The sequence below is a fragment of the Camellia sinensis genome, chromosome 13 (genome assembly GCF_055761805.1).
Source record: "Camellia sinensis isolate YWXY chromosome 13, ASM5576180v1, whole genome shotgun sequence".
In the NCBI taxonomy this organism is placed as follows: Eukaryota; Viridiplantae; Streptophyta; class Magnoliopsida; order Ericales; family Theaceae; genus Camellia; species Camellia sinensis.
In genome coordinates, this window is record NC_138973.1 from 37,328,638 (window position 1) to 37,400,726 (window position 72,089).

A 72,089-nucleotide genomic window follows, 5' to 3' on the forward strand; every position below is an offset into this window, starting at 1 on the left:
GATACACTGAAACAATAACAACAAAACTTTGCTCTACTAGCTATATGCGTAGTAAGCCAAAGATACACTTCTCACAGCAATCTACCAGTTTACCTGGCGCTAGCTGGAAGGGTATGGTGCCTTCGATTCTCAGCGCAGTCAGTTCTCCAGGCGTTAGCTGGAAGGTAACGGTACCTCTGATTCTCAGCGCAGGGTATAACATCAACAGCCACAATACAACAAGGCATAACCAACATGTGTACTACATACACATAAACCATCAAGATACCAGCAATGTGTTAAAGTAGATGAACACATAGGTGTAATGCTTACACGACAATTCAACACAACCGTGTCATCCTCCACCGATGACCAAGGACAAAACCTCTAGATGCATATATTTAGTACATCTATTAAAAGACTCAATAATCATGAGATCACAAACCCAACAATGACATTAACATGGTAGTTAAAGATACAACCTTCGCATATGTGTGTTCAACACTCAAAATACAACAACCCAATTCTTATACTTATTTCAAAAATACTTTTCCCATTTCACAAAACGAATTTCCACTTCCTTTTGTTTTCACAAAACCAACTCCATCCCTTCTGTTTCTACAAAACCGATTCCATTCCTTTTGTTTTCACAAAACCGATTTCACAGACAATAAAGCCATAACTCATTTTAATCCATTACATTCTTTTCAAAGCCATTCCAAATTAATTATGCAAATAAAGTCATAATCACTAAATTAGGGTTTTCCTCCCTCTTTCTCAATATTGATCAAAAAGGCTCAATCATCTACAACAAACAACAATGACCTCATTTAAGACCCGAAATACATAAGTATTTGCCCAAAGATCAAAACCCCTCTATTAATTTATTAAATCAAATAAAAGTTAGGGTTTCCTCCCCTTTCAACAACGACATGCTAATTAACACACCAATTAGCCCAAACCACAACTAATGATAATAAACCCATATTCAAACAACCAACCCAAGGTTCTATCTCATGATTTTCAACAAATCCAACATGATATAAATTTCATGCAATACAAAAACTACCACATGTCTATCTATAGATGAAGTATTGAAAAAGAACAAGGAAATCCCTACCTCAAATTCGGAGCTCAAATGGAGAAGATGAAGAATCTCGAAGTTGCTCCAAATCCCAAATTTCTCGGATCAACACGAAGCCCTCAACAATCAACACAACTTTTACAAAGGCCAAAGGGTAGGAAAACACTCTAGCTAGATCAATCCTAAGAGAGAAGTTAGGTTTTAGAGTGAGGTGCTCTCCAATGGAGGTTTTGAAAAAGTAAGAGAGAGAAAGGAAATCAAAAAGTGATCCAAAAAGGTGAAACCCGGTGTGATATACAAGTCTCCCCGCTCGAGCGCTCGAGCGTGGAAATCCCCGCTCGAGCGTTACTCACAGACTCCCGCTCGAGCGTCGAAACTCCCGCTCGAGCGACGGATACAAGCATTGTAACGCCCTCAAAATAACAACAATAAACCCATCAAATAAGACATGCATTTACATATAAACTAACCACATTCTTTTATTCATTGGAGTTCCATTACATAAGTATTACATGTTAACATCATAAACAAAATGCCCTACGGGCTTACAGCTTTCCAAGTTAACACTTGGTTACAGCGAAGAGTACTAACTCGTTTACACATTAAGCCCTTGGCTTGAAGTTACATGTAATACATCAAAAGTTAAGCGACAAAAGTATGTCCGCCTCTAGCCTCCAGCTATGTCCTTGGAGGTGGCATGCTTCCTGCACCTGAAAATGATATTCCCATATAGGGTGAGCCACAGCCCAGTAGAAATACACTAAACCAACCATGAACAATGACTAAAAGATTAGCAATTGATAGATGGCCAACACCGATACAATCACATAAATCATATATTTATGTCAAACGACTTACAAGTCCCAATTACTTTTCATTTCCCCTTTTTCAACAGATAGGCATATAAGCACTACCCACATGCTCAACAGATATGTATAACAACAATATCCACATTCTCAGATAAGCAAATAAGCTATATCCACATTCTACAACAGATATGTACAACAACAATATCCACAAATAAGCATAAAAGCTATATCCACACATCACAAAGATAAGCATATAAGCTCTATCTTCACTTCTTTAGACAAGCATATGAGCTGTATCGACGGAGTTCATCCCCTATCTTCTCCCATCACTATCCGGTTTAGAGGTACATCCCCTATCTTCCCCTAAACCGCGGAGTACATCCCCTATCTCCTCCTCTACACATAACGTATATAAACACATTGGTTCTATATACAATCACCCAATACATACAGTTAATGTATTCTATCAACCGTCAAGTTCCATGACACATTTCATTGATTAGTTTCAGTTTGCCTAATCATCATGCATTGTCTACAACAATCACGACTATCCTCCACCGATAGCCCAAAGCAGTTATTTCTAAACAGAAAATAAATGCACAAATGGATATTCAATCAACATTTCATTTTCTCATTTCTCGCCATTAATTATCCCAATTAATCAATAATGTAATTAGGTCATTATCCATAATTACCATTTCAACCCTTAGGTCCCATTTTCATCAATGATTTAATATTCATTCAATTTCTCTATGCCAAACATGCATCCAGGTTTATTATGAATAAAACCCCAACTTTTGTAAAATTACACAAAAGCCCCAAACTTTCACAAAATTACCAAACCAAGCCCAACATCTCAAAATACCAAAATTTAAAGACAAAATCCATAGAGAGGAGTAGGACATCCCTACCTTGAAGTTTTAGCCAAAAAGGAGATGAAGACTCGAAGATCAACTTGCTCCAAATCCAAACTTTTTCAGATTAAATCAAAGCTCTCAACACCCTCTATCTTTTTAACAAAGGCCCTAGGCTAGATTCACACTCTAGGGAGATCAAATCTTAGAGAGAGTATAAGTGTAGGGAGAGAGAGGCTCGGATTAAGGGTTTGATCAAAGAAAGGAAGTGAAAAAGTGATGTTTAAGACGCTGCTGTCCGCTGATATAAAACACGCTCGCTCGAGCGAAGGATTGGTCGCTCGAGCGACCAGACACAGAAAACTCTCGCTCGAGCCAAGAAGTTCTCGATCGAGCGAAGAAAAACCCAGACCGCTCGAGCGAAGGAAGCTCGCTCGAGCCAAGAAAGACAGCTCTCAGGTCCAGAACCAGGTGCAACCGCTCGCTCGAGCGAGCCACTCTGGCTCGACCCACCAGACACGAACCCCACTCTCGCTCGAGCGACCAACGCCTCGCTCGAGCGAAGGTCCAAAATTCTGGGCAGCAACACTAGGCTCCCGAACACAACCAACCTGTAACAAACCTGCCTAACACATCCTATAGCTCAAATATGAAGAAAAAGGAATGTAAACACGATAATAACCAACTACCAACATCCACGGACACATGTCCGGATCACTGTACAACAAGGGTAAACCCGGGATCGCTATAACCTCCCCCCCTTAAAGAATTTCGCCCCCGAAATTAAGCACAAGTGTTCAAAAACAAGTTTTCCTCCATTTTAGACAATGTTACATTTTAACATTCAACAATTCGACCCATTATCGGTCATCACATCCCTTTAACAAGAGACATATCACAAATATGACCTTGGAGGTGGCATATCACCTGAACTTGAAAATGATGTCTCATATAGGGTGAGGCAATGCCCAGTAGAGATATACTAAACCAAGTATGAGCAATAACTAAAATATTAGCATTTGATAAACGGCTAACAATTATAAACCAGCTTACAACACAATCCAGTTCCATAACAAATATGTACATGTTTCATTTCACTTTCCTTTACTTAACCAATTCAATTCACAAACATGGCTCAGAACCTGGCCAAACAATTAAATGAGACATCAACTCATATTAAAACGCTCCCATACTTCACAATTCACATGAGAATATAACTCATATTAAAACACTTCCATATTTCAAGTGATACACAGATTTGCTGTATCAGTGGAGTCCATCCCCTATCTCCTCCCAAACAGGTTTGAGAGTCCATTCCCTATCTCCTCTCAAACTATGGAGTACATCCCCTATCTCCTCCCAAACAATATACATATACGATGTATTTAAACACTTATCATATACAATGATCAATCAATACACACATTTGCTGTATTATTCCAACTGTCATATTCAATGACATTCAATGTGATTAGTTTTAGTTTTCCCTAATCATCATACAATGTCTACAACAATCAAAACTATTCTCCACCAATAGCCCAAAGAAATTATCTCTAAACAGATAAAATATCGACATTTTCATAGTGAGTGATTAAATTATCCAACTACACCATTTACTCCCACAATTTTCCAATTTCATGAATTTCATATTTTCCCAAATTAATTATTCAACATAATTAGGGCATTTTCCCCTCTTTCTCACTATTAGCCCAAAGGCTCAATTTCATCAATTTAATAACAACAATTTCATTTTTCAATGTCTCATACACACATAGGTTTTAACATTTGAAAACCCCCCTTTATATAACCTCAAATCAAACCCTAACTTTCTCAAAATGACTAAGCAACGCCATCTAATCAAAATGACCAAAATTTATGTTAAAACTCATAGAATAGAGTAGGTTATCCCTACCTTAATTTCGGAGCTCAAAGGAGAAGATGAAGAATTTCGAAAGTGCTCCAAACCCCAAGATTTTCGGATCCAAACGTAGCCCACACTAAGCTCTACACTTTTTACAAAGGGACAAAGATGGGAGATCACTAAAACTAGATGATTTCTTAGAGAGAAGGTGTGTTCTAAAGAGAGGAGCTCTCAAATGAAGTTTTTGAAAAGCTAGAGAGAGAGAGAAAGTTGAAAAAGTGATCCAAAAAGCTATATCTCGGACTGATATAATATACAGTCTGCTCGAGCGTGGAACGCCCCGCTCAAGCATCAGACACAGACTCACACTCGAGCGTGAAAAGCTCTGCTCGAGCGTCGAATGCACACTTCCAGAAGCTCTGCAGACGAAAGTCCCCGCTCGAGCGTGAAAGTGGACGCTCAAGCGTCCAATGACCTGCAGAACAAAATACTGAGAGATGAATAATCCCGCTCGAGCGTCAGAATGCCCGCTCGAGTAGAGGAGCAAAAGCAAAGGGTCCGCTCGAGCGTGAAGGCCAAAATCTGGACATCAACTCTTAGTTTCCAAACACAACCAACCTGTTTCAAACCTGCCCAACACAACTCAAGACTCAAATACAAAGAGTAAAGGATGGAAACGAGAATAAGGCAACGACACATCCACGGAACCGAGTCCGGAATACAATAAACAAAGAAGGGAAAACCGGGATCGCTATATGTGAAATAAGAAAATTTGTTTGGTGATGAGTCTTCACAATAATTTTCAAAACTTAATTCAACCTATAATTGATAATCAAACACACAACTCATAACTCGATATCCGTATTTTTGATCAACAGTCATAACCAAACTATTTTTAAAATACTCAAATAAAAAAATGATTTTTAATAAAATTAATTGTTTTTAAGTAATTTTTTTGAATAATTTTTTTTCAAATAATTTTTTCTTTGAAATAACTTCTATGTCAATTATTTTATGTCAATTAATTTTTCTGTCAATTCATTTTTAGGCCTGTACAAACATTTTGTGCAATATGTTTTTAATATTTGTCAAAAATTTTGTTGAAGTCAACAAGTTTGGAGATTACATATTGATAAAAATTAACAAAAATCAGTTTGTTCAATTTTTTTAAATACAAACCAAAACATAAACGTTACCAAACATTATCAACATTTTTTCATTTATTAAATTTTGTTAATTTAATAAAAAAATCGTTCCTTCATTTCTAGGTGCATTATTGTCCCTCACACCTAACTCTCACCCACCCGTGAAGCTCATATAATTGGGGGCCATTGAGTGATATTTGTCTACAAAATGACCAATTCACCCCTCTTTCAAAGAATGGCAGGTTGTTATGTAAGAATAAAATAAAAAGGGTAATAGTGTAATTTCACTCATCTGATAGACCCACTCCCTCATCTGCTGAGTGTCAGTTGATCACTGTTCTATAAAAGAAAAGAAAAAAGAAGCCAAAAACGAGCACAGATTGTCAGTGATCAGTATACGAAATAAATCTAAAATAAATAATTAAAAAAATGAACAGTATACTAAAGAAATTAAAAATAAATAAGAAAAAAAAATCCCTTCTGAACCTAAGCCTTTATATAAGTTAGTATCTCTGCATTTGTTTAACCATGCCATCTTCACCATCTCATTCCAACAATTTCAGCAACTTCTTCAGCCTACAATATTGACTACATTCAGTGTAGATATCCATGTAAAAGAAGAGAGAAGAGCGAGGTTAGTTTGAACCACAGTTTCATATTGTTGATAGCTGTTGAGTGGCGGAAAGGCGAAAAATCCACCATACAGGACAACTGGCCAGTCATCCTGCCGATCATTCAATTTCAGCCAGTTTGCTTTTCGCACTCAGTTTTGCTATCTGTTGGTTGCCTTTTAGCCGAGGCTCAGTTTGCCTATTTCTTCCTTTTTTTTCTCACACCAACATCATACATTTTGCTGCACATTTTTCATACATTTTTCATAACTTTTGTAGTCATCATGCCGAGAACAAAAAGAACGAGACACGAACGTGGCGAACCCTCTAACCCTGCACAACGTCAACAACAATAACAACATGATCACTATCCAATTGTTAATTTTCTCACATACAATCACGAACAAGCTTATGCAAATTTTGCTAATCGACCAATTGTTACAGGGAGAAAGGTAAATCTACCTTCTCAATATGACCCACTGTTGCTTGGCAGACTGGATACGATGAAATAGTTACCTTTAACTAATTTACCAAATAAGATATATCCCCGTCTTGTATATTTATTTTACCTTCACTTGAGATCTACTGAGGGACAAGTGGAGTAGTGTAGTCTGACCTCTTATGTGAAAGGGAAAGTAATCATACTAAACCCCCACACTTTTGCACAAATTATTGGAGTTGAAACAGGAGATTTGCAATGCCATTTTCAAACTGCGACTCAATTAGCTAACATTGTTGGTGATCTAATTGAGGTTTATACCACAATTTGTGAGAACCGATTTACTGGCACTAATTTATAAGCAAGACATTTAAAACTCCACCTTCGTATTCTTCATCGATGGATAGTTGAAAATGTCACCCCCAAAAAAGGACATTTTGATGTTGTTCCATGTTTTAATATTTATTTGTTATATTGTTTTGAAATTGGACAAACATTAGATTTATGCTACATATTACTGAAAGAAATGATGGTTGCAAATCTTGGTACTCTCAGTGGCCGATTACTACCTTTTGGAGCTTTGTTAACCAAAATTTTCAAAGCGCATCAGTCAACCTTGAAGGTGAAGTAGATGTGAGAATCACTTCACCAATTTCTGAGTACACACTGACCCAAGTTGGTGGTGCTGAAAACTTACTGGGCTCTATTAATTTTGAAAATGAACCAATACCTGATGAGGAAGAACCCAATGACAATGCCATGGCACCAAATGAACAATCCCAATACTGGACTGATTATTTAGCGTTGGAACAAGAACGGTATAATCAACGCCTATAATGGGAACAACAAATGGCTAATCTGGTCAATACATTAGGTACTCGGTTCGATGAATTTGCCGCCGCTCAGAACTCACTAATTCAACAATTTAGTGAGTTTCGTGTAGACTCTGGGAGACGTGATGAAGTGACAAGGAACTGCATTGATCAGATTGACCATCGAGTCACTCAGGTGTACCATCACTACTTCCCTCCACCTTCAACACCATATGACAATGATGCTTAACTTGTTTCGATGAGCGTTTAAATGGTTCACACATGTTGTGGTTATATTTTATTTTCTTATTTGGTTGTGGTTATTTTGTTTTCTCATTTTGTTGTGATTATTTTGTTTTGCTATTTTGTTGTAATATTTTGTATTAACGTTATGAATAATAATTTTCTTTTTTTGCACTGTAAAATTAATCAGTGACAATGTTTAACAATTTGTGAGTTATATAATGAAATTAATAAAAAAAAATCGTACAAAAATTAATAAAAAGAAATTAAAAATAAGAACAAAGCTGTCATTTCAATAAAATGAAAAAAATAAATTAATAAAAAAATGTCATCTACAAATTAATAAAAAAATTAAAATTAATAACAAAACCACTATTTTAATAAAATGAAAAAAGCAAATTAATAAAAAAAAATTTGGCTAAAATGAAATAAAAAAAAGTAAAAATTAATAATTATACATTTTTTTAAATAAAAAGGAAAAAAATTAATAAAAACTTATTTGGTATAAAAATTAATAACAAAACCATTATGTTAATAACATGAACAAAAAAAAACAATTAATAAAAAAGAATTCGTATGGAAATTAATATAAAATTGTATAGAACAATTAAAGTTGATAACAAAACCATTGTTTCAATAAAATGAAAAAAAAATTAATAAAAGGAAATTAAAAATAAGAACAAAGCCTTCATTTCAATAAAATGAAAAAAATAAATTAATAAAAAAATGTCGTCTACATATTAATAAAAAAATTAAAATTAATAACAAAACCATTATTTTAATAAAATGACAAAAACAAATTAATAAAAAAAAATCGGCTAAAATGAAATTAAAAAAGTAAAAATTAATAATTATACATTTTTTTAAATAAAAAGGAAAAAAATTAATATAAACTTATTTGGTATAAAAATTAATAACAAAACCATTATTTTAATAACATAAACAAAAAAACAATTAATAAAAAAGAATTCGTATGGAAATTAATATAAAATTATATAGAACAATTAAAGTTGATAACAAAACCATTGTTTCAATAAAATTTTAAAAGAAATTAAAAAAAATCGTACAAAAATTAATAAAAAGAAATTAAAAATAAGAACAAAGCCTTCATTTCAATAAAATGAAAAAAATAAATTAATAAAAAAATGTCGTCTACAAATTAATAAAAAAATTAAAATTAATAACAAAACATTATTTTGATAAAATGCCAAAAACAAATTAATAAAAAAAATTCGGCTAAAATGAAATAAAAAAAGTAAAAATTAATAATTATACATTTTTTAAAATAAAAACGAAAAAAAAATTAATAAAAACTTATTTGGTATAAAAATTAATAACAAAATCATTATGTTAATAACATAAACAAAAAAACAATTAATAAAAAAGAATTCATATGGAAACTAATATAAAATTGTATAGAACAATTAAAGTTGATAACAAAACCATTGTTTCAATAAAATGAAAAAAAAAATAATAAAAAAAAATTCATACAAAAATTAATAAAAAGAAATTAAAAATAATAACAAAGCCTTCATTTCAATAAAATGAAAAAAATTAATTAATAAAAAAATGTCATTTACAAATTAATAAAAAAATTAAAATTAATAACAAAATCATTATTTGAATAAAATGAAAAAAACAAATTAATGAAAAAAATTCGGCTAAAATGAAATAAAAAAAGTTTAAAATTAATAATTATACATTTTTTTAATAAAAAGGAAAAAAAATTAATAAAAATTTATTTGGTATAAAAATTAATGACAAAACCATTACGTTAATAAAATGAAAAAAAAAAACAATTAATTAAAAAGAACAAAACCATTATTTTAATAACAAAAATTAAAATTAATAACAAAACCATTATTTTAATAAAATGAAAAAAAAATTAATGAACATCATAAACTGAATGAACATCATAAACTACAATTTTTGCATGCATCATTCAACCATCAAATTCAATAAAGTGTTTGCCCATGCATATTATACATTGTATCAACAACATATATAAGTGTCTTCGTTCAAGTAATTACATTTTGTTGATTGACTATGTGATGATCTTTGTGTTCCCTTTTCTTTAATTGCCATTTAACCCAATCCTACAAAAAGAGGAAAAAATTCATTAAATTCACAGTTACATAAAGTGGGCGAAGGTATGTAATAAAGGTGTCATAATGATTGAAACTAGTAACATAATTGTAACCATTAGTCACTACGATATTCACTTGTTCACATCACAAATCTATCTATGGCCAACATGATTTTACCACATAGCAGTAGCAATTGCATCCCTAAAGTTCGATTGGTACATCAACCCATGTTGTGACATGTCAACATAGTCAGCTTGGTCTCCAACAAACCCGTCTGCTTCCGCTTCTGCTGCCATTTCATTATTAGTTTCCATAAAGAATGGGTCCATATCTCCATGCAAACAGATCCAATTGTGCAGTACACAACATGCAATCATGAGAGGGCCTTGTCTTGCAGACTTGTAATTTGGCATGAACCGCAATATTGGGAATCGTTTCTTCAGAACACCAAATGTTCTTTTATGACATAGCGTAATGACGAATGTCGATGGTTAAACAATTCCTTAGGTCCTAAATAATGATGGCCATGAAACTCTTGCAAGTGATAGCGTTGGAAATGAAATGGGGCAAGAAATCCAGGCATTTTCGTGAAACCAACATCCACTAAATAATACTTGCCTACATGTAAATAATGAATGCACTGTTCTGTCAAATAGATGTACAAAAAAATAATTTCAAAAAATGTACGGTACGTTATTTCGTGACACTCACCATGGGGTGGGTGTAGGAACTGTAGATCAGCTCTTGTAATAGAGTCAACTAAAATAGCGTTGTTGTGAGCGCTACATTCCCATCTAGAATTAATAAATGTGAACAACATGTCGAAGTCGCAAGCTGCGAGTACATTTTGCGATACCTTAGATTTGCGACCGCGGAATGTATTTTGTCTTGAAGCAGGGACCCATGCATCCACCAATGTACCATCGATAGCACCGACACAATCCTACTTGAAAGATATTTGGTTGACATTAAATACGAAACAAACTTGGATATTAATCTTATAACATGAGGAAAAAAAATGTTGTCCCTTATTGTTATTGAAAACTTATAGGACAATCATTAAATTCATACATTGAACCAGGGAAAAAACCTCTTGTCATTTAAAATTTTTGTCGGTATCTCGTCTTGGTTACATGGTTTGATAACCGTTGATGCAAGCTTGCACAGTGCCCGCATAACAATTTTGATGTGCTGACAAATTATTTTCCGTGGAGTGTTGAAATCTATCTGCCAATAGTCGATGGTGATCATTTTGTGTGAAAGTGTATAAAAAAATTTCAAACGATTCCTCGACACTGATATGCATATGTTCAGTATTGATAAAGCCATTTTGAAGTAGGTGCCTTTCAATAAAATGAATGTTTATGCATCCATTCGCTTAATGTCCATCATTGTTTCTGGATGGCCATTTAATAAGCTGAAGATGTAATCATCACCTTTGAATGGACAAGTTCGCTGTGGTCACCTACTACTTGACACGTTGATATAGTCATGCATGACAGCAATCATCAAAAAAATTCATAAAATCTTCAATAACCTCATCCTCCTCTGATGAGATCTCCATTGCATTGTTTTCTGTGTCGAATGCCATATTGTTTCGTCTACATCACAATAAAAGCATAATTATAAAATAATGTTTGACAGCATGCTAACGCTTACCATTATTAGTGAAACTGAATTAAAAAGTGGCTACATGAATAGTTGGCCTTAGTCATTTACCAACATCCACAAAAATATATATGAGAAGAAAATTTGTTTAATATGTAGTCATCTTGTAATAACACAACATATTCATGTAAAACAGAAACTACTTAAAAGTTCAATAAAAATAAACATACGAAGATGGAAAAAAGAGAGCATCTCATGGGATGAAAAAAAATGATAAAAAACAAAATAGGAATCATCAAATCATCTTGCAGAACAGCAAGGAGAATCGTTAACTTAATCAAAACACAACTTCTCACTTCACTGCAAAGCTAGGATCATAGCTAGGCGCATATGGGTAGGAGTATGCATAAAAAACCTTCGCCATTCCTTGTCTTTAAACAGTGTCAATATAGCGATCCCGATTTTCCCTCCACTGGTTATTGTATTCTGGGCTTGGTTCCTTGGATGTCTATTGTTATATATGTTGCATTTCCATCCTTTAATTCTTTGTATTTGAGTTTTAGGATGTATTGGGCAGGTTTGTAACAGGTTGGGTGTGTTTTGAAACAAATTGTTGCTGCCCAGTTTTTGGTGTCTTCGCTCAAGCGAGGCTTTTGTCACTCGAGCGAGCTCTGTATTTAAGTTCCTTCGCTCGAGCGAGCTTTCTGTTGGCTCGAGCGAGCATTCTTGCGCTCGAGTGTGCGTCTGCGTCTAGTTTGGACCTGAATATTATGTTTCTTGGCTCGAGCGAGCGAAGACTGTGTTTTGGGTTTCTCTCGAGCGAGATTTCCTTCGCTCGAGCATGCTTTTGGGTTACAGACCTGAAGCTTCGTGTTGTTGGCTCAAGCGAGGCTTTCTGCGCTCGAACGAGGTTTCTTTGTGTCTGGTCACTCGAGCGACCACTCCTTCGCTCGAGCGAGGTTCGAATATATCAGTTCGCAGCAGCAGCTTCTTCTTTACTTTTTCATCATCTTCTTTACTCAAACCCTAGCCCCGGCTGCTTCTCTCTCTACACACATCTTCTCTCTACAAATCCATCTAGTTCTAGTGGTCTTCTACCCTAGTCTCTTTGTAAGAAGTGTGGAGCTTGGTGTAGGCTTCATTTCAATCCGAAAAGTTGGTGTTTGAAGCATCTTGGGTTTTCACCTTCAACTCCTTTGAGTCTCTTCTCTTGAGGTAGGGATACCCTACTCCTTCTTATGAGTTTTGACATAGATTTTAGTCATTTTGTATAAATGGTGGATTATGAAAATTTTGGGAAGTTAGGGTTTGTTTGAAATTATATAAAAATGGGGTTTTCAATTGTTGAACTCCATGTGTATGTGAGGCCTTAGAAAATGGAATTATTGTTGTTAAATTGATGAAATTGAACCATAGGGTTGTTATTTGAAAAAGGGGAAAGATGCCCTAATTATGTATGAATAATTAGTTTGAGGAAATGTGAAATTGAGTTGAAAATCATGAAATTGAGGAATTATAAGATTGAATGGTGTTGTTGGATTGATTAATCACTCACCAATGAGAATGTTGATAATTTATCTGTTTGATGAAATTATTATCTGTTTAGAGATAACTGCTTTGGGCTATCGGTGGAGGATAGTCTTGATTGTTGTAGATACTGTATGTCGACTAGGGAAAATTGAAACTAATCAAATGGTTAAGTCATTGAATATGGCTGTTGAATTAACACATTGAATATGTGCCTGGATTGATCATTGTATATGATAAACTGTTTAAATACATTGCATATGTATCTTGTTTGGGAAGAGATAGGGGATGTACTCCACGGTTTGGGAGGAGATAGGGGATGCACTCTCAAACCTATTTGGGAGGAGATATTGGATGGACTCCATTAATAACTAAGTTGGCCGGAGTGTCCGGGGTGAAAGTCCCGAAATCCTTATTACGTTTACATAACGTAGATAATTGAAGTATTGAAATGTTTTAACATGAGTTGTAGTCTCATTTGAATTGTGGATAATGGAAGTGTTTTAATATGAGTTGTAGTCTCATTTAACTATTTGGCTAGATGATGAGCCATGCTTATGTATTCGAATTGGATAAGTAAAGGAAAGTGGAATGAAACACGGACATATTTGTCATGGAACCAGGAAGTGTTGTAAATTGGTTTTACAAGTGTTAAACATTTATCGAATGCTAATGTTTTAGTTATTTCTCATATTTGGTTTAGTATATCTCTACTGGGCTTTGGCTCACCCTTAATGGGACATCATTTTCAGGTGCAGGTGATATGCCACCTCCAAGGACGTAGCTTGGGAGGCTTAGAGACTGAAAGATCTTTTTGTTGTTACCTTTTTGTATTACATGTAAATCAAGCCAAGGGCTTATTTTGTATAAAGAGTTAAAACTTTTCTTTTGTTGAACCCAAGTGTTGACTTGGAAAGTTGTAAGCTCGTAGGGCATTTACTTTTGTTATCAACATGTAATACTTTGGTACTTAACACTCTAATGTATGGAATATGATATCTCTTTCTTGTATCATGAATGTATGATTTATGGGTTTATTTTGAGGGCGTCACAGCCAGTGCCCTAACGTTCTGGATCGGTGGTATGTCCCCAAGCTCTAGCAATGCATCTTGACATGCATCAAGGAAATACGCATAACCACATGTACTTACAGCCTCCGTGTCAGTTGATCGTGTACGTAAATGTTCTGTTTTTGCCTGTACGTAAGATGTGAAAGTTGCGCACACATCATCGAACCCACTTGACCGTGGCTTTTTGGAACGACCACTATTAGTTTGGCTGCTTGTAGGGCCCCTCTTGTGACTTTTGCCATTCGCTGGATCCATGTATTCATCGCCGAATAAGTCAACAGGAATGGCTTCAACAGCATTACTCCTACCAACTTCAGGGTTCCAAAATTTATTTAGCATTTCATCTTCTTCATCTGAGTCAAGGGCTCCTTGTGTGAATGCACGAGACAATGCCCCTATGGCACAACAATTTTCAACAATTTCCGCTATTTCTTGGAAATACTCAAATAATTTTGTTCTAAACTTCTTCACATTTTTTGTAGCCTACAGCAATTGAAAATATTGAATTAAGCATACTGTACGTGTGATGAAATGTTACAAAAATAAATTTAAAATGGTATAGGTTAATGAAAAATCTTATCCCAAAATTCATTGGGGGCAACAACAGTTCCTACAATGGGATCCCTTCCCAGACCAGTCTGTGCCTGTAGTCGCTTAAACGTCTAGTAATCGGCTTTCAATCGCTGGTATTTTTGTTGCACCTGCTTTGCTGTATACCGAAATCCATACGGATTATGCAACTGATTTGCAAAATGATTCCAATGCGTAATTGTCCACACAATAGTACGGCCTGTTGTTTGATTTTTTTTAACTTCTTCTCTCAACATGTTTATTAATTTCATTTCAATTCTGGGAGTCCACATTTTTGTATCCTGATTCTCACCTGAATTGTTTCCATTCATCTACAAACACACAATTTATATTTAAACTACTCTGGAGTGGATACAAAAAAATAACAGAGCAAAAATCAATTACAATTATTTATGTATAAATTAATATTTATTTGAACTTGTTAAATAATGCTAGGAAAAGCAGATGGTGTGAAGGGCAACACAGAGACAAAATAAAAACCACATAAGATTAATGTTTATTTGAACTTGTTAAATAATGTTAGGAGAAGCAGATGATTTGAAGGGTAATACAGAGACAAAATAAAAACCACATAATATCAATGTTTATTTGAACTGTAGAAAAGACAAATGATTTGAAGGCCAAAACAGAGACAAAATTAAAATGACATAACATTGTCTGTAAAAAGTTTGTGAAACAAGTTTGCACAGTAAAAAAATAACCACAAACAAGCAGAAGAAGAAGAAGACCACAATAAGAAATAAGCAAGTAGAAGAAGAAGAAGCGGTCGACCCGGGGGACGACCGGCTCAGCTTCAACCGTTCAAAGAGTTCAGATAGATCAGAAACTATCTGTATACTCGTTTGGACTTCTCAGAAACCATTTTAGAAATCATTTGTACATACCAGATGATTGAAAGATATACCTACCAGATTAGTGGGAGTTGAATAGTTATCATTGGTGATGGAGTGGGTACAGTGACTGCGACTCTTTGGTAGTTGTCTGATTTGAGAATAGGTTTGACAAATTTGACCTGTGACAAAAAAAAATTGGGAATAAAATTAGGGGTGATTCAGAAAATCAATGACCTGTAAGAAAATATTTGAAATAAATTTGTGATTTATTTGACCTCGGTGTCGTCGTTGTTTGGTTGCCCGTAGAATGAATCTTCCACAACACACAAATTATAACTCACTTGATTTGTGGGAGATGATATGAGTAGGGAGTGGGTTCACAGACATAATTTATGAAATGGTCTGAGTTCACAATGAACACTACCCGTGACGAATCTCAGCCATGATCTTTGAAACAGAGAAAGACGAGTAGATCAGTTCACCTGTATATTTCTTTTTGCACGTAAACCTTTTCAGAGATGATGAACATGGAAACTTTTCAGAAAGGAAGAAGACTGAAGACATTGAAAGTGGAGAAACGAAGAAAAAAGTTACCAAACGGGAAGTCAAATTGTATTTTGAATGATATGGTGGAATTTCATTTTCAAAGTTGCATCCAAACGTGAAGCGGGAGTAATAGGGTAGAAATGTAATTTGAAAACACAACCAAACAGAGCCTTAAACTTTTAAAATTATCATTCGACTTTTTTTTTTTTTGAGAAACGTCAATTGTCATAATTATTTTTTTTTTTTTTTGTATATGAATTTAGAGGAAGGGCAAAATAGAAAACTTACATTATTTTAGTTATCGATTTTTAAAAGAAACTAATTTTGAGATAACAAAAAATAAAATAAAGGACTAATATTTTGTGATGTAAGAAGTATGTTATCTTTGGGCAAATTACATCAATAGTCTTTTACATTTTACCCTTTGTGTCATTTTGGCCTCGTTTGGGAACCCTCCATTTTAGCTAAAAAGCCAAAAAGTTACTAAATTAGTCAAAAAGCCAACAATCCATACTAAAAAGTCAAAGATTCTCTTTTCTCTCTACTTTTTGCACATCTTTTCGTAAAAAGTCAAAAGGTTATTCCAAACATACTAGTTTTTTTAAGTTCATATTTTAGCTAAATAGTCAAAAAGTTACTAAATTAGCCTGTTCCCAAACGAGTTTAATTAGTTTAACTTTGACTCTTAATTTTAAATTTTGTATCAATTTGACCAAATTAATAATATTATTAGTGTTTTTTACGAAAAATTATCACTAAATTAGTTGAGATTAACTGACTAAATTTAGTAAATTTATAATTAATTAAATCAAATTGAAATAAAATTATAAATTTATGATCAAAATCAAAACAATTAAAATTACAAAAATTAAAATAACACAAATAATAAATTAAAATAACACAAATAATTTGTCCATTATTAAAGCACAAAGAAAAGATGTATGTGTTTATACGAGAAGAGGAGAGAGGCTTTTTATACGCGAGCACACAAGCCAAAACTGGTCTCAAATTCTCTCTCTCTCTCTCATTTTGGGGTTCATCAGCAATGGCCGCTCTGCAATACCTGGATTCCCTTCGCACTACCCACCCAGAGCTCGGCGAATGGTACAATACCCTCTCGGATCTGTAGCAGCAGAAGCTATGGCACCAGCTCACTCTCAAGCTCGAACAGTTCATCGCTCTCGCCGTCTTTCAGGCACCTCTTCTTCATTGTCAATTTCTATATACATACATATATATATATATATATATGTATGTATGTATGTATGTGTTTATCAGCCGCTTTAGGCATTTGGGATTTTGGAAATTTTAGGACTTTTGTTTGTTTGATTGATTGACGACTGTGTGTGTGTTTTATTGTTTTACTCAGATTAAGGTGTGGAGATCTTTTTAGGGTTTTGGAGAATTAGGGTTTTTTTTTATATATATTTTTTCTTATGTAAGTATTGTGGAAGTACTTTAAAAATGGTTACCGGTTTTCCCTTTGATGTCTGAGAGACCAAAGTTTGAATTTTTAGTATTATTTGTTGTTATGTTTCCAAAGATGGAATAGACGTCTTAACTGGAGGATTTTTTATTTTTATTTTTGTCTATAATGAGATCTAACTTTACCCAAGTGAAACCTTTATTTGATTAGGGTCAATAGAAAATTTGGAGGCTTATGGAACTACAACTTAAAGCCTATCTTTATCATAATTTTACAGCTCAACTGGAAACAAATTTGCTGATAAGTTAAATATTAACCAATGCCGTAAGCAGTTTCACTGTCCCCCCCCCCCCCCCCCCCCCCCCCCCCCCCCCTTTTTTTTTCCCGTGCAGCTACATGTCTCCTTTCGAATGCATTAGACGAAAACTAATTTGGGAGTTCCTTGAAGTTTTATTGACCAGCAGCTGATAATAATATACTTGATCCTCTTAAAATGCTTGATCATGTATAGAGATTTAGGTAGGCGAAATTAAGATTAGATGTAATTGATGCCATACTCTTCTTGTGATCATTTGGTTTACCATTTTAGTTATGAGGAGTTGAGTTGATGGGTCGAGCATTGATTAGCATTACCTGCTGTTGTGCAATCTTTCGGAAGGAGCTGTTTGATGGGGAAATGGAACTTGTTGGATAAGGTCCTTTAAGATGAATTTTCTATTGCCTGCTAGTCAAAGGCTTGTGGACATTCTGGTGGACATTCTGATGGAGATGGTTAATTATGTAGAGAGGATGGGTACATTTTTGGTTTTAATAGATGAAGTCTTGATATTTACATACTGCATCTTGAATAGATTTTCTCATATAAAGACTAGTAGAGCACGTGGGTATGGAATGGAAGAAATCAAGATCCAAGGTACTCTATTTTTCAGGAAGGTTTAGGATGTTAGTACAAGTTGAGTAGCACATCTTGCACAATTCTAAAGTAAATCCTAAAAATACTAGTGGTTGGACTGTTTATCATTTAGTCAATGAGAGGGCTAATTTTATTTGAACTAAAACATTTATAGTTGTTACTAGTTTTAAAAAATAATGATGCAAATCCCCTGGGGTTTAGTCGGGTTTTGATTCGGACACCCCAATGCCAATAAAAAAAAATAATGATGTAAATGTCTTTCAAGAATGTATTTTTGCTTTAAAGGGCTTTCAAGTCAGTGCGTTGAATCATTAAGTTATGCGAACTGTGTAGTAAGGAATAAGCAAAAATTACTTTGTGGAAAATATATGTGCAAGGATCCTTGGTCGTTTTGTCTAACAACAAAAAAGTTGTCAAGTCACGGTGAAGTCAAGGATGCAGTTAAGTGTGAAGTCTTGCTATGATTTTTTAGCATAGTGGAGGGACTTTTTTTTCCCTTGGAAAGGTGTGTTGAGGACAAAAGCCCATTCCAATCGTTGCTATTGACAGTTTGATTAAGAGAAGACAAGTGCATGTTGATTGGTGTTATATGTGCAAATTTGATGGTGAATCAGTTAGCCATTTTCTTATTCATTGTTAGGTGGTATGAGAGTTATGGTTGATGATCTTTGGCTTGTTTGGTATTGTTTGGGTGTTTCCGAAGGAGTTGAGGTACCTCTTTTTGCTTGAAGGGAGTGCAGGTCGAGAAGAGGAGAAGGCGGGCTTGGGATAGAGGAATAGACAAAAGCTTCAATTTTGAGTTTAAAGAGATTGCATTCTTTTTTGTGTAGTTGGTTCCCAAGCTTGGTTAATTCTCTTTGAGCTAATTTTTGTAGAGGCCTTTGAATAGGCATTTTGACGTATAGCTGTTATTGCCTTTTTGTACTTGGGTTGCACCCCTTTGGCCTCCTCTTATACAATTTATACTTACCTAAAAAAAATGTTATTAACATGTATGGTTTTATAAGGTTAGATTGTTTATCACAGGCTAGTAATGAGCATGCACTGAAGTTTCTAGTTATTTCTTTGGCTTATTCTTTCTTTTTTAGTTGGATCTTTTAGTATGAATCTTGTTTTCTTTGTATGTTCCAAGGTAGCAAGCTACTTCTACATTTGTTTGTGCTTGTGTTTGATTGGGAAAACTTGTTTAAACATATCTATTCGCATTCGTATTTGTTTATTATGTACGTTTGACCCCTTTTTCTTTTTCATTACCTTCAGGCTGGTGATGCTCTCATACAATTATATTGTAATTTCATCACTGACTTTGAGACCAAGATCAATCTTCTCAAGCTTGCACATTTTGCTGTAATAGTCTATTGGCAGTACCCAGAGAAAGAAGCTTCCATTGGTTATCTTGAAGGTGTGATTGAAAAGCTTCTTGCTACTAGAGAAATGCACATTGAGGAACCAATCCTTTACATTAAGATGCAAATAGCTACCTTTCAGCTTGAGAAAGGCAGCCAAAAGGAGTGCAAGAAACTTCTAGAAGACAGGAAGAGTACGCTTGACAGCATGACTGAGATTGATCCATCTGTGTATGCCAACTATTATTGGGTTTCATCTCAATACCATGAATCTCGTCAAGAATTTGCTGAGTTTTACAAAAGTGCCCTTCTTTATTTGGCATACACATTGGTGGAGTCTCTATCAGAATCATTTAAGCTGGTAGGGATTATGTGCTGTCTTGAATTATTTTACCAAGGTTCATCATGGTGCCTTCAATGATTTCATATGCTGTCACTCACTAGGGCTATTTTGGCATGACCAATTAAGGTTAAAATTTGTTGTTATAAATGGATATTTCTAATGCACATTCTATATAATCCACACATTTTATTTTTAACTTTCTCATAAATGTTGTTATATAATCTCTTGCTATTACATAGAAAGAAAGAGAGTTTTAAATGCACATGCCGTAAACTGTCCTTTCTCTGGTATGGCAATCAATTGTGATGAAGACATGTTTTGAGAACATAAATGTAGACTTTTGTTTAATGACGAGTGAGTGTTCTTTGAAGTGAAAATAATAAGGAGATATCTTGGGTAAGAATGGAGAACAACAAAAGATAATGTAAAAGAATGTAGAGAGCAAGAGACCTAGCTAATGACGATATTGGGAGAGTGGCAAAGTGGATGATATTGCTTGCACCTTAGGACCCTATAACAGTGTCAGTGTTGCTATTTTTGTCTAAAATATAAACCTTTGATTTAGCCACTCCTGGAAATCTGAATGAGGGAAATTGGAAACCATTTAGTTTCTTGTTTGAGTCGACAAAGCCTTTTTTTGTATAATCACTCATGTGCAATAGGTATTTGAGCTCTGTATTTTTTCTATTGAATTTAGAATTATTCCCTCTAAAGAAGGTGTTGGAATATTCTAGAAATTATGGGGGAAAAAAATGTAAATGTTATGAGTTCTTCAACTCCCTGATTGAACCGGTCCCTGACATTGAATGCAGCCTTTGCATTATTTTGTGTCAACGTTTGGAGATATTTTGGTTGATTGATCACTACACATGGTTAATGGGTGACGTTGGGGTAAATGAACTTCCAGTTACATATGTGGAGGATTGATGTTTAGGTTATACATAAATTCAAGTGGTGTTCAACAGTAACTGAAAGAATACTGCCTTTTAGTCTGTCTTTTGTATGATGTATGAATTTTGTTTTATCTTCTATTTTTCATAAATGAATCATTAAATGTGGATTCTTGGATTTTTTCAAACAAAATATCAATTCGATTTGAGTTCACATTGCTATTTGACTCAGTACAGAGACGTGATAAACATTTCTTATGAGAGAAGTGTGATTCAATATAAAATCAATTGGTTATTGTAGATGAGTTTTTTAATCTTTCCTTGAGAAATCGCATGCATGATTTGCTGAGCTCCACATTGTTCCATCGGCAATTTTTACTTTCTAATACTTTCTATCTTATTTTAGGATTTGGCATTTGATTTGTCCCTTGCTGCATTGCTCAGAGAAAACATATACAACTTTGGGGAACTACTTGCACATCCAATTGTAAGTTTATTTTTCACTGTATTCATACTTTTGCATTTCTCTCTCCCTGTTATTTTGCTTTTATTAGTTGTCATGACACGTGATGGCTTAAGCTACTCAAATATTGAGTGCATTGTTTCTGTTTAAATATATTTCTTCACCAACATGTGAAGTCTGCTGAGTGACTTGATTCTCAATTTTTTATTTAACGATGCGCTCAATGTGGTTGAACTTCTATTGTGACTGTGATTGGCTGGGGATGAGACTTAGGTAACATCTGGTCAGGTTGAAAAACTTCACATGCCCTAGATTTGGCAACTTTTATATAGAATTATAATATGGAGGATTCAAGACAACTTCCAACTGTAGATGAATTTCCATAGTATGTTGTTATTACAGTGAAGATTGGATGCTTCAATGGTTATAGCTAGTGCTGCTGTGTCCCTTTGTTATGCCATGGTATCTAGGATCCTTTTTGAGTCAAGACTAATCTCCACAACTGCATGCAATCACCCAGAAACCACATGCATTTGGCAAAACTAAATAGACTCGAATCTGGACTTAAGGAGAAGCAAGCAATGCCTTGGAGAATCTAACCAAGAATAGGTTTCCTTTTTAATTGTAATTATGTAATGATGGAGAGGGTTGAGCCGGATATTAAAACCCCGGGCTTTGTCTTTTTATTTGGAATTGATATTGGCGTAGGTTTAGAATGAATCGGGATTGATGCATCTTTCTTTGGTAGTTTTTAGATTCGTTTTGAGTTATATGTGAGAATATAACTCAAAAGGTATTATTTTGGTTGTTACCATAGGATTGGATTCCGAGAACTTAAATTCTTTTTGAGATATGGTCAACTCGAATATGCTAGTATCAGTACTCTAGGAACTTCGTTACATTCTGATAATTTTCTCCCAATTATGGTTAATTTTTATCCATGTTTAGAATCAAATTATGAAAGAGATTGTTGCTTAATATAATTGTGCATTCATTATGCAATATATGTAGCCCACAATGTGCATCTAGAAAGGTTGTGGCTGAGATACAGTGTTGAGTTTAGTCTAAAGTGTCCGAAAGAAAAATGACGACAAGCATGTGCTTGGAAAGGCCAAGCATTTAAATATGCCAACATGAAATTACCATTTGTTTAACCACTGCACTTGTCGCAAGTGGTACTGAGAGTTTGGGACAGTGTAACACCACGACCGTTAGGTTGGGAGATCAGCCCTTCATCGCCTTCCTGTGAAAGGCATTAAAAAAAAAAAAGAAAGAAGGTTCAATTGCGTTAATAGTTGAATGCATTCATAGATAATATGACCTTTGGGTCAATTGGAATGAATAAGATACATTTTTTGCTGACGCAGCATCAATGGAATGAGGCATGACTGATAATATGGTGATACCTAGTAAAGACCAATTATGGCTAAATATTATATTTTTTGGAAACTTTTCAGAAAATTAGGTTACACAACGGGTAGGAATGGTTGGGCTCGAGTGGCTAGAAAGTACTATTTTTCTCTCTTCTCTCTATCTATTTCCTCTCCTCTCTTCTACTCTCTGTTTATATTCTCGAAACAAAAAAGAGCATTGAAACACTCTCATCACTCTCACCTCTCTCGACTCATCTCTCTCATTCCACAGATCTCTCTCATCCCTCACATCTCTGTTAAACCTTCCGATCGCTCTTTGATCGCGGAAGGAGGACGAAGACGAAATACAGTACACAACTCTTCACCTACCGGCACCGGAAAGTGCTCATTACCTATGAGAAGAAAAGGAATCTAAGGTAAGCCTAAAATTGCAAAACTAGGGTTTACGTTTTGTCTTTAATTTTTGTAGAAATTAGTCGATTGTGACTGTTTGGGTTTGGATTTTGCTTTCAATTGGTGTTAGGGTTTGGGATTTGCCTTTAATTTGTGATGCCTTTGCTGGTGAATAGTTATCTTGTGTATACATCTGTTATCATCTGTATACATTTGTTTGGTTTTGCTTTTAATTTGGTTTTGCTTGAATAGTAATCCAACTAGTACATCTGTTTGATGGTAAAATACACGGGTTTGAGTTCAAATCTGTCCAAAACAAGTTTTGCATGCGACCATCTTCATCAAGGTTAATTGTCAAATAGAAGTTCGAATTTTGTTGTTGCATTTTATGAAAATAAAGTGCAACTGATTCGGCATCTTCCACCCTAAGTCTCAATCTTCTAGCATTCTCAATATGATTCCTCGCATCTTGTTCATTAAATGTTAATGCCTCATATCCCCACTTCAACAACTATAGAATGAAAATTCTTAGCTACCCCAATTCCTGCTACATCATTAACTTATAGTCTCCTCTTCACCAGAGTGAACTTGATGAATTTCCAAAACCAAGGCGAAACAATGACATGCATGAGAGAATTACTTGAAATCAACTCCAAAATGCTATGGAATATGCATTCATATATGCCTTGAGTCTTAATTCTCCAATCTTAGCTCAATTCTTGCATTAGTCAACTTAGTTCTCTTGAATCCATGTGTTTAGTGACTCAATTACATCTAGAGGCTTGAATTCTTACCTTGAAGCCTTGAATTTCCACGTGTTGAAGCCTAATCTTTCAAATTCTCTTCTATTCTTCAACAATTTCTAGCAATTCTCCATGTTGAGATCTCAACATGAGAAACCCAACCTGTTAAGTTTTTTGTTTTGTTTTTTTTTTTTTTTTTGAGAACATGGGAAATATTAGATTGATAAAACAATAACAATATATAAACAAGATTCCAAATAGTCATCCCAACCAAACAACAAAATTAAAAAACAAACAACAAAAAACAAATCCGTCAAAAAAACAGTTACAATCCATGAAAAACTACCGATTTGCTTAAAGATGTGGTCTAGAAATTAAGATTGGCTTGAAAACCCACCATCCCTATCGCTGCTGCTCAACTCCACCACTACTGCTGCCAAGGAAGTATACTCACAATGGTATGAAAGAAGGCTTAAGAGAAGAGGGAACCATTGTGAGTGTCAAAAATTCATATTTTGGACATAAAAAGTTTAGATGTACACTCTAAAACTGTAGATCTATACTCTAATAGTCTAGATCTATACTCTAGTAGTCTAGATCTATACTTTAAAAGTGTAAAATAAGTTGTTGAAATGTCGCCAAAATATCGCCGAAAAACTCTCTTTTGACCTTTGCTAACCTATTAACGGGCTTTCTATTAACTTATGATGTTATTTAGGTTTGTTTTGGCAAATTATTAAAATAGTTAAAAAATCGCTACCAAAAAGTTAATTATTTGCTTATTTTTTATGTCTTTTTGTAAAAAGTTAAAAAATTAATTAAAATAATTAATTTTCAAGCAACCCTTACGGCATGGATTAGAATAAGTCTGAGTAAGACTTTCGAAAATTATTACATATTAAAACTATGCTTTGTAAAAATCAAACATAAGAATTTTTTTTTAAAAAAAATAAAAATATATTATGTATTAAAACTTCAATATTCAACTCTTTAATTACTAGGTCACTTCACTTCGTGTTAGATATCTCTCTCTCTCTCGACACGCACAACGGTTAACACAGTATCATGCACAAAGTATCATGTGCAAGCAATAAGGGCAACCATGCTTTGGAAATAATATTGTGTAATACTAATGATTCGTTGTAGTGTGAGCCCCAGTTCTTGGATAATTTGTGATAAATAATTACCAGAGATAACTGAAAAAACTAAAGGGATTTTATTTAGAGAAAATTATTAAAAAGTGCAATTTAAAGAGGATATAGGTATTAAAGTACAAATTTTTTTATATATTAAAGTAGCAATTTAATTTTTTTATTAGTTGAAACAGATCTGAAGAGTTTCATGCTTTCAGATCTACAATTCGAACTAGATTTGAACCACTCTCGTTTGACGATTTCCATCTTCTTCTTCATTAAGAGGAACAATCACTGAAGGAATCACACATCTCGCGTCATGATCTGACCAATTCTTTAGCCATCGCTGATGAAAATAGAGATCAATCGAGGTCTAGAGAGAGAGAGAGAGAGAAGTAATCAACGATGAAGAAACGCAAACACCACTCACTATTATAAGTTCCAGATTCCCTCTTTCTCTTAGAAGAAAAAATATATTCCATCATCAAAGAAAAGTAAAAAAATAATGCTATATGTACCTGTACTAACTAGTGTACTAATACATAATATGGTATAATTGTAGAGGTTTTGAATATTTATAATTTATATAATACGTGGAGTCAGTAATAATGACATAATACTGATTGATATACTAATTAATACACTAATTAATATATGTAACACATTGTAAATAAAATGCATAATGGAACTAATCAAGGCACAAATCCAGGAACTTATAATGGAAACAAGTAACTAGACTCCTATAGACATGGTAAACAAATGGACTTCTAAAGACTAGGACAAAAGCTTATTCAAATTGACTCGAACACTTGAAGTTGACTTGAACTCCTAATGCCTTCCCTTGAACTGAGTGTTCTGCTATCACTCAGTTTAGAAAGGGTTGTTCATTAGCCCCTCCAACGACTTGTCCCTCTCAAGTTGCTTATTACCGAGTAACCTTTCAACTCCCTCCCTCAAATTGTTGGATTCTCCAATGAACAAATTCCAAGTAAGCTTCGCAACTTTACAGACATAGCCAGAGTTTAGTTATGCTGTGTTTGGTCAGAGGATTTGGGACGGAATTTGAAAACGGAAAGGGAAAATATAGGTGGAATGTGAATAAAATATACTTACATTTCACATAGTTTCACACATTTTTCCTTTATTTTTTCAAATTTCTTACCAAATACAGTATTAATATATCAACAACTCAAACTTTACTTCTGCAAAAGATTAGATCAATGGTCCCATCCTTGTGGAGATCAACATGTCTACTAACCTGTTTACTACACCCATGTAAAACATGATTTTTTGAGATTTTGATTGCCGAACTACTTTTCCTATCACAGTAGATCAGAGTAGGACTATAATGATCAGGAAAAATTGTAACTTTTAATTAATGTAATTGGGCCTCAATTAAGTTTAATTAATTTTAATTAAGGCTGCAAGTTTCCTATTCATTTTAGTCTAAACTTTTGTCAATTTATTTTTTGCCCGTTCCCCATCTCGGTTTACATGCATTGATTTTTGAGCCAACCCTAAACCCTAGGGACTAATTCTCTGGGCCCATTATACGATATTAATATGATCATAGGGTCAATCCTGTTAAATTAGAAGTACTTTGCATGTTTAAAAAATAGTATGACGATCACCTTGTTTTACATGCACTTGGGCCAAAATTGACACAAGATTCAAGAGATGGACTCAGCATGCTCGATATTAGATATTTTTATGCTTTTACAATGTTATTGGTTAATTTGAATATATTCTCGTGAATTAGATATTTCAATGCATCGATTGTCTGATTGTGTGCTCACATGAGCTTGATAGCTTGAGATTTGAGAAATGGACTCTCTGAGACCGATAATTATTATTTATATGTTATTTACATATATTTTATTATTATTAGTTGATCTCGCGACTTTTGTGAAATTCTAGTACCAAAAAAAAATTATATCCGATACTATATAAATTTGTGTTAGAATTTTGGAAGTCGGTCCAACACCCCCCCCCCCCCCCCCCCGGCCAAAACAAAACAATTTGGAGACTTATTTGGAGTCCACATGGCCTAGGAGGTTGAAGCCTTTGTTTCTCTCTCCTTTGAATCATCTTTTTCCTTATCTAGTGGGTGCATTTTCTTTGACTTTTTTCTTACATCTCTTACAATACATCAAAGAGGAAATTAATGTTTTAATGGTTTAGCTAAGTACTATTATTTTTCTATAAGCCTCATTATCTCTGTTATCAGAATCTTACAATTCGCGATTCGATTCACAATTTTTGCAAAATCGATACGAATCTATAGGTGAATCTCTCTGTTATCAGAATCTTACGATTCGCGATTCGATTCGCGATTCGATTCGAATTTTTTGCAAATTCGATACGAATGTATGGGTGAATCTATTTTGGAAGTAAATCTCTAGTGAGTCGCATGATTCACAATCGATTCATGATTCAATTCACTTTTTACGATTCACATAATTTTTTAAATTATTGTGTTCGACATATTTTCAACTATTTCTTTCTCCATATTTTTAGTGAAAATGACATAACACAACTTCTAATAGTGTTTAATACCAAAATAACCAACATATATACATAATTTGTTATTATTTTAGTGATCATGAAGTTTTTAATAAAATCCAATCAGATTCATTCAGATCCAACATATTTTTAACCTTTCTTCTCATTTTTTTCTCCTTTAAAAAATCATAATATATCTTCTGAAGATGTTTAAGATTAAAGTTACACTATGAATTATCTATTGCTATTTTATTAAATTGAATATAATTGAATATTACATATGTGAGGTCAGTTATACCTTTGAAAATGTTTTAAGCTTTAAAATAAAATATTCTAAATAATTCTTTCTTATTATTTGTTCACTGTTACTTAGAAAAGTATGTATGCTTATTGTCCAAATATCAATATCGTTGTTAATTATTGTTACTTTGGAAATTGATAATTTGTCTATTTGGTTATTATCTTTATTAAGAATGGTTGATAAGAAATATCTAAAAAGAAAAAAAGTAAGATAGTGATCTTACATAAGAATTTTGTTAACTTCTTACCTATTAAACTACGTTATTATCACTCAAAATAACATTTTCATTGATTTAAGCCTAGATATTTCATATTCATAAGATATATTTAACATCTAAATGTGTAAATATATATTTTTAAGTAATTTTAAAAAAGTGACCGAATCTTTACGATTCACGATTCGATTCGGTTCAAGGTCATTTCGATTCACGATACGAATCTCGATTTGACAACTATCATTATGTCTATATAAGCCTACTTAGTTTGAATTGTATGGCTTGGATTGATTCTTTTGTTTCAAGATGAGATTTTGACGTTTAGATTACAAAATAGATTAGTAATTCATGGGGGTTAATGTCTAATTGAAGATGGGTCTTTACACTTCCATTTTAGATAGAGGAAATCAATTCCTCTCCCATTTTCAAACCCTTAGTCATGCCTTCCCTTTTTGTATGTGAATCTTTTGGAAATTCACATATTTCAAATGTGGAATGAAATAGAAAGGAAGTTTATTTTGGATTATGATGAGACTTGTGAGCAATTGGGTATTACATTGATTTTGGTATATATATAATTGGTATCTCAATCATGGATTTAATTAATGTTATTCTAGATTATGGAAATTGGAGCGCTACATCTCTCATTTATTTTTCTCCATTATTACACGTTTAAGATTTTGTATTGTTTAACCTTTGGTCACCATTGTTGCAAATGAGTGAGAGTTAGTCAGTTAGGGCCATAGATTAAACACTTTGGTGGGACAATTAGAGTGTTTTGAGTGGGCTTGAGCATTGGATTAAAGAACTTTTAGAAGAGCAACGTGGTGTTCTTGAAGCCTCGGTCTCCTGTCATCTCTCCTCTTCATTTTGGAATTTTAAAGCTTGATTTCAAGGTAGGAGTCTTCTCATTAGAAGCATGATAGGATTTACTTTTAAATTAATGGCGTGATTTTAAATATTTAAGAATTGACTTTTTTATTTTATTTTATTTATTTATTATTATTTGTATTTGTTCAAATCCATGAGATACATGTTTTATTTTATGCCTTATTGACCTACTTTTTTAGTTACAGTGGAATTCTTGGCATGAAACCTTTGAAAGTGTTCTTTTTTTTTTTTTTGAGCTTGCCTTTAAAAGTGTTCTTGTTATGTGATATTATGAACTTTGAGTATAATATTATTATATGTATCTTGAAATCATGAGAAGCATTATTTAATTAATTTAGGGTTTTTTATTCAAATATCAAAAAGCATAATATATAACATATTACAAGACTAATGGTGTTAAAAGCATGTGATTTAAATCACTTTAAATTTTTGGTAATTATTTAAAGTGTTATGAAATTAGAAAAAATGGCTTCATAGATTAACTATGGCTTAAAATAAGTTAATCTAAAAGATGGTGTGATTTAGAGTTGATTTACTATTTTTTTCCTTAATAATATCGGCACTAATTTTGCTTACTGGAGGGTAAACTGGTAATTTCATACCTTGAGGTCATTTTAGTAAATTGAACTTTAAGAGTAAATTGGAGAAGTCATGCCTTGAGGGAATTTGGGTAATTTGACAAAATTATGCCTTAGGGACATTTTGGTCTTTTCACACTTACGCTCTGTTTGTTTGGGGTGAAAACATTTTTTGAAAAATGTTTTTTTGTAATTTTTAGTGTTTGGTACAATGGAAAACGAAAGTCAACATAAAATATTTTCCATAGTAAATAGAAAACAAGTCCATATGGGGAAAAAATGTTTTCCACTTTTAAAAGACAGAAAACCTTTTCCAAACTAAAGCCTTACCAATATCACCACATGACCATTACCACTCTTACCTCCACTACCACACCACCATTACTGCGGCTACTGCCACCATTACTATCTTTATCACTGCCACCGCTAACCCATCACCATGCCACCACATCTACCTTCGTTTCATCGTATAGCGATCCTGGTTTTTCCTTCCTTTGTATACTGTATTCTGGACTTGGTTCTGTGGACTTGTTTTTGTATCATTATCACTTCTAGCCTTTACTCTTTGTATTAGGGTCTTAGGTTGTGATGGGCAGGTTTAGAACAGGTTGGTTGCACTTTGAAACCAAAAGGTGATGCCCAGATTTTGGCCTTCACGCTTGAACGGAAGTTTTAACGCTCGAGCGGGCTATTCGTTGTTGCTTATACGCTCGAGCGGGAGTTCTGATGCTCGAGCGTGTTTTTCCATCTCCCAGTACTTTACTCTGCAGTCCCTCCGCTCGAGCGGAGAGTTTGGCGCTCGAGCGGGTACCATTGCCTGCAAAACTTCTGGAAGTGTGCAATCGACGCTCGAGCGGCTCTTTTCACGCTCGAGCGTGAGTCTGTGTCTGACGCTCGAGCGGGGATTTTCACGCTCGAGCGGGGAGTCGACTACATCAGTCCGAGATTTCACTTTTTGGATCACTTTTTGACCTACTTTTCTTTCTTAACTTTTAGAAAACCGCCCCTTGAGAGTCTCTCTCTCTTTCTCTCTCTCTAAACCTGCCTTCTCTCTAAGAATTGATCTACCTAGGGTGAGTATCTAACCTTGGTCCTTTATTAAAAAGATAGAGTGAGTCAAGGGCTTTCATTCAATCTGAACGTTTGGTGGTTTGGAGCACTTCGGAATTTGGGTATTCATCTTCGTCTTCTCCATTCGGGTTATTTTCTTCGAGGTAGGGATTTCCTACTCCATCTTATAAGTTTTGTTCTAAGTTTTGGTATTTTGATATGTTGGGGGTACTTTGATAATTTTGGGAAAAACCCTAGTTGTATTAATAAATTAATTTGTATAATTAATTTAAGGAAATTGGGGAATTTGGTTTAATTCATGAAATTGAGGAATTCACTGATTAAATGGTGTAGTTGGATAACTTAAATCACTCGCCTATTTAAATGTTGATATATTTATTTCCAGTCTAGAAATAACTGTTTTGGGCTATCGGTGGAGGATAGTCGTCTTTGTTGTAGACATTGCATGTGGATTAGGGAAAATTGAAACTAATCAATTTGTTTAAGTCATAAATTTAGACTATTGAATTAATACAGAAAATACATGTATTGATTGAGCATTGCATATGCATTTTGTTTGGGAGGAGATAGGGGATGTACTCCACGGTTTAGGGGAAGATAGGGGATGGACCTCTAAACCGGATTTTGTTTGGGAGGAGATAGGGGATGGACTTCATTAGCATCACTATTATGTGTGCTTATTATATTGAAGTGTTTTTACATGTTATTGATACAGCACTACAATGTGTATCAAACGGGAAGTATGAAGTGTTTTGATATGAGCCTGAGTCTCATTTGTTTTGTTGATATTGAAAGTAATGTGAATATGATATATAGTTCACTGTTGTAAGTTTGGCCAGGTTCTGAGCCATGTTGATAATAATGGAAAGTGAAATGTGTCTTAGACATTAGTGTCATGCGATTGTATAATGATACAATTGATTATCTTGGATAACCATCTATTGAATGCTATAGCTTTATTCAATGCTTATATTTGGTTTAGTATTTTTCTACTGGGCTGTGGCTCGCCCTTTATGGGAACATCATTTTCAGGTTCAGGTGATAAGCTACCTCCAAGGACTTAGCTTGGGAGGATTTGGCTTTTGGCTTTTGAAGACTAGCTTTAGTTAATTGTATTTAATTGTTAGTACATGTAAACATTCAAGCCTAGGGCTTTACTTGTATTTGAGTCAGAACTCATAATTTTGTGTCCAAGAGTTGGCTTGGAAAGATGTTAGCCCGTAGGGCATTTAATTTGATGTTACATGTAATGCTTTTATTTAGTAATACTCTAATGAATGAATTAATGAATTGTTTTCTTTAAATATTGCATGTCAATGATATATATATAATGGGTTTATTTTGAGGGCGTTACACATCGCCACAACCATCAAACATAGAAAATTATTTTTTCTAGAAAATATTTTCTGGAAATAGTTTTTCGTAGAAAATATTTTTCATTTGAAAATGTTTTCTGCCTAAACAAACGGAGCGTTAGTATATTACAATTGAAAAATGCTTGGGAGCACTAATTAGTGCTCCCACCAATTAGGTGGCAGTGGGTCCCGCCATTAATGATGTGATGTTTTGGTCTTGGAGTTGTGTTTTTTTTTTTTTTTTTTTTTTACTTTTTTAATGCATTAGTGCTATTAGTGATGATGTTTTTAGTGGGATGAATCATTGTTGTATTACAATTATAGCCATAGGGGCAAAGTGGTAAAATTGGCTAGAAAGAGTATTGTTGAGAAAAAATGGATGTGTTAAAAATCATTGTAAGTGTGAAAAAGTGAAACCTTACTAAGTATTTATCATACTTGGTTCATTTTCAAGCGTGTCCTAGTTTAGGGTTGTTCTGCTGTTGTTGATTTTCGGGTTTGTCCCTGTAGTATTGATTTTGCAAGCTTGGATCAGGTTATAGGTATAATATTCTGATCTAGTATGCTTGAGGAGATAGTGAGCAGATAGTGGATCAACTATCTACAAGTTAGAATCTTAGATATTGTGTAGTTGGGAGGAGTAGTACCCTTTATGAAGAGGGTTGTGTGGATTTTCTAACAAGTAGCTCGGAGGGAGTCTGAGGCATGATCAGGATAAGACCTAGTATGTATTTATTTACGGCTTGGATACTATATGTGTTGGTGAGATTGGGTTTATTATCCTGTTGGCAAATTATTGATGCCTTGTTAGTGGCTATTGATTTCAGATTATTTCTTTTATTTAATTATAAGGTGTGAGTTTATTAAATAAAATGTACTTAATGAGACTGTGTAAAAGAATTTGAATAAGACGTGTGTTGCATTATATACCCTATCACTTCACTTACATGCTTAATAATGTAGATATGAGCTTACTGTCGAGTGATGGTCATTACTCCCCTCCCTACATTGTGTCGGTACTGATAGACACCCATAGGTACAGGTCTCAAGATTTAGTTTATTTTGTATAGCTTAGACCCTAGGTTAATTGGGTATGCGTGCTTTTATACCCTATTGTCAAATTATTTGTATTAGTTATCATGGATCTGTAACTTAAACATTTTATCTATTATATTATGTAGTATTTCATTTTATGTGCCAATGAGATTGACTTATGTAATTAAGTGTTTCACATGTTTTTCAAAAAACATTTAGGTGGTGTTTGGCAAGATGTGGGTTTGGGTTTTTTTTTTTTATCTTTTCCACTAAAAGACAGTTTTTGCAAAACCAAAAAAAACCAATCCAAACAAAATATCACATCCAACCCCATAATCATTTCACTTTTTCTCTTACAAACATCACATCTAACCATAAAAAAACCCAACTATCTTCCCAAACACCAAAAAAAATTTCTTTAATAATATCCTACAACTAAAAAAACCTATATAAAAACCTACTTCCCAAACACCCACTTAACTATTATTTCTAAAAATAATGTAGACTAAAGGCAAGTCGGTCCATAAATCGCTTCTTTTAGGTGTGTAAAAAAAAAATCGATGGAATCAGTAAACCGGTCCAATCCCATCTAAACCGCTAGTTTGGTCTGATTTTTATCAGTTTCAGTTTTGGTTCTAGTTCTGAAAATGGTGGAACTGTTCAAATTGGTCTGAGTACGGGTTCCAACGCTTTGATTACGATTTCGAACCTAATCGGATCGTGAGATATTTGTTTATTATTTTTTTTATATGTTTATATGTAAAAAAATAAAATATAAAGAATCTCTTACAAGATTTGAATTTTAAAATGTACTATTATTGTATAATGTTCTACCATTACAGATCAATTTTACTTTGTTTATTTTGAAGATGAGATGAAGTTCTAAGCAAAACCCTTTCACTATGAAGCAAAATATAAGTAATTTAACCAAGTTGACATAACCATATTCCAAACTGTAACCTTTGTAATCCCGAATCTTTCCTAGTTTGGTTTCATTTAACTACATTTTAAAATGTACTACTATTGTATATTGTTCTACTGTTAGAGTTCAATTTTACTTTGTTTATTTTGAAGATGAGATGAAGTTCTAAGCAAAACCCTTTTTCTATGAAGCAAAATATAAGTAGATACTATGAATTGAAGGAAGATTAGTATAGAATGTTTACAAGAAACTAAGTCGGTAGGTAATAATAATAAAGCAAGGGGTACAGAAATAGACGTAGAAATGTTGTATGAATAACTGTAGTTAAACATCTTAAATATAAGGTAGTAACAGACACAATAGAATAATGCTAATTAAGCTTGTATTTGGGGAAAGCATAATTGATGTGATTAGATGAAGTTCTAAACGAAACCTTTATTTTATGCCGCAAAATATAAGCAAACACTAAGTTATGTACTGTATTTGTGAACAAGAAGAAACTCGTAATTTTGTTGTTTTCATAGAACATACTACTAGAAAGCATGGATACGGATACGAGGTACGGATATGGGTATGGCTAGGATACGTTTGTAAAAAATAAAAAATAAATAAATTATTAGCAAAGTTACACATAAGCTCAAGAATGTTAAGAAAACACGATAACTTTATAATGCAAAATACTAATATTTAAGAATTAGGTATTAATTTAAGGCAGTAGCTAGTTTAGTTTTTAAATTTTCAATAGGTCTTGCAAATATTTCATTTCAATATTAAGTCTAATATGTTGATATTATAATATCAAAACAATCCACAACTTGACCTTATATTTTTTCCTTTTGCACTAATCAAAAATATTCTATGCAAGTTTATTTGCTTATTTATTTATTGATATTTAATTTTACTATTGTTATATTATCTTATTAAGCCTTACTTCTATATAGTTATAGGGGACATGAATGATACAATGAAGATATGTCAATTTGATGAATTTTATTACTTTAGCTTACTATGTTATTTTTATAAAAGAATTAAGCAAAGGATTGTAAAAATATTCTATTTATCCTCGCAATTATATTATTTTATGAGTTTATGCAAGAAATGATGAAATGATACAATTCTAATTTCGTAAAAGGAGTAATATGTGACTTGGGACATTTGATACTTCAAAATTAATTAAGAAGTATCCGATAATATATGACTTGGAGTATCCGATACTTCAAAACTAAGTATCCGGTACTTCAAAATTAATTAAGAAGTATCCGATACTTTTAATAAGTATTTGATACGTATCCGTAAGTTTTGATTTTCATAGAACATACATATATGAAGTTTTGTTTTCAAATGCATTTTTCTTCTCTTTTCAGAAATGAAGAAACTTGAAAAAACCAAGAAGAAGAAAATGGCAAAGAAGAAGGATCTGATGATGAATAAAGACCAGCAACATTTTGAATCATCTTGATCGCATTCATCTCAGGAGCAGCAACATGTTGAATCTTGCTCTCAGCATAACCATGGTGAATCCTCCACCTCACATATTAGGAGATCCTTCATAGATGTTTTATGCAATAAACACTCTATTCCACAACCACTATCCCAGCAAGTCCAAGTTAAATCTGCTACACTGAAATATGTGGTTCTAGATCAGGGGCAATATTTTTCCAGTGGGTGTACTTCGTTTGCGGAGGATTTGGTGAATGAACAAGGCAAGATGTTTGAAATAAGTATTGGCCATTTTAAAAATGCTATGGATGCCAAGGCTCAATTTTATGAATTAAAGACTTTAAATAATGAACGCATCATAGACGTTCATTTTCTGCAAGGATCTGATATTATTATGGAAAAGATTGGAGATAATTTGGAGACATGGGCCAACAATTATTATTGCACATGGAGTCAAAGGGGTAGCTGGTGGCATTTCATTGAAGATCATTTTATTGAATTGTTTAGGTAAATATTAATTTGGCTATTTTGTTTATGTTTAAATTGATTAATTATTATTGTTTATTACTTAATGTTTTTCTCTTTGTCACAGGGATGTTATCTTTGGACTCCAGTATTTGTATGCTGGAACCCTTCTATGATTCTTGACGATAGAAACGCTGCTTTCTAACCTCCCACAATAGTAGGACACAGAAGGGTTCTTAGCGTACAAATACTGGAGTCCAAAGATAACATCACTGTGACAAAGAGAAAAACATTAAGTAATAAACAATAATAATTAATCAATTTAAACATAAACAAAATAGCTAAATTAATATTTACCTAAATAATTAAATAAAATGATCTTTAATGAAGTGCCACCAGCCACCCCTTTGTCTCCATGTCTCCAAATTATCTCCAATATTTTCCATAATAATATCATATCCTTGTAGAAAATGAACGTCTATGATACGTTCATTTTTTAAAGTCTTTAATTCATAAAATTGAGCATTGACATCCATAGCATTTTTAAAATGGCCAATACTTATTTCAAACATCTTGCCTTGTTCATTCACCAAATCCTCCGCAAACGAAGTACATCCGCTAGAAAAATATTGCCCCTGATCCAGAACCACATATTTCAATGTAGCATATTTAACTTGGACTTGTTGGGGTAGTGGCGGTGGAATGGAGTGTTTATTGCATAAAACATCTATGAAGGATCTCCTAGTATGTGAGGTGGAGGATTCACCATGGTCATGCTGAGAGCAAGATTCAACATGTTGCTGCTCCTGCGATGAAGATGATTCAAAATGTTGTTGGTCTTTATTCATTATCAGATCCTTCTTCTTTGCCATTTTGTTCTTCTTGGTTTTTTCAAGTTTCTTCATTTTTGAAAAGAGAAAAAAAAATGCATTTGAAAACAAAACTTCATATATGTATGTTCTATGAAAATCAAAACTTACGAATACTTATTAATTAATTTTGAAGTATCAAATGCTCCAAGTCACATATTACTCCTTTTACGAAATTAGAATTGTATCATTTCTTGCATAACTTCATAAAATAATATAATTGCGAGGATAAATAGAATATTTTTATAATATTTTGTTTAGTTTTTTTTATAAAAATAGCATAGTAAGCTAAAGTAATAGAATTCATTAAGTTGACATGTCTTCATTGTATCATTCATGTCCCCTATAACTATATAGAAGTAAGGATTAATAAGATAATTTAACAGTAGTAAAATTAAATATCAATAAATAAATAAGCAAATAAACTTGTATAGAATATTTTTGACTAGTGCAAAAGGAAAAAGTATAGGGTCAAGTTGTGGATTGTTTTGATATTATAATATCAACATATTAGATATTGAAATGAAATATTTGCAAGACCTATTGAAAATTAAAAAACTAAACTAGCTACTGCCTTAAAGTAATACCTAATTCTCAAAGATTAGTATTTTGCATTATAAAGTTACTGTGATTTCTCAACATTCTTGAGCTTATGTGTAACTCTGCTAATAATTTTTTCCAAACGTATCCTAGCTATACCCGTATCTTACTTTTTTAGATTTTGCTGTATCGCCGTATCCGTGCTTTCTAGTAGTATGTTCTATGAAAACAACAAAATTACGGGTTTCTTCTTGTTCACAAATACAGTACATAACTTAATATTTGCTTATATTTTGCGGCATAAAAAAAAGGTTTCGTTTAGAACTTCATCTAATCACATCAATTATGCTTTCCCCAAATACAAGGTTAATTAGCATTATTCTATTGTGACTGTTACTACCTTATATTTAAGATGTTTAACTACAGTTATTCATACACCATTTCTACGTCTATCTTTACCAATATAGTAAATTTTATACATAGTATTTCTGTACCCCTTGCTTTATTATTATTACCTACCGACTTAGTTTCTTGTAAACATTCTATACTAATCTTCCTTCAATTCATAGTATCTACTTATATTTTGCTTCATAGAAAAAGGGTTTTGCTTAGAACTTCATCTCATCATCAAAATAAACAAAGTAAAATTGAACTCTAACAGTAGAACAATATACAATAATAGTACATTTTAAAATATAATTAAATGAAACCAAACTAGGAAAGATTCGGGATTACAAAGGTTTTGGAATATGGTTATGTCAACTTGGTTAAATTACTTATATTTTGCTTCATAGTGAAAGGGTTTTGCTTAGAAATTCATCTCATCTTCAAAACAAACAAAGTAAAATTGAACAGTAGAAAATTATACAATAATAGTACATTTTAAAATGTAGTTAAATGAAACCAAACTAGGAAGGATTTGGGATTACAAAGGTCACAGTTTGGAATATGGTTATGTCAACTAGGTTAAATTGTTACATTTATTATTATTTTTATTATTGTGCCAGTATTCTTTTCTTTTCTTTTTTTCTTGTGAGCTAGGCAAAAAAAAAAAAAATCATTTTCAACTAAAAAGTAACAAAAACTCTAAGTAGCTTTATTTTTACATGATAATCACAAATGCCTTTATTTAAAACAATAAATCAACCTACATTAATGCGGTTGAATAAAAAATCAACAGAAGAGAACAAGAAAACAGGCTGCAATAACAAAACCAAAAAAACTTATTTGAAGCAATAGCACTTGGAGCGACGGGGTTGCAGAGTTATAGAGTAAAGAGAGAGAAGAAAAACAATCCCGCTAGGTAGCTCGAATCCATGTGGCTTGAATGGCCCAATTTCTTTGTACAACCCCATTTCTTTGTACAGCCCATCTCTGTTCACCCACACATTTCATTCCAAACATTAAAAAAAAAAAAAAAAAAAAAAAAAAAAAATTGTGGAGAGAGGAGACCGACTCGATAACCTAGCTGTGTGCTGCTGACCAGGCTGCTTCTGCTGCTGTGTGTGCCGCAAGGGTGCTGCCGCTGCTGCTGATGGGTGTGATTGCAAGTAATGGATTGATTTTTAGTTAACAAGCTTTGTATGATCTAAAATTAGTTGGTTTTGTTTTTAATTTAGGTTTCACATTGGGTGATTAAGAATTAGTGTTTTGATTTGATTAACTCTTTCTGTTTGGTAGCTCAGAAAAAAATTAACTCTTTCTCTATCTTCTTTGGCATCTCTCTTCATGCATCTCCTTGTTCTTTTTTTCTTTTTTTTTTAATATTTATTTTTGGCTAATTAGCCCTAATTTTGGTTCTTCATCTATGTTTCAACACTTCAACTGGTTTAGTTCCCTATGTCATCTCTTGTTATAGTGCTAATTATGCTAAACTTCTTGTTGCAAAATGCTGATTATGATAATTTTCTGTTGCTATAGTGCTAATTTTCAGTCTCAAATAGAAGTGTAAAAATAAACTTGTAAAGAAATGAAGAATTATAGAAAAATTGTGAAACTTAAATTGAGTTTCTTTGTGTTGTTCTTGTTGTTTTGAACAATTTGTATTGTTCTTGTTTGTTTCCTTATAATGTTGGTTGTTGTGTGATAAGAATGGTGGAGGCCTTCAGTGTTTTGTCCACTAACTCTCCGAATGTCTGTTCTATTTCACTTTGAAGCTACAATGGATATTGATTCAAACAATAATTCATTCAATGGGAGTGAGGAAGTTGAAGAACAGGATAACAATCTTTCATTTAATGAGAGTGGTGAAGTTGAAGAATCGAAGAGGGGGATGTATTTTACCTCAAAGCAAGAAGTGTATGCATTTCATGCAAAATATGCGAAACACCTTGGATTTGCTATAGCTTATAGAACACAAAATTTAACAAGTGATGGGGAAGTAAAGTACTTTGGAATTAAATGTACTTGGGATCAAAACAGAACAAAAAGATCAGAAGTAAATCCCCTAGAACCATCTTTCTCATCAAAAGTTGATTGTAAAGCAAGGGTAAAGGATGGAAGATATAAGTTAACCATAGTTGTGCTTGAACACACTCATGATTTGATTCCTAGTGACTCACGGCATTTTACAATGAATAAGAGGATTCTTACTCTGGTGAAGAGGAGATTAGAAGGTAACGATGTAGGACTCACGGCATTTTACAATGAATAAGAGGATTCTTACTCTGGTGAAGAGGAGATTAGAAGGTAACGATGTAGCAGGAATTGGGGTAGCTAATAATTTTCATTCTATAGTTGTTGAAGTGGGGATATGGGGCATTAACATTTAAAGAACAAAATGCGAGGAATCATATTGAGAATGCTAGAAGATTGAGACTTAAGGTGGAAGATGCCGAATCAGTTGCACTTTATTTTCACAAAATGCAACAACAAAATTCGAACTTCTATTTGACAATTAACCTTGATGAAGATGGTCGCATGCAAAACTTGTTTTGGACATATTTAAACTCAAACCCGTGTATTTCACCACCAAACAGATGTACTAGTTGGATAACTATTCAAGCAAAACCAAATTAAAGGCAAAACCAAACAAATGTATACAGATGATAACAGATGTATACACAAGGTAACTATTCACCAGCAAACACATCACAAATTAAAGGCAAATCCCAAACCCTAACACCAATTGAAAGCAAAATCCAAACCCAAATAGTCACAATTGACTAATTTCTATAAAAATTAAAGACAAAACGTAAACCCTAGTTTTGCAATTTTAGGATTACCTCAGATTCCTTTTCTTCTCGTAGGTAATGAGCACTTTCCGGCGCCGGTAGGTGAGGAGTTGTTATGTACTGTATTTCGTCTTCGTCCTCCTTCCGCGATCAGCGAGCGATCAGAAGGTTTAACAGAGATGAGAGAGATCTGTGGAATGAGTCGAGAGAGGTGACAGTGATGAGAGTGTTTCAATGCTCTTTTTTGTTTCGAGAATATAAACAGAGAGGAGAGGAAATAGATAGACAGGAAAGAGAAAAATAGTACTTTCTAGCCACTCGAGCCCAACCATTCCTACCCGTTGCATAACCTAATTTTTTGAAAAGTTTCCAAAAAATATAATATTTAGCCATAATTGCTCTTTTCTAGGTATCACCATATTATCAGTCATGCCTCATTCCATTGATGCTGCGTCAGCAAAAAATGTATCTTATTCATTCCAATTGACCCAAAGGTCATATTATCTATGAATGCATTCAACTCTTAACGCAATTGAACCTTTTTTCTTCTTTTTTTTTAATGCCTTTCATAGGAAGGCGATGAAGGGCTGATCTCCCAACCTAACGGTCGTGGTGTTACACTGTCCCAAACTCTCAGTACCACTTGCGACAAGTGCAGTGGTTAAACAAATGGTAATTTCATGTTGGCATATTTAAATGCTTGGCCTTTCCAAGCACATGCTTGTTGTCATTTTTCTTTCAGACACTTTAGACTAGACTCAACACCGTATCTCAACCACAACCTTTCTAGATGCACATTGTGGGCTACATATATTGCATAATGAATGCACAATTATATTAAGCAACAATCTCTTTCATAATTTGATTCTAAACATGGATAAAAATTAACCATAGTTGGAAGAAAATTATCATAATGTAAGGAAGTTCCTAGAGTACTGATACTAGCATATTCGAGTTGACCATATGTCAAAAAGAATTTAAGTTCTCGGAATCCAATTATATGGTAACAACCAAAATAATACCTTTTGAGTTATATTCTCCCATATAACTCAAAACAAATCTAAAAACTACCAAAGAAAGATGCATCAATCCCGACTCATTCTAAACCTACTCCAATATCAATTCCAAATAAAAAGACAAAGCCCAAGGTTTTAATATCCGGCTCAACCCTCTCCATCATTACATAATTACAATTAAAAAGGAAACCTATTCTTGGTTAGATTCTCCAAGGCATTGCCCGCTTCTCCTTAGGTCCAGATTCGAGTCTATTTTTGCCAAATGCATGTGGTTTTTGGGTGATTGCATGCATTTGTGGAGATTAGTCTTGACTCAAAAAGGATCCTAGATACCATGGCATAACAAAGGGACATAGTAGCACTAGCTATAACCATTGGAGCATCCAAACTTCACTGTAATAACAACATACTATGGAAATTCATCTACAGTTGGAAGTTGTCTTGAATCCTCCATTTTATAATTCTATATATAAGTTGCCAAATCTAGGGCATGTGAAGTTTTTCAACCTGAGATGTTACCTAAGTCTCATCCCCAGCCAATCACAGTCACAATAGAAGTTCAACCACATTCAGCGCATCGTTAAATGAGAAATTGAGAATCAAGTCACTCAGCAGACTTCACATGTTGGTGAAGAAATATATTTAAACAGAAACAATGCACTCAATATTTGAGTAGCTTAAGCCATCACATGTCATGACAACTAATAAAAGCAAAATAACAGGAAGAGAGAAATGCAAAAGTATGAATACAGTGAAAATAAACTTACAATTGGATGTGCAAGCAGTTCCCCAAAGTTGTATATGTTTTCTCCGAGCAATGCAGCAAGGGACAAATCAAATGCCAAATCCTAAAATAAGATAGAAAGTAAAAATTCTCGATGGAACAATGAGGAGCTCAGGAAATCATGCATGCAATTTCTCAAGGAAAGATTAAAAAACTCATCTACAATAACCAATTGATTTTATATTGAATCACACTTCTCTCATAAGAAATGTTTAACACGTCTCTGTACTGAGTCAAATAGCAATGTGAACTCAAATCGAATTGATATTTTGTTTGAAAAAATCCAAGCATCCAGATTTAATGATTCATTTATGATAAATAGAAGATAAAACAAAATTCATACATCATAGAAAAGACAGACTAAAAGGCAGTATTCTTTCAGTTACTGTTGAACACCACTTGAATTTATGTATAACCTAAACATCAATCCTCCACATATGTAACTGGAAGTTCATTTACCCCAACGTCACCCATTAACCATGTGTAGTGATCAATCAACCAAAATATCTCCAAACGTTGACACAAAATAATGCAAAGGCTGCATTCAATGTCAGGGACCGGTTCAATCAGGGAGTTGAAGAACTCATAACATTTACATTTTTTTCCCCCATAATTTCTAGAATATTCCAACACCTTCTTTAGAGGGAATAATTCTAAATTCAATAGAAAAAATACAGAGCTCAAATACCTATTGCACATGAGTGATTATACAAAAAAAGGCTTTGTCGACTCAAACAAGAAACTAAATGGTTTCCAATTTCCCTCATTCAGATTTCCAGGAGTGGCTAAATCAAAGGTTGATATTTTAGACAAAAATAGCGACACTGACACTGTTATAGGATCCTAAGGTGCAAGCAATATCATCCACTTTGCCACTTTCCCAATATCCTCATTAGCTAGGTCTCTTGTTCTCTACATTCTTTTACATTATCTTTTGTTGTTCTCCATTCTTACCCAAGATATCTCCTTATTATTTTCACTTCAAAGAACACTCACTCGTCATTAAACAAAAGTCTACATTTATGTTCTCAAAACATGTCTTCATTACAATTGATTGCCATACCAGAGAAAGGACATTTTACGACATGCATTTAAAACTCTTTCTTTCTATGTAATAGCAAGAGATTATATAACAACATTTATGAGAAAGTTAAAAATAAAATGTGTGGATTATATAGAACGTGCATTAGAAATATCCATTTATAACAACAAATTTTAACCTTAATTGGTCATGCCAAAATAGCCCTAGTGAGTGACAGCATATGAAATCATTAAAGGCACCATGATGAACCTTGGTAAAATAATTCAAGATAGCACATAATCCCTACCAGCTTAAATGATTCCGATAGAGACTCCACCATGTGTACACCAGATAAAGAAGGGCACTTTTGTAAAACTCAGCAAATTCCTGACAAGATTTATGGCATTGAGATGAAACCCAATAATAGTTGGCATACACAGATGGATCAATGTCAGTCATGCTGTCAAGCGTACTCTTCCTGTCTTCTAGAAGTTTCTTGCACTCCTTTGGGCTGCCTTTCTCAAGCTGAAAGGTAGCTATTTGCATCTTAATGTAAAGGATTGGTTCCTCAATGCGCATTTCTCTAGTAGCAAGAAGCTTTTCAATCACACCTTCAAGATAACCAATGGAAGCTTCTTTCTCTGGGTACTGCCGAGAGACTATTACAGCAAAATGTGCAAGCTTGAGAAGATTGATCTTGGTCTCAAAGTCAGTGATGAAATTATGATATGACTGTATGAGAGCATCACCAGCCTGAAGATAATGAAAAAGAAAACGGGGTCAAATGTACATAATAAACAAATATGAATGCGAATAGATATGTTTAAACAAGTTTTCCCAATCAAACACAAGCACAAACAAATGTAGAAGTAGCTTGCTACCTTGGAACATACAAAGAAAACAAGATTCATACTAAAAGATCCAACTAAAAAGAAAGAATAAGCCAAAGAAATAACTAGAAACTTCAGTGCATGCTCATTACTAGCCTGTGATAAACAATCTAACCTTATAAAACCATACATGTTAATATGTTTTTTAGTTAAGTGCAAATTGTATAGAGGAGGCCAAAGGGGTGCAACCCAAGTACAAAAAGGCAATGCCTATTCAAAGCCTCTGCAAAAATTAGCTCAAAGAGAATTAACCAAGCTTGGGAACCAACTACACAAAAAGGAATGCAATCTCTTTAAACTCAAAATTGAAGCTTTTGTCTATTCCTCTATCCCAAGCCTGCCTTCTCTTCTTGACCTGCACTCCCTTCCAAGCAAAAAGAGGTACCTCAACTCCTTCGGAAACACCCAAACAATTCCAAACAAGCCAAAGATCATCAACCATAACTCTTATACCACCTAACAATGAATAAGGAGATGGCTAACTGATTCACCATCAAATTTGCACATATAACACCAATTAACATGCACTTGTCTTCTCTTAATCAAACTGTCAATAACAATGATTGGAATGGGCTTTTGTCCTCAACACACCTTTTCAAGGGAAAAAGAAGTCCCTCCACTATGCTTAAAAAATCATAGCAAGACTTCACACTTAACTGCATCTTTGACTTCACCGTGACTTGACAACTTTTTTGTTGTTAGACAAAACGACCAAGGATCCTTGCACATATATTTTCCACAAGTAATTTTTGCTTATTCCTTACTACACAGTTCGCATAACTTAATGATTCAACCCACTGACTTGAAAGCCCTTTAAAGCAAAAATACATTCTTTAAAGATATATACATCATTATTTTGTTTTATTGGCACTGGGGTGTCCGAATCAAAGCTCGACTAAACCCCAGGGGATTTGCATCATTATTTCTTAAAACTAGTAACAACTATAAATGTTTTAGTTCAAATAAAATTAGCCCTCTCATTGACTAAATGATAAACAGTCCAACCGCTAGTATTTTTAGGATTTACTTTAGAATTGTGCAAGATGTGCTACTCAACTTGTACTAACATCCTAAACCTTCCTGAAAAATAGAGTACCCTGGATCTTGATTTCTTCCATTCCATACCCACATGCTCTACTAGTCTTTATATGAGAAAATCTATTCAAGATGCAGTACGTAAATATCCAGACTTCATCTATTAAAACCAAAAATGTACCCATCCTCTCTACATAATTAACCATCTCCATCAGAATGTCCACCAGAATATCCACAAGCCTTTGACTAGCAGGCAATAGAAAATTCATCTTAAAGGACCTTATCCAACAAGTTCCATTTCCCCGTCAAACAGCCTCCTTCTGAAAGATTGCACAACAGCAGGTAATGCTAATCAATGCTCGACCCATCAACTCAACTCCTCATAACTAAAATGGTAAACCAAATGATCACAATAAGAGTATGGCATCAATTACATCTAATCTTACTTTCGCCTACCTAAATCTCTATACATGATCAAGCATTTTAAGAGGATCAAGTATATTATTATCAGCTGCTGGTCAATAAAACTTCAAGGAACTCCCAAATTAGTTTTCCTCTAATGCATTCGAAAGGAGACATATAGCTGCACGTAAAAAAAAAAAAAAAAAGGGACAGTGAAACTGATTACGGCATTGGTTAATATTCAACTTATCAGCAAATTTGTTTCCATTTGAGCTGTAAAATTATGATAAAGATAGGCTTTAAGTTGTAGTTCCATAAGCCTCCAAATTTTCTGTTGACCCTAATCAAATAAAGGTTTCACTTGGGTAAAGTTAGATCTCATTATAGACAAAAATAAAAATAAAAAATCCCTCCAGTTAAGACGTCTATTCCATCTTTGGAAACATAACAACAAATAATACTAAAAATTCAAACTTTGGTCTCTCAGACACCAAAGGGAAAACCGGTAACCATTTTTAAAGTACTTCCACAATACTTACATAAGAAAAAATATATATATAAAAAACCCTAATTCTCCAAAACCCTAAAAAGATCTCCACACCTTAATCTGAGTAAAACAATAAAACACACACACAGTCGTCAGTCAATCAAACAAACAAAAGTCCTAAAATTTCCAAAATCCCAAATGCCTAAAGCGGCTGATGAACACATACATACATACATATTGATACAAAATTTTACTGTTAAATGAAATTTTTCTTTGCCGATCAAAAAAAAAATATATATATATATATTGATACAAAATTTAAAATTAAGGGTCAAAATTAAACTAATTAAAAGTGTAGAGACTAAAATAACACAAAGGGTAAAATGTAAAAACTATTGATGTAAAAGATAACATACTTCTTACGTTCCAACATATTAGTCCTTTCTTTTATTTTTTATTATCTCAAAATATTAATTCCTTTTTAAAAATCGATAACTAAAATGATATGAGTTTTCTATTTTTCCATTCTTCTAAATTCATATATTAAAAAAAAAAATTATGACAATTGATGTTTCTCAAAAAAAAAAAAACAATCAAATGATAATTTTTAAAAATTAATATTTTTATAATGTAATGACTGTACTATTAAAAATAAAAATATATAAGAAAAAAAAAAGGTTAAATTCTCCCCCAAGAGAATAAGCCATTGTTTGGCATTGATTTTTTTGTGTTTGGGGCTTTTTTAGTCTCGTTTGGTTTGACTTTTCTGGTTTTTTTTACTTTTATGAAAGAAAAAGTGTAATGATTATGGTTTAGATATGACATTTTGTCTTGTTGGCTTATGCAACCAATTTTGTCTTTTTGTGCTTTTTTAGCCAAAAATCTTTAGCCAAACGAAGCTTAAGGTCCCATTTGGTTCTCTTTTGAAATTATAATTCTAATCAGAAAAATTTTAAAACTCTTTTTAAAATTTATAACCAAATACACAATTCAAAACTCAATTCAAAATTATTTTTAAAACTCATAATCAAACTATTTTCAAAACTCTATTTTTAAAAACAAAGATAAATTACAAATACATCTCCTAGGGTTTGATTAAAATACGAATCACTTTTGTTGTTCTGAAAATTATATTCCACCCCCTAAGATTTCTAATTTCATAACAAATTGTCCATTTTATTAATAAATCATAAAATCAATTAACGGTTTTTAATGATGTTAGAAATATGTTTCAATTAATAATTTAGGTAATTTTATTATTGTATAGGAGAGCAATTATGAATTTTGTTTTTTAAGTTAATTCTGTTAAATGAAAAATTATGACAAGCAGATATTTGTAATTTTTCAAATTACAAGGGCAATCTCTATTTTAAGTAAATCTCAAGAGGTATATTTGTAATTTACTCCAAAAAAAATTTAAAATATTTTTATTTTGTTTTTTAAAATTATTTTTAGAATCATGATTTGATTATCTAGTTGTGTTTTGAGTTATGAGTTTTGAAAGAATTTTTATTTCTATTTTTTTTAATGTGCACTGTATTGCATTTCGCGCTGTATTTTTTTTAAATATTTAAGTTGTATTTTTTAAAATATTTAAAAAAATTATTTTTTTATTTAAAATGTATATTTTTTATTTAAAATATTTTTATTTTATTTTATAAATATATTTTTAAATAGTTTAATTTTTTAAAACTTTTTTTTAAAAATATTTATTTTTAAATTTTTGAAAAAAAAAAATTGAATCACAATATATATCTAAATCATAACAAATTATTTGGCTAATACTTAAAAAAATAACAAAATTTATTTTTCTAAAAAATTAAAAAATAATTATAAAATATTTTTTTAAAAAAAACAAATATAAGATAAGAAAAATTTTAAAGAACAAAATAAAAAATATTTTTTTGAATTTTTTTAAATAGAATTTTGAAAAGAGTTTTTGAATTGAATTTTGAGTTATGGGTTTAGTTATGATTTGAGTATGAAATTGTATTTTGAATTTAAAATAAAAATAAAATTTTCTTAAACATTTTTAAATGGGAGATTTATTTATAAATCTCATTTAGTAGACTTATAGCCCAATAAGTCCATAAATTTTTCTAAATGATCGATCAAGTCTCATATATTTTAATTTAAGTTCTAATAGGTCATTTTTTTTTCCATATTATAATTATTATGTGGACTATTTTATCCTTATAGACTTTTATTATAATAAATAAATATATATATATATATATATATATATATAATATTATACTATATATCTAGGAGAGAGAATATCAATTATTAGATATATTTTATTTGTGGTACATATAAAACATTGTATATAAAATATTGAAGATTATTAATCTAAGTATTTTCTTGGTTTCAATGCAAGGGATTTACTTAATCAAGGATCTTCCTTCATCATTATTTTGCATTAAAGTCTTGCTATGGAAGAATATTTGGAAGAGAAGATTAGTTGTAAACCGATAATAGAGATGATAATGGATTCGCAATAGAGATGATGGCAAATCAGCGATGAACAATATTTTTTTTGCCATTGTTACACATAAACCGTAGTCATTTCGTCGATTTGTATAGATACCGATATTGTGTAATTTATTCACCAGTATTATACCGGCATTGATTATACACAAATTTTTCTAAAAAGGGCTGTCAATATATATGAACTATTTGATAATTTTTGATGATTTTTGATGATTATACATTGTTTGATGATTTTTGTATATTGTTTTTTATTATATTTGTTGTTTGAAAAATTATTTTTTGTTGCCATTAAACAATTGGAATAGTCTATTTTTTTTCTTTCAATTTTTTTTCATGTTTTCATATTGCAGTGTGAATGTTCACATTGATATGAATTTAGTATTTTTAAGGCTAGTTGTATGTTAATTGTAAATTGTGAACATTCATTGTATTTTGATACAAGTTTTGTTTTTAAAAAAAATTTGAAAGTTAGTTGCATGTTTGTTGTAACGCCCCCAAAATAATACAATAAACCTATCTATCATGCGGAAGAATATAACAGAAATACAATACTTTCATTCATCAGCGTTTACTGTTTAACAACCAGTTAAATGCCATGTAAGCTTACATCTTCCCAAGTCATTGTTTGGTTGCACAAAGTGAGTCTCGTTCATTACATCTTAAGTCCTTGGCTTTACAAATAACAAACACACACAACAAAACATAATTAAGAAACTCTTGCTTCCCGAAAGTCCATCCCCGCTATTGCCTTGGAGGAAACATCTCACCTGCACCTGAAAATGGTATTCCCGTATAAGGTGAGCCAACAGCCCAGTAAAAATAATCTAACACAATATATGAGGTTTAGCAAAGGTATAAATACCACGAGTATAAACAATACCGATACTAAAACATCCACAAGGCCTGCATATTCATATGCCACTAAGACCAAATCTCATTTCCTTTTTCCTTCAATTCATTTCAAGTTCATATATGTTACTCAATTCATAAGTTAAATTCATTATCTTTCAACAACCAAAATGAGACTACAACTCAATGGTTTCCAATTATGCCAAACACACATAAACACTTCTAATCTGCTATTTTACGGATATTTCGTCCGAGGGAATCGGCACCCATGTATACTCTCCAATATACCATTTTACGGATATTTTGTCCGAAGGAATCGGCACCCATTTATATATAAAATTTCGGGTCTTTCACCTAGGACACTCCAGCCAACTTGCTTTAAATGGAGTCCATCCCTTTTCTCCTCCCAAACAAATATACATATGCAATGTATTTATAAACATAATCACATATGGAGTACATCCCCTTTCTCCTCCCAATAAACATACATATACAATGTATTTATAACATGGTCATATTCAATGACACGAACAATGGATTAGTATTAAATCACCTAATCTTCACGTAATTTCTACAATAATCATAGCTATTCTTCACCGATAGCCCAATACATTTATCTCTAAACAGTTATTCAATCTCAAGATAAATAGTTTATATTCACAACTTCTAAAAGTGTAAGATAATATATATCTAATTTTACCATCTATACCCATAACCTTCCAATTTCACATTTTCAATGCTAATCCCAATTATTTATACAAAATAATAATTTAATCAAAATTAAAGCAAAATCTCCCCCTTTCCAAATATCAATCCAAACACCAAAATTAACTATTTTGACACAACATGATCTTATATTCAAGCCGCATACTCGTTTACCTCATATTCATCAAAACCCCTCTTTTCATTTCATACCCAAATCTTAAATTTGTCCAAACCACAACCAAATCTCATCATCTATATACAACAGCAAATAACTAAGCTACAGACCATATTAAAGTGTAAAAAATCCCTACCTCAAGCTTAGAAGAGAAGATGAGCAAAACAAGGCTAAAATTCAAATATGTCGAAACCAACTTCTACTTGCATCAAAACGAAGCTCTTGACAAGCTCTACACTTAATCTCAAAGGAGCAAGGCAAGGAGATGCTTCCAAGAGAGTACATCTAAAGATCTTTGAGCAAAAAGTGATTTTGGAGATGAAGGGAGTGACTCACGGCTTGGAGAAGGAGAAAGAGAAGAAAAAGTAAAGAAAAGGTTAAGTGAGGGACCCATTTATAGTGCTAGGTCATAATAAAATAAAGTCACAAAGTCAACCCAAAAGATCAAGTCAAAATCCCCAAAAAGTAAGCCCAAAACCAGACTGAAATCTAGGAAAAAATGTCTGCAGGGGTCGATCCTTGCAACACAGGGGTCGACCCTATGAAGAAACTTATGTTTGACAGCATGCAAGCTGGTCGACCCTTAGACAGGAGGGGGTCGACCCTATTTTCCAGCAACCAACACACAGACATAAGAGGGTCGACCCTCCCCAGTCTAGTGTCTACCCTATTTTCTAGCAACTAACACACAGATATAAGAGGGTTGACCCTCCCCAGTCTGGTGTCTATCCTTAGAATAGAATTTCTAAGTCTCCAAGGAACTTTTGACAAGAATAAGTGCGAACAACCAAACCCAACAAGTTTAAATCGGATTATACTCCTCCAAAACCAACCCATAACAACACCAAAGATTTTCAAAATAAAAATAAAGGATTCAAATACACTTCCCAAAAGCTTTGAAGGACACAAGTGTTACATTTGTTGTTTTTGTTACTATACTTGTTGATTGAACAATCATTTTTGTTATCGTTGAACAATCGAAATAATCGATTTTCACTTTTTTCAATTTTGTTTTATATTTTTACGTTGCAGTGTAAATGTTCATATTGGTATGAGCATATTTTTTTAAGGCTAGTTGTATATTAATTATAAATTGTGAACATTCACATTGTATTTTTGTACTAGTTTTGTTTTTTTGAAAGTTAGTTGTATGCTTGTTGGTTTTGTTATTATGCTTGGTGGTTGAATAATCATTTTTTGTTACCATTAAACAATCGAAATAGTCGATTTTCACTTTTTTCAAATTTATTTTATGTTTTCATATTGCAGTGTAAATGTTCACATTTGTATGAGTTTATCTTTTTTTAAGGCTGGTTGTATATTAATTGTAAACTGTCATTGTATTTTGGTATGAGTTTTATTTTTTCGAACGTTAGTTATATGGTTATTATTTATTATAAACATTCACATTGTACTTTAGTATGTATGTGCTTTGTTATTTCAAAAGTTAGTTGTATGTTTATTGTTTACTGTAAATATTCATATTGTATTTTCATTTTCATTCAAATTTTTTGTTGCGTTATTTTTAAAACTTTGACATTATAAGAAAGTAAAAAATTCATAATTTGAAATTTTTATCGTGGAATGAAAGAGATATTTTCTTCTTAAAATGAAGGAGAAACTTTTTCTATAGAATAAGAGAGATTTTTTCCTTAAAATAAAGGAGAGATTTTCTCCATAAAATGAGGGAATACTATTATTTTTTATTATATATTAGTTTCAAAATAAAAACATGTGTAAAAAATCAGAAAAGGTGGTTTAGTCATATTACATTAAACAGAACTTAATGGAATACTAAAAAAGAAAATGAATTAAATGGAATAAAACATTTAAAAAGAGGATTTATCAAAAAAAAAAAAGAGACTATTTTTAAATATTTAAAAAAAATAAATCCAAAAAATTTCAAAATACAACTCAAAATTTAAGAACTTAAAACTCAAAATACAACTCAAAACTCAACTTTTTTCAAAACTAATAATCGAACAAATTTTATGCCAAAAATCAAGTGTATACCCAATATTTCCTCTCTTCAATATATATTAATATATACTATTTAGACATTATTATTTTTTATTTATTTAGAATTTTGCGAGAAAAAATAACACCTTATTGGCTAGTATAATTATTTTGGATTGAAAATATAATTAATCCACCAAATTTAGACTCGCCCGCAAGTCAAACCAACGCCAACGCGAGGACAACCAACATCATCTTGTCAACCACGACTATCATCCTTGTCAATCCACATCTGCTTAGATGACAAGTACTTAAATTTGAGGCCACTGTTTCATTAAAAAAAAATCTATTTTATAATATATTTTTTAGGTTATATTATGTATTAAGAAGTGATTTTTCATTTTGTTCTCTATTTTCATTTTCCAAAATACACCAGCATGCTTTTATTATACTAAGGCCTCGTTTGGGAATAGGCTAATTTAGTAATTTTTTGGCTATTTGGCTAAAATATGAGCTAAAAAAAACTAGTATGTTTGGGAGGACATTTTGACTTTTTACGAAAAGATGTGCAAAAAGTAGAGAGAAAATAGAATCTTTGATTTTTTGATATGGGTTGTTGGCTTTTTGGCTAATTTAGTAACTTTTTGACTTTTTAGCTAAAAATGAGGGTTCCCAAACGAGGCCTAATAGTCAATTGTTTTGTGTTCCGAAACAAACAAATTGAAAAGAGAACCAAATACCTATGGCGGAATTGAATTGTAGAATTCAAAGTTCATACAAAAATCTTCATGAATAGCTGCAGTACTAAGACATCCAACAGTACTAAGACATCCAACAATAGTCATGAAAATGGGGGTGTACCACAATACAAAGCCTATGATAACTTACCCTAACACCGAGGGATCCATTCCCCATTTTGCCTGGAATAACCCTGGAAATATCTTTTCAGGAACAAGATTGACTTAAACCCCTGAAAATATCATCAAAGCTTCCCCAAGCAAAGCAAGGCAAACCTGATCATAAAAATTTGTTAGAAAACAATGATATTAGCTGTATTCATATACTGAATGAAGCAAGTCAATAATGACAAAAAACTAAAACAAATTGAACAAAAAACATGCATGCCATTAATTTCTCATACTATTTAAGGCATCCTATACACAATGATAAACAAAATCAAAATGATGCTTGGATACTTAGATACATGAACACAGGAAGGCTGAGCACCACAACCTAAGTCTTACACCGCAATAGCCATGAGTGTACTCATAAAAGGCGGCCTACAAAATATTAAAATTGTAAGATTAATAACAACAAAGTTTTTTTTAACTAACAATAATTTAGAGATGTTCAGAATAATTACCTTTCAGTTCTATTCGGTGGGTCATCCCAAATCGTCTTCAACAAAACATTCCATAGTAATGAACAGGTACTGCCGCCCAAAAGCCGATCAGCTTTTAAACAAATTTCTATTTTTGATTCACATTGCTGAAAGTAAAATAATATATTAATCAATGCAATGAAAATAAATTATAGGATAAAATACAATAAACCCCTTCAACTATGACCTTTTTGCAATTTACCACCCTAATGTTTAAAATCCAACACTTAACCACCTTATAATTCTCTTCTGTGACACTATACTCTCGCCGTTAGCAAACTGTTAGGATTTTGGATGGAAACTGTTAAGATTTGAAGATTTGGTTGCCAGGGGGCAGTGGTGTCTGTATGTTGTGGGGTTGATGTGTTTTTGGTGAGACAAATTTAATGAAAAACTGTTGGAGTAAGATTAGGCGAGATTCAAGGAAGATACCGAAATGACAAGAGCTGATGGGCAAGGAGGTAAACTAATATTTACCTCATTAACAGCATCAACCAAACTGGAATTTCATATACTTCAAGGGGGTTGATTGTCAAATTTTAAACATTAAGGTGGTAAAATGTAAAACGGTAGTAGCAAAAGGGGATTTATTATAATTTATTGTAAAGTATTCTCTAATTAAACTCGAACACTGACCTGTTCACCTAACGGGTCGTTGAAATGGACAACAAGGTTTCGGCAATAGACAGAAATATTTTTAAAATCATTCGGTTCGCCTTTTCTTGACTCTTTATTATAGTCAAGCACTTCGCACATGCGATTCCCTTTCTCTTTCGGAACAACTAATTCCCAATTCAATACACCCATCACCTCTAGACTTGAAGAAATATAAAAATGTGCTTGATTCAAATCAAAAGTACCATGACCACGAACAGCATTATTCATACTATCTATAAAATGCAGCTTCTGAGAAGGGGTATAAAATGCAGGGTCATTTAATATCCAGTCTAGATGAATACCCCTACTTTAAAACAAATGAGAAATTAATTAGCTATGCATAATCATTTTTTTAAAATGACAAACAAAAAAACTATTATAAACCTCAAAATTTGACAATCAACCCCCTTGAAGTATATGAAATTCCAGTTTGGTTGATGCTGTTAATGAAGTAAATATTAGTTTACCTCCTTGCCCATCAGCTCTTGTCATTTCAGTATCTTCCTTGAATCTCGCCTAATCTTACTCCAACAGTTTTTCATTAAATTTGTCTCACCAAAAACACATCAACCCCACAACATACAGACACCACTGCCCCCTGGCAACCAAATCTTCAAATCTTAACAGTTTCCATCCAAAATCCTAACAGTTTGCTAACGGCGAGAGTATAGTGTCACAGAAGAGAATTATAAGGTGGTTAAGTGTTGGATTTTAAACATTAGGGTGGTAAATTGCAAAAAGGTCATAGTTGAAGGGGTTTATTGTATTTTATCCTATAATTTATTTTCATTGCATTGATTAATATATTATTTTACTTTCAGCAATGTGAATCAAAAATAGAAATTTGTTTAAAAGCTGATCGGCTTTTGGGCGGCAGTACCTGTTCATTACTATGGAATGTTTTGTTGAAGACGATTTGGGATGACCCACCGAATAGAACTGAAAGGTAATTATTCTGAACATCTCTAAATTATTGTTAGTTAAAAAAAACTTTGTTGTTATTAATCTTACAATTTTAATATTTTGTAGGCCGCCTTTTATGAGTACACTCATGGCTATTGCGGTGTAAGACTTAGGTTGTGGTGCTCAGCCTTCCTGTGTTCATGTATCTAAGTATCCAAGCATCATTTTGATTTTGTTTATCATTGTGTATAGGATGCCTTAAATAGTATGAGAAATTAATGGCATGCATGTTTTTTGTTCAATTTGTTTTAGTTTTTTGTCATTATTGACTTGCTTCATTCAGTATATGAATACAGCTAATATCATTGTTTTCTAACAAATTTTTATGATCAGGTTTGCCTTGCTTTGCTTGGGGAAGCTTTGATGATATTTTCAGGGGTTTAAGTCAATCTTGTTCCTGAAAAGATATTTCCAGGGTTATTCCAGGCAAAATGGGGAATGGATCCCTCGGTGTTAGGGTAAGTTATCATAGGCTTTGTATTGTGGTACACCCCCATTTTCATGACTATTGTTGGATGTCTTAGTACTGTTGGATGTCTTAGTACTGCAGCTATTCATGAAGATTTTTGTATGAACTTTGAATTCTACAATTCAATTCCGCCATAGGTATTTGGTTCTCTTTTCAATTTGTTTGTTTTGGGACACAAAACAATTGACTATTAGTATAATAAAAGCATGCTGGTGTATTTTGGAAAATGAAAATAGAGAACAAAATGAAAAATCACTTCTTAATACATAATATAACCTAAAAAATATATTATAAAATAGATTTTTTTTAATGAAACGCTGGCTTCAAATTTAAGTACTTGTCATCTAAGCAGATGTTGATTGACAAGGATAATAGTCGTGGTTGACAAGATGACGTTGGTTATCCCCGCGTTGGCGTTGGTTTGACTTGCGGGCAAGTCTAAATTTGGTGGATTAATTATATTTTCAATCCAAAATAATTATACTAGCCAATAAGGTGTTATTTTTTCTCGCAAAATTCTAAATAAATAAAAAATTAATAATGTCTAAATAGTACATATTAATATGTATTGAAGAGAGGAAATATTGGTATACACTTGATTTTTGGCATAATATATAAAGTGGTTATGTCTGAGACTTAAATTGATAATCTCAAGATTATTAGGTTAAGATTTATAGAAAGATGCAAAAGAGTGTAGCTACAACATTTCAATTTCAAACTTCAACATATGAATACAAACTTCAACATGTGAAACATGCTGCAACTTTGCAACCATTTCTTTTTATATTATATCAAATGTGTACATATATATATATATATGCAAAGGATGTAAAAAAAAATATACTCCACCATTCCGCCATGCCACTTTATATAATTAATATATTTTATATAAGATACAATTTCCAACTCAGCTAACTATATATTATATAATATATTTAAAGGACATAAAATAAATGCACATGATACTCATTATGTGGGTATGTTACATACAAAAAGATGCAAAATTATTTTGAATTTAATGCAATATGTATCAAAAGATATAATACAATTTTACTCAAAAGAGAAAATCACATCAATTTTTTCAAAACATGAATAGTGATCAACCAAATTCTTCAAAACATGAATAGTAAAATCTTCAAAATATTTTTACTTATATAACAAATGTATCATACAAAATATATTTTAAACAGATAATATTTTGTGTCAAATAATATAAAATATGTATATTATTTACAAATTTTCAATTACTATTTTAGCAATCATCAAAATTAAACAATATGATTAACAATCTCTCCCTTTTTTATGATGGCAATGTAAAATTATGTAAAAATAAAGTTTCAGAGAAAGAGAGGGGAGGGTGGGTGTATTTTCATATGGGTCTTAGCCACGTCAATAGGAACTAATTTGGAAAAATATTTTGGAGTTTTAATTCTTGAGCTCTAAAGTAGGCTCTAATGAGTTGGCAGTGGATCCCGCCTATTGTGATGTGATGTTTTGGTCTTTTTTTCTCTTTTTTTCCCCCTCCTCTTTGTCATGTTATTAGTGCTCCATTAGAGCACCAAAATTAGTGTTTTAAATCATTATTGTTAAATTTGGGAGTTGAATTATTAGGAGATGTAGAGGGAGTGAATAGAAAATGTAATTTTATGTTTTTATAGTGTTGTCCTTGTTGCCACTCCTACGTTTTCTAATATTGTTTCGGCTCAAAACATTAGGTTCCATTTTGTTTAGTTTTTGAATGTGGAGTTGTGAGTGGAGTTTTAAAAAGAGAAAATTTGTTTGATTATTAGTTTTGAAAAAAGTTTTAAGTTTTGAATTGTATTTTGAGTTTTAAGTTTTTAAATTTTGAGTTGTATTTTGATATTTTTTGGATTTATTTTTTAAAATTTTTAAAAATAGTCTTTTTTTTTTTTATAAATCATCTTTTTAAATGTTTTATTCCATTTATTCCATTTTCTTTTTGAGTATTCCATTAAGTTCTGTTTAATATGACTAAATCACCTTTTCTAATTTTTTACACATGCTTTTATTTTGAAACTAATATATAATAAAAAATAATAGTAGTCCTTCACTTCATGGAGAAAATCTCTCCTTTATTTTAAGGAAAAAATCTCTCTTATTCTATAGAAAAAGTTTCTCCTTCATTTTAAGAAGAAAATGTCTCTTTCATTCCACGATAAAAATTTCATATTATGAATTTTTTACTTTTTTATAATGTGAAAGTTTTAAAAATAACGCAACAAAAAATTTGAATGAAAATGAAAATACGATATGAATGTTTACAGTAAACAATAAGCATATAACTAACTTTTGAAATAACAAAGCACATACATACTAAAGTACAATGTGAATGTTTATAATAAATAATAAACATATAACTAATGTTCGAAAAAGCAAAACTTATACCAAAGTACAATGTGAATGTGAATGTTCACAGTTTACAATTAATATACAACTAGCCTTAAAAAAAATAAACTCATACAAATGTAAACATTTACACAGCAACATGAAAACATAAAATAAATTTGAAAAAAGTGAAAATCGACTATTTCGATTGTTTAATGGTAACAAAAAATAATTATTCAACCACCAAGCATAATAACAAAACCAACAAGCATACAGCTAACTTTCCAAAAAACAAAACTAGTCCAAAAATACAATGTGAATGTTCACAATTTACAATTAATATACAACTAGCCTTAAAAAAATATGTTCATTCCAATATGAACATTTACACTGCAACGTAAAAATATAAAACAAAATTGGAAAAAGTGAAAATCGATTATTTCGATTGTTCAACAGTAACAAAAATGATTATTCAATCAACAAGTATAGTAACAAAAACAACAAATATGCAACTAACTTTCAAGTTTTTTTTAAAAACAAAACTTGTATCAAAATACAATGAATGTTCATAATTTACAATTAACAAACAATTAGCCTTAAAAATACTAAATTCATACCAATGTGCACATTCACATTGCAATATGAAAACATGAAACAAAATTGAAAGAAAAAAAATAGACTATTCCGATTGTTTAATGGCAACAAAAAATAATTGTTCAAATAACAAATATAATAACAAACAATATACAAAAATCATCAAACAATATATAATCATAAAAAATTATCAAATAGTTCACATATATTGACAAACCTTTTTAGAAAAATTTGTGTATAATCAATGCCGGTATAATACTGGTGAATAACTTACACAATATCGGTGGCTATACAAATCGACGAAAAAACTACGATTTATGTGTAACAATGGCAAAAAAAATATTGTTCATCGCCGATTTGCCATCATCTCTATTGTGAATCCATTATCATCTCTATTTTCAGTTTACAACTAATCTTCTCTTCCAAATATTCTTCCATGGCAAGACCTTAATGCAAAATAATGATAAAGGAAGATCCTTGATTAAGTAAATCCCTCGCATTGAAACCAAAAAAATACTAAGATTAATAATCTTCAATATTTTATATACAATGTTTTATATGTACCACAAATAAAATATATCTAATAATTGATATTCTCTCCCCTAGATATATAGCATAATATTATATATATATATATATATATATTTATTATAATAAAAGTCTATAAGGGTAAAATAGTCCACATAATAATTATAATATGGAAAAAAATGACCTATTAGAACATAAATTTAAATATGTGAGCCTTGATTGAACATTAGAAAAATTTATGGACTTATTGGGCTATAAGTCTACTAAATGAGATTTATAAATAAATCTCTCATTTAAAAATGTTTAAGAAAATTTTATTTTTATTTTAAATATAAATATATATTTTTTAATATTTTAAATTCAAAATACAACTTCATACTCAAATCATAACCAAACACATAACTCTAAATTCAATTCAAAAACTCTTATCAAAATTCTATTAAAAAAAATTCAAAAAAATATTTTTTATTTTGTTCTTTAAAATTTTTCTTATCTCATATTTTTTTTAAATAAAATATTTTTTAATTTTTTAGAAAAATATTTTTTGTTATTTTTTTAAGTATTAGCCAAATAATTTGTTATGATTTAGATATATATTGTGATTCAAATTTTTTTTCAAAAATTCTAAAAATAAATATTTTTAAAAAAAGTTTAAAAAAATTAAAATATTAAAAAATATATTTATAAAATAAAATAAAATATTTTAAATAAAAATTATATATTTTAAATAAAAAATAATTTTTAAAAATATTTTAAAAAATACAGCGCACAATTGTATGAAATACAGTACAGTGCACATTAAAAAAAATACAAATCAAAACTCTTTCAAAACTCATAACTAAACAATTTTTTTCTTTTCAAAACTCATAACTCAAAACACAACTAGATACTTAAATCATGATTCTAAAAATAATTTTAAAAAATAAAATAATTTTTTTTAAAATTTTTTTTTTGGGATAAATGACAAATACACCTCCTGAGATTTACTTAAAATAGAGATTGCCCTTGTGATTTGAAAAATTACAAATATCTGCTTCTCAGAATTTTTTATTTAATAGAATTAACTTAAAAAATAAAATTCGTAATTGCTCTCCTATACAATAATAAAATTACCTAAATTATTAATTGAAACATATTTCTAACATCATTAAAAACCATTAATTGACTTTATGATTTATTAATAAAATGGACAATTTGTTATAAAATTAGAAATCTTAGGGGGTGGAATATAATTTTCAGAACCACAAGAGTGATTCGTATTTTAATCAAACCCAGTAGATGTATTTGTAATTTATCCTTGTTTTTAAAAATAGAGTTTTGAAAATAGTTTGACTATGAGTTTTAAAAATAATTTTGAATTGAGTTTTAAATTGTGTGTTTGATTATGAATCTTAAAAAGAGTTTTAAAATTTTTTTGATTAGAATTATAATTTCAAAAGAGAACCAAATGGAACCTTAAGCTTCATTGGGCTAAAGATTTTTGGTTAAAAAAGCACAAAAAGACAAAATTGGTTATATAAGCCATAAAACAAAATGTTATATTCAAACCACAATCATTACACTTTTTTTTCATAAAAGTCGAACCAAACGAGACTAAAAAAGCCTCAACACAAAAAAGTCAATTAAAAAAACCAATGCCATACGAAGGCTCTCTTGGGGGAGAATTTAACCTTTTTTTTTTCTTATATATTTTTATTTTTAATAGTACAGTCATTACATTATAAAAATATTAATTTTTAAAAATTATCATTTGATTTTTTTTTTTTTTTTGAGAAACGGCAATTGTTATAATTATTATTTTTATATATGAATTTAGAAGAAAGACAAAATGGAAAACTCATATTATTTTAGTTATCGATTTTAAAAAAGGAATTAATATTTTGGGACGTAAGTAGTGACGTAAGAAGTACGTTATCTTTGGGCTAATTACATCAATAGTCTTTACATTTTACCCATTGTATCATTTTAGTCTCTATACATTTAATTAGTTTAACTTTGACCCTTAATTTTAAATTTTGTATCAATTTGACCAAATTAATAACATTATTCACTGTGTTTGGTGTGAGTTTTCTGTATTAAGTTTTTTGAAAACTGACTTTTTTAATTTTTGTGTTTTTTTGTTTTTAGTGAATATTTTTAAATTTTAAATATTTTTTTTTACTTTTTAGATACATCTAAGATGTATCTAAAAAGTAAAAAAATTGTGAAAAAATATTTTTAAAAATTAATAAATACATAAAAATACAAAAAAAAATGTACTGAATTCTTGTATTTTTTTGTATTTTTGGTATTTAGTGAATTTTTAAAAGATTTTTTTTATAATTTTTTTACTTTTTAGGTGTTTCTAACTGTTTCGCTACTTCTGCTCAATCGCCTTTGTTGTTTGTTTAATTAATCCTGTTTTCAGTTCATCTTAATCACCCACAAGATTGGTCTGTTCTATCCACCTAGTTTAAGTCACCCACTTCTTCCCAGTCTTCTGTAAGTCCTTCGGTTTAGGCAGAGTCAGACTTTTGGGTTTAAAGATAGGGTATGTATGTATACTAGGTCTGTGATAAACTTGACAAGAATAGGGTATGTATTAAGATATCTGTAAAACTGATTAATTAACATCAAACAATGAATCGATTATTTAGAAGTAACTCCTCAGTAAGTTCTAGGTCAACTACCTTGCCTTCCATACCTAATCCAGGCATCATAATTAATGAAGAAGATGTTGAAATACAAAATGATCAAATTAATTCTGGATGGAATATTCCCAAACTACCTATTAAAGAGATTTATAAAACTTCGTTTATACAGGTTGTTTTTAAAGTTACTCTCCATGTTAAAACTATTGAACAAGTTTATGCTTTAGAAAAACCAAGAGAAACTTGTCAGTTATTTGATAAAAAATTAATCAAACGACATTTAGATCGTGGTTACAATTTTATGCATATTGGTTTAATTCAAATTGGTGTCAATCCATTAACAATGATAGGACAAAATACATCTGTTTTATTATGTTTACGAGATGCTCGTTTTCTTAATTACAATGCTAGTTTAATGGGAATGATGGAAACTGGTCTTAATAAAGGTCCCGTACATTTTAATTGTTTTCTTGATTTTACATTAAGTTTAAGAGATCCACATATTCTCAAGGCATTAACATTAAACATTCAATTACATGGTGAATATACTGAAATGTTAGATTCTTCTCATAATATTGCTTTAATTTATCGTGTTCATTATAAATGTATGCAAACTAATTTAAATGTTCATGCTTTACATAAAAGTCCCAAAGATAAAACTTTATTAATCCAAAGCAGTAGTACTAATGAATCAAACATTAATATTCCTCACATGATTGAATGGAAAGATATTAATTTACCTGATCAATGGGTTACTGTCAATGAAAATTACAAACATAATCAACAACAATCTTCAATCCAAGATATTCAACATATCCAGCAAAATACTGATGGATCCGTTAATATTAAATTTAATCGCAGTCAATCTTCTCGACATAGTACATCTAGTGTCCCTTCTGAAATATCAACTGAAGACGAAATATTTAATACTCCGTTATTTCGAAAAAATAGTCAAATCTGTTAGGTCCCTGTGTTGTCAAATCCGGAGACAAAATCTTGTGTTGATTCAAAACTATGTTTTTCTGTTTTTGTACTGTCCGCTCGAGCGGAGACTCTTGAGCTCGAGCGTAGATTAGCAGGTCACAGTAGTTTGACAGGGCAAGCACAGATTCTGGTGGGTGTGATTTGACGCTCGAGCGGAAACTCCTACGCTCGAGTGCATCTCTGTTTCTTCGTATGCAGTTTTTGTTCAGTCCGCTCGAGCGGGCTATGTTGAGCTCGAGCGGAGATCGCGATTCAGATTCCTATTTAAAGCTGCTAACGTTGTTTTGTTTGGGACGTTTTTTCCTAGATCTGATCAATACAAACTAGGGTTGTGTTTAAAGTCTTCTTGTGAGATTTTTGAGAGTTTTCCTTGATGTTCTTAAGAGAGTTCTGAACTTATGCATTGAGATTCATACATCAAGGAGGTTGCTTCTTAAGTTTCAAGTGAGTTCTCTTCGGTGGATTCCGAAGATCAAAGCGTAGGATCCAAAAGGCGTTTGAGTCTACGCAGTCGTTAATTCGACAAGTGAAGTTGTGGTGTGGAATCAACTTCAGAGTCAATTCCGTGACGAAGGTGTGGTGAAAAGAGTTACAGAAGATTCAGAGACAAATTGACTAGTGTTGAGTGATTTGTATGATTTCTTTGTAATCTTTTTGTTCTTCAGTAGTGGATTGATAGTGGCGGTTCGCCCGTGGTTTTTTATTACAATTGAAGGCTCTTCAATTGTGGTTTTTTCCACGTAAAAAATCGTTTGTGTCAATTTATTGTTTATTCTCAAAAACAAACAAACTAAAATCACTCTCGTAAGTGTTTGATGATTTTAGGTTGAGTGTTTTGGTTTATTGGGATTTGGAATAAGTTAATCTTGATCTAATCATAAATCACATAGGATTTTAAATTGGTATCAGAGCAGGTCACTCTTTGTTTTTTTTTTAAAAAAAACTATAGGAGTGTGATTTTGTGTGATTAGTATCATGGATTCTATTCGTGAAGGTAACTCCACTCATAGACCCCCATTACTTGACGGTACAAACTATTCTTATTGGAAAGCTCGTATGAGAGCATTTTTAAAATCCATCGATGAGAAAGTTTGGCACTCCGTAATCTTTGGGTGGAGTGAACCTACAATCACCGTTGATGGGATTGATATTCCTAAACCCCTTGATAAATGGGACACAATCGATTACCAGAATTCGAGTTGGAACAGCAAAGCACTAAACTCCCTCTTCTGCTCTGTCACACCTGAAGAATTCCGTCGAATTTGCACGTGTGAAATAGCAAAAGAGGCGTGGGATATTCTTGAAACGATTCACGAAGGTACCACCTCTGTTAAAAGGGCAAAACTTCAACGTCTCACGTCCGCCTTTGAAACCCTTTTTATGCGCGACGATGAGACGTTCGATGAATTTTATGCAAAACTCAGTGATATCGTGAATTCCTGTTTCACTCTCGGTGAAAAAATCCCGGAAGCAAAAGTTGTTGGAAAAATTTTGAGGTCCCTTCCCGAGAGGTTCCAACCAAAGGTGACAGCCATTGAGGAGGCTCAGAATGTTGATACCCTCAAGCTCGATCAATTGGTTGGAAATTTGCAGACTTATGAAGCCCACCAAATTTCTAAGAAAAAGCAAAAAGAAAATATGGCTTTCACGAGTGCTCATGAGACTGCAAAACCTCCGGAGACTGAATTTGATTTAGAGTCTGAGATGACGGCTATGCTTACAAAACAGTTTAAAAAAATTTTGAAAAAGAAGCCGAATTTCAGAGCCCCTACTTCAAAAGATAAGAGTAATGACAAACCCAAAACTGTTCCACCAAAATTTGCTCAAACTACTGAAAAAAAGATTGTAAGGGGACCAGGGGTCAAGTGTTATGAGTGTCAAGGGTTTGGCCACATTGCCCTTGAATGTCCTTCGAAAAAGAATCGAAAGAAAGTCTACACTGTAACTTGGGATGATGAAAGCGGGTCGGAGCAAGAACCCGAAGAACCTGAATCTGGAGAAGACGGGGATAGTGCTTTTATGGCTTTTTGGTCCACTTTCACTCAAACTCTTCCAAAGCCAGCGGAGTTAGCTCGTGGTCAGAACTTGCATCATGCTCCTACTTTTGATGGGAGTAACTACCTGTTTTGGAAAATCAGAATGAGGGCTTTTCTGAGAGCCTTTGATCCAGAAGGCTGGCAGGCCATTGAAGAAGATACAGAAAGTGTTGACAGTCCGAGCAATCTGAGAGCCCTTAGTACTATTCGTAGAGCAATTTCTGCTGAAGAACAGCAACGGGTTGTTCGTTGCACAAAGGCTAAAGAGGCATGGGAAATTTTGAGCCAATTCCATGAAAGAGGAAACTCACATTCATCACCATCCAGCGACTTTTCAGTTTTAGTTGCAAGATTGGAGGAGGCAAAGGAGAATGAAGAGCAAAAAGAGGATGATGAAACATCTGAGGATAATGAGGAGATCAATGGCGATGAACTACAACAAGCCTACGAAAAGCTGTACGAGGAATCCTTGAATTTGTCCAAACTCAACGACAAACTCTCTCTCAAGCTCAAGACATGTGAGAGTGAGAATGTCAGGCTGAAAGGAGAACTTGTAGCAGCAAAGCAGAATATCGTCAAGATCTCGAGTGACAAGCAAGACTTATGTGGAAAATTACTATCCTCTGAAACTGAAAGGAATGAACTTCTGAAGGTGTATTCCACATATGAAGAAAAACTTGAAAGTCTTGAGCTGTCACAAGCCAGATTGGAAGAGATAATCTGTCAAAAGGATGAAGAGCTTCGGGTTGCTAGAGCCACTATTGCCATGTGGAACAAAGGTTCAAAATCTTTAGAAGACATCCTCGGGTCTCAACAAATGGGTTGCGACAAAAGCGGGTTAGGCTATGGTGCAACAGCACACAAGGGACAGGCCTCTACTTCACATGACAAGAAGACTCAAGCAAAGGGAAAATTGAAGGTAGACCAGGCTGATCTCTCTCTCCGTCTACCGAAAGCTGGTAAAATCAACAAACAGGAGGTAAAACCGGTTTTTATTTGTCATCACTGTGGTAGGTATGGCCACATTCGTCCTTACTGTTTTGAACTTTTTGGTAAGGTGTCTAAAAAGGGTAGAAATTCTAATACTTTTTGGGCTAGGAGACAACCTTACATGTCTAGGCTGAACACCAAGACTAAAAAGATTTGGATTAGAAAAGAGGATTTGACTTGTTTTGTTGCTCACACTGCTTTAAAAGCACGTGATTCACACATGTGGTATCTTGATAGTGGGTGTTCTCGTCATATGTCAGGTAACAAATCCTACTTCACCTCCCTTGAAAAATATGAAGGAGGAATTGTTACCTTTGGAGATGGCGGCACTTCGAGAGTCATTGGTAAGGGCTCTATAAGTGTTGCTGGTCTTCCCAAGCTAGATAATGTTCTACTAGTTGATGGTCTTAAAGCTAATCTTTTAAGCATTAGTCAAATGTGTGATTCCCATCATGAAGTATTGTTTTCTAAAAATAAATGTGAAATTTTGGATAAAAAAGGAAATACTGTCTTACATGGGGTTCGCACATCTGATAACTGCTATGGGATTGTTACAACTAATGATCTCACTTGTCACTCTGCCATCATTAGTAACATTGACCTGTGGCATCAAAGATTAGGTCACATGAATTTCAATGACCTAACTAAGATAGCCAACAAAGAGCTTGTGAGGGGAATACCTAAACTAGGTAAGAATTTGAGCCATGTGTGTGGACCATGTCAGCTTGGCAAGCAAACCCGTGCTCCTCATAAAAAGGTGAACAGCTTTACAACCAAACGTCCTCTTGAACTAGTTCACATGGATTTAATGGGTTCTACTCGCACTGAAAGCATCGGAGGTAAAAGGTACATTTTTTTAACTATTGATGATTTTACTCGATTTTCGTGGGTAAATTTTTTAAGGGAGAAATCTGATACGTTTGATGCTTTCCAGGCCTTAGTCCCTAAAATCCAAAATGAACAGGGTGTTTCCATTGGGCGTATCATAAGAATCCGAACCGATCATGGTCGTGAATTTGAAAATAGTTCGTTTTCGGATTTTTGTGATATGCATGGAATCAAGCATGAATTTTCTGCCCCTATTACTCCACAACAAAATGGAGTTGTTGAGAGGAAGAACAGGGTTGTTCAAGAAATGGCTAGGGTCATGCTCCTTAGTAAGAAACTTCCTCCTAAGTTTTGGGCTGAAGCCTTAAATACTGCTGTGTATGTCATAAATCGCGTTTATTTAAGGCCCGGCACTTTACAAACTCCATATGAATTGTGGAAGGGTTTGAAACCTAATGTAAAATACTTCAAAACTTTTGGGAGTAAGTGTTACATTTTCAAAGATAGAGAGCCTTTGGGCAAATTTGACTCCCGAAGTAATGAAGGTATTTTTCTAGGGTATTCAACCACCAGTAGGGCATTTAGAGTCTATAACCTGCGAACTTCATCCTTAATGGAATCTATCAATGTGGTTATAGATGACACAGGTGCACCTACTCCAGCAACAAATGAGGATGATAATGATGAGTCGCCAATCTTGGATACGGAATCACAAAATCAAGGAAAAGGTGCGGACCTATCACAAGAAATGGTTACAGAACCATCTTCACAGGTAAGGTCAAGTCCAAAGAGTGCTCCAAGGGACATCACTCCTATTGCCCCTGTCACTGCGAGTCCTGAGCTTAAACCATCAGCTAGGGTGAAACTAAATCATCCAGCTCAACAGGTGATTAGAAGTGTCTCGGATCGAATGAAAACCCGAAGACAGATTCGGGATGAGGTATCACATATGTGTTATGTTTCTTTAATTGAACCTAAAAATTTTAAAGAGGCCCTGCTAGATGATAGTTGGGTCAATGCTATGCATGAAGAATTAGGTCAATTTGAACGTAACAAGGTTTGGACTCTAGTTCCCAGACCTAGAGACATGAATGTGATAGGTACCAAGTGGATCTTTAAAAATAAATCTGATGAGAATGGTACGGTTGTTAGGAACAAAGCTAGGTTGGTTGCTCAAGGCTACACACAAGTAGAGGGTGTTGACTATGATGAGACGTTTGCCCCAGTTGCACGTCTCGAATCTATTCGTATTTTGCTTGGTGTTGCATGTTTTCTTGGCTTTAAATTGTTTCAAATGGATGTGAAAAGTGCCTTTTTGAATGGGTACTTGAGAGAAGAGGCATATGTTGAGCAACCAAAAGGGTTTGAGGACCCTAAATGTCCGAATCATGTCTACAAGTTAGACAAGGCTTTGTATGGGTTGAAACAAGCCCCTCGAGCTTGGTATGATAGACTTACTACATTTCTTCTTGACAATGATTTTCAAAGGGGTAGTGTGGATAAGACCTTGTTTGTGAAACATACTAAGTCTCATATTCTTGTTGCTCAGATTTATGTTGATGATATTGTGTTTGGATCCACTGCTGAACATCTTGTGAAATATTTTTCGGATTGTATGACACATGAGTTTGAGATGAGCATGATGGGAGAGTTGTCTTATTTTTTGGGTCTTCAGATTAAACAGTCTCCTTCAGGTATATTTGTGTCTCAGTCTAAGTATGCGAAAAATCTTGTGTCTAAGTTTGGTCTTGAGTCTTCCAAGCATGCACGCACTCCAATGAGCACCAGTCTTCACCTCTCCAAAGACTCCTCTGGTATTGATGTTGATCCTACCCTTTATAGGAGTATGATAGGGAGTCTTTTGTATCTCACAGCCAGTCGTCCTGATATTTCTTTCAGTGTCGGTGTTTGTGCTCGTTACCAAGCCAGTCCTAAAGAGTCTCACCTTCTTGCGGTAAAACGCATCATCAAGTATGTTAATGGGACTTTGGGGTATGGGGTTTGGTTCTCCACTGACACTACAGCCGAAATTACTGGTTTTTCTGATGCCGACTGGGCAGGGTGTGCTGATGATAGGAAAAGTACATCCGGGGGGTGTTTTTACCTTGGGAATAACCTGGTTTCTTGGCATAGTAAAAAGCAGAATGCCATCTCTCTTTCCACTGCTGAGGCTGAGTACATTGCTGCAGGGAGTTGTTGTGCTCAAATGTTGTGGATGAAGCAAATGCTTCATGATTATGGTATAGAACAGAACACTCTTACTCTTTTCTGTGATAACACAAGTGCCATAAACATTTCAAAAAATCCTGTCCAACACTCTCGCACCAAACACATTGACATTCGTCATCATTTTATTCGAGAGTTAGTGGAAGAGGGCCTTGTTGTTATTGAGCATATTCCCACCGAGCATCAAAAAGCTGATATTGTAACGCCCTCAAAATAATAACAATAAACCCATCAGATAAAGCATGCATTTACATATAAATTAACCACACTCTTATATTCATTAGAGTTCCGTTAAATAAATATTACATGTTAACCTCAGAACAAAATGCCCTACGGGCTTACAGCTTTCCAAGTTAACACTTGGTTACAACAAAGAGTTCTAACTCGTTTACACATTAAGCCCTTGGCTTGAAGTTACATGTAATACATCAAAAGTAAAACGACAAAACTATGCCCGCCACTAGCCTCCCAGCTAAGTCCTTGGAGGTGGCATGCTTCCTGTACCTGAAAATGATATTCCCATATAGGGTGAGCCACAGCCCAGTAGAAATACACTAAACCAACCATGGACAATGACTAAAACATTAGCAATTGATAGTTGGTCAACACTGATACAGTCACATAAATTACATATTTATGCCAACGACTTACAAGTCCAAATTACTTTTCATTTTCCCTTTTTCAACAGATAAGCATGCTAGCTCTATCATCATTTTCACAGATATGTATAAAAACTATATCTCACATTCAGATAAGCATAAAAGCTATATCCACATTCTCAACAGATATGTATACCAACAATATCCACAGATAAGCATACAAGCTGTATCCACATTCTACAACAGATATGTATATCAACAATATCCACAGATAAGCATACAAGCTGTATCCACACTTCACAAAGATAAGCATATGAGCTCTATCTTCACTTCTCTAGACAAGCATATGAGCTCTGTCTACGGAGTTCATCCCCTATCTCCTCCCAATACCTATCCGGTTTAGAGGTACATCCCCTATCTTCCCCTAAACCGCGGAGTACATCCCCTATCTCCTCCTCTACACATAACGTATATAAACACATTGGTTCTATATACAATCACACAATACACACAATTAATGTATTCTATCAACCGTCAAGTTCCATGACACATTCCATTGATTAGTTTCCGTTTACCTAATCATCATGCATTGTCTACAACAATCTCGACTATCCTCCACCGATAGCCCAAAGCAGTTATTTCTAAAACAGAAAATAAATGCACAAATGGATATTCAATCAACATTTTATTTCCTCATTTCTCACCAATTAATTATCCCAATTAATTAAACAATGTAATTAGGCCATTTTCCATAATTACTATTTCAACCCTTAGGTCCCATTTTCATCAATGATTCAACAATCATTCCATTTTCTATGCCAAACATGCATCTAGGTTTATTATGAATAAAACCCCAACTTTTGTAAAATTACACAAAAGCCCCAAACTTTCACAAAATTACCAAACCAAGCCCAACATCTCAAAATACCAAAATTTAAAGACAAAACCCATAGAGAGGAGTAGGTTATCCCTACCTCAAATTCGGAGTCCCAAAGGAGAAGACGACAAAACCCAACGTGCTCCAAAACCCGTGATTTTCAGATTAAAATGTAGCCCTCGACGATCAACAACTTTTTTGTAAAGGCCAAAGGTGAGTAAATCACTCCTACTAGATCAAAACCTAGAGAGAAGGTAGAGTCTAGAGTGAGAGGCTCAACAATGGTTATTTTGGAAAAGTAAGAGAGAGAAGAGAAAGTGAAAAAGTGATTTAAAGAGTCACAAATTCGGAACTTTAACCCAGGTCTCCGCTCGAGCGTAAAACACCCCGCTCGAGCGGCCACTCACAGACTTCCGCTCGAGCGGCCAACCTCCCGCTCGAGCGCAGAATGCACCCGCCCAGCACTTTTGCAGAACCAGGCCTCCGCTCGAGCTCCCAATCCCTACGCTCGAGCGTACAACACTGCACAACAATTACTGAATGGGTGTAATCTACGCTCGAGCACCAACACCTCCGCTCGAGCTTACAGGCCAAAAATCTGGGCAACTAGTTTTGGTTTCTAAACTCAACCAACCTGAAACAAATCCGCCCAACACATCCTATAACTCGATATACAAGGTACAAAGGATGCAAACACGATAATAAACAACAACCAACATCCACAGACACATGTCCGGATCACTGTACAACAAGGGTAAACCCGAGATCGCTATAACCTCCCCCCCTTAAAGAATTTCGCCCCCGAAATTAAGCACAAGTTTTCAAAAACAAGTTTTTCTCCAATTTAGACAATGTTACACTTGAACATTCAACAATTCGACCCATTACCGGTCATCCCATCCCTTTAACAAGAGACATATCACAATGTGTAAACAACATATGTATTTTCAACATGCATCAACATTATGCACTATCTTTCCAATTTCAACAATATACTTAACACATATAATGTTACATTCAACTTCCATATGAGGCAAGTTCCAAAACATACTTCCAATAATCAAAACATTTTCAATGTTTCACAACTTAAGACATATATAAAAGCTCTTAAGTTCAACATAATGTAAAATTTAAATACAATATCACACATCAACAAACAAGTCCGGATATTTCTCACGGACTTCCAACTCACGTTCCCAAGTGGCTTCCTCCACTCCGTGATGTTTCCACAAGACTTTCACCAAAGGAATGGTCTTGCCACGCAGGACCTGATCCCGCCTATCCAAGACCCGAACCGGTCTCTCCTCATACGAGGCATCCTCATCTACCTCTAAATCGCTCCAATCCAGCACATGTGATGGATCTGGCTCATACTTCCGAAGCATACTCACATGAAACACGTCATGCACTCCGGACAACTGCGGCGGTAAGGCCAACCGATAAGCAACCTCACCTATCTTCTCAAGGATCTCAAAAGGACCAATAAACCGAGGGGATAATTTCCCACTCTTCCCAAACCTCATCAGACCTCGCCTAGGTGATATCTTCAGAAAGACATGATCACCTACCTCAAACGCCAAAGGCCTCCTCCTACGATCGGCATAACTCTTTTGTCGACTCTGGGCTGTAACAAGCCTCTTACGGATAAGCTCAACTTTTTCCGTCGTCTCCCTAACCAACTCCGGACCCAACA

The 72,089-nt window shown here is 33.0% G+C and overlaps 1 pseudogene across 1 annotated transcript; it reads left to right on the forward strand.

The window, feature by feature from the left end:
- The first annotated feature begins 17,044 nt into the window (after positions 1-17,044).
- Positions 17,045-41,335, forward strand: LOC114272623 (26S proteasome non-ATPase regulatory subunit 13 homolog B-like; annotated as a pseudogene). Its single transcript, XR_014348731.1, has 4 exons — positions 17,045-17,294; positions 19,699-20,145; positions 21,424-21,504; positions 41,051-41,335. The product of XR_014348731.1 is annotated as a 26S proteasome non-ATPase regulatory subunit 13 homolog B-like (transcript).
- Positions 41,336-72,089: the final 30,754 nt, after the last annotated feature.